The 72089-nt window shown below is 41.2% G+C and overlaps 1 protein-coding gene across 1 annotated transcript; it reads left to right on the top strand.

Annotated features, from left to right (window-relative positions):
* Nucleotides 1–15563: 15563 nt before the first annotated feature.
* TIMD4 (T cell immunoglobulin and mucin domain containing 4) lies at nt 15564–50903 on the top strand. The gene is made up of 9 exons (XM_061188371.1): nt 15564–15626; nt 21216–21557; nt 24109–24375; nt 26034–26117; nt 27210–27290; nt 46389–46435; nt 47905–47998; nt 49774–49813; nt 50762–50903. The coding sequence occupies exons 1-9, from the start codon at nt 15569–15571 to the stop codon at nt 50832–50834; spliced, it is 1086 nt and encodes a 361-aa protein (XP_061044354.1). The 5' UTR covers nt 15564–15568; the 3' UTR covers nt 50835–50903.
* Nucleotides 50904–72089: the final 21186 nt, after the last annotated feature.

Raw genomic sequence — 72089 nt, 5'->3', positions numbered from 1 at the left:
GTCCCCTCCCCATACTTCCAGCCTCAACTGATCAATTACTGATCTACTACTGATCTGCTGTCTCTGCTGTCTGTCACATGGTTTTTCTTTTTTTTTTTTTCAGTCTAGATTTTTCACTGGGCATAATATTTTTGAGATTCGTGTTGCACGTATTGGTAGTTTGTTCTTTTTTATTTTATTGCTGATTAGCATTTTAGAATTTTAGAATATATGAATATTCCAGTTTTTGGCTACTGAGAATAATGCTGTGGGCATTTATGTATAAGTCTTTGTGTGGACGTGTTTTCATTTCTCTTGGGTAAATACCTAAGAGTGGAATTGCTGAGCCTCACAGCAAACGTATGTTTAACTTATTACTAATTGTTTGTGGGAGGATGTTTTGATATCACAAAAACTCTGTGCTAGAGGAAGACAGCTCTTCCTACTTTACAGGTAAGGAAACTGAGGCACGAATAAAGTTTGGTGATTTACTCTGACTTTTCTATTAGGCTTGTGACATGCTGAGACTGGGCCATGTGTCTCCAGTACTCACTTGTCTTTGGTTTGTTTTCTGTTTTCTTTCTTTTTTAATCTTTTGCTTTAATACAAGAATATAAGCTAATTGTTACACAAAATTTTAAAATATAGATTATGAAGGAAAAAGGAACCAAAAATCGCCTGTTTCCTCTGCTCAGAGGAGGACATTATTAACATCTTTTATATCGCTTCAGGCTTGTGTCTGTGTATGTGTGTGTTTCTTCTTAGAAAATGGGTTAAGATTGTGCATAATCATTTGTATCTTGATTGTCACACTCAATCATGAGTCATTTTCCTCACTTCTATCATGGAGATCATTTTACATCAATAAGGATACACCTGTAACATTCTTGTAAATGGTTGCTGAATCTTTATATGGATGATTCAGTCTAACTCTTCATTTCGATGGCATGTGCCACTCAGGTTATTTTCAGTTTTGTGTTATTATTAGCAATAGTCTTGCATTTGTTTTTAATAATTTATTTGTATCTCCACCTATTTCTAAACCATATTTTTGCGTTTTGAGATGGTCATTTGATTTAAGATTTACTGTTCTTCAAAAGCATAACTTTGGTTTCTTTCCAAGTTACACTGGAGATGTTGGTAAGGGGATTGGACCTGCTGTATTGGTGGAGGCATGGAGCTCATCTAAGTGAAAAAATATACCTGTTATTCAAGATACTCCAGTGATGGGTTTTGTAGTTTGTCACAAATATTTTTTTTATTTGAATATGAAGAAAAAAAAAGTCTTACCTCACAAAAGAGGAACTTTGAGTAAAATTTTGGCAGGAAAGGGTCTGAAAGAACAAGCTTTCTTTAACAATGCAACTCCAGAGGTTTCACTTCTCCGTCTTCCTCTTCTCTTCCCAAGCTAGAAAACTCTTAAAATACATGGACCCTGTTGAAAAGCGCTTCAGTATTAGAGTGGGGGTAGAGCTGATGAAAGGGAAGGAGCCAGTTCAGTAACCAGCCTCAATGACAGTGATAAAAATAATCCAGTTCTCTCCCCAAGCGTCCATTCTCAAATTGTCTCTGTGTAGTCACATGCACTAAACTTATTCCTCTTGAGTTTCCCATAAAGAATAACTCTTCTCAGAGGGAACCCTCTTGCACTGTTGGTGGGAATGTAAATTGATACAGCCACTATGGGGAACAGTATAGAGGTTCCTTAAAAAACTAAAAATAAAATTACCATATGATCCAGCAATCCCACTACTGGGCATATACCCAGAGAAAACCATAATTCAAAAAGACACATGTTGGGACTTCCCTGGTGGCCCAGGGGTTAAGGATTTGCCTGCTAATGCAGGGGACACGGGTTCGAGCCCTAGTCTGGGAAGATCCCACATGCTGTGGAGCAACTAAGCCCGTGTGCCACAACTACTGAGCCTGTGCTCTAGAGCCTGTGAGCCACAACTACTGAGCCTGCGTGCCACAACTACTGAAGCCCACGCGCCTAGAGCCCGTGCTCCGCAACAAGAGAAACCACTGCAATGAGAAGCCCGTGCACCACAACGAAGACCCAACACAGCCAATAAATAAATAAAATAAATTAAAAAAAAAAAGACACATGCACCCCAATGTTCATTGCAGCACTATTTACAATAGCCAGGTCATGGAAGCAACCTAAATGCCCATTGACAGACGAATGGATAAAGAAGATGTGGTACATATATACAATGGAATATTACTCAGCCATAAAAAGGAACGAAATTGGGTCATTTGTTGAGACATGGATGGATCTAGAGACTGTCATACGGAGTGAAGTAAGTCAGAAAGAGAAAAACAAATATCGTATATTAACGCATATATGTAGAACCTAGAAAAATGGTACAGAGGAACCGGTTTGCAGGGCAGAAATTGAGACACAGATGTAGAGAACAAACATATGGACACCAAGGGGGAAAAGTGGCAGGGGGATGGGCGTGGTGGTGTGATGAATTGGGCGATTGGGATTGACGTGTATACACTGATGTGTATAAAATTGATGACTAATGAGAACCTGCTGTATAAAAAAATAAATAAAATTAAATTAAAAAATTAAAAGAAAAGAAAGAACAACTCTTCTCAAAGCCTCTTCGCCAGAAAAACCAATAGAATAGGAAAGTCAATGGAGAAGATTAATTTGCACTTAAAATTATTTTTTCATTCCCATTTTTCATTTTCTAAAAGGAATGTTTTCAGAGACTCGAAGTAGAAGGAAGTTTAGATATCATTTAGTACAGTCTCCTCATTTTATAGATAGGGAATTAGGTGGAGATGTATTGTTTAGGTTTCATTCTGATCTTAGTTTTCTTTTTTGCTCTAAAGTTTCAGTTGTTCAGTTCTTGTATTATGTAACTCTTCTTGAAAAGGGTTGTTGCCCCAGTAACTCCTTGATACACAATGACTGACCTGGGTTTTTCTAACGGAAAGGTATTTTCTTTCTTCAAGGGGTGAAGTTCGAACCCATAAGGATTATTTCTATTTGAGGAATGAACTAATCAACTTCCCTCAATTAATCCACTACATTTCCCTGTTTCTTTGACCTTTCTTGTGTCACTCTTCCTGATATAGAAGAAGAAATAGCCTTATTCCTACAAAGGCAAACTTTTCATGTGTGTTCTTTTTCCCCCTTTTGTTTCATAAATTTTTTAGAAAAGTAATCCATGTTAACTGAATGCAAAATAGAAAGTAGCTAAGATGCCAACAGCAATTGCTATCTCAGCAATAATTGTCTAGAAAATATAAGATATAAACCACATTAGCTATAGAAAGTATAATGTAGTCATTAACCTAATCAAGGATGCACAAAACCTTTATGAAGAAAAATTTTCAACTCTGTCATGGAACACAAGAAAACCTGATGTACTACATTCATGGACTGAATGACTTAATATTTATAAAGATATCATTTCTTCCTTAATCAGGTCATTCAAGCTTATTCAATAAAACTCTAACAGGATCTTTTTTTCCTCTAATTTTATTGGGATATAATTAACAGATAGTATTGTATTAGTTTTAAATGTACAACATGATGATTAGCTATTTGTATATATCATGAAATGATTACCACAATAAGTTTAGTTAATATTCATCAGCTTACATTGTTAGAATTTATTTCTTGTGATGAGAACTCTTAAGATTTACTCTTTTAGCAACTTTCAGCTATACAATATTGTTAAATTTTGTCACCATGTTGTACATTACATCCTCAGAACTGATTTATCTTATACCTGGAAGTTTGGACTTCTGACCACATTTACCCATTTTGCCCACCTCCCATCTTAACAGGATCTTTTTAAGTACTCAACCATTGAATCTAGAATTTTCATGGAAGTATAAAATATAAAATAGTTTTTAAAAAAATTTTTAATAAGACCAAAGGAAGTGGGAGAGTTTAGAGTCACCCTTCTTAATATTAAGTCCTGATACAAAGCTGATATAATAAAGAATGTACAACACCAACAAGAACAAGAAACCCCAGTGCATCAGAGTAAACAGCATAGAACACAAACACATTCACACATATTTACTTACTTGTCTAATATTCTACATAGCTTATGATAGAGATGGCATCACCAATCATTGAAGAAAGAATGGACATTTAGCAGAAAGTAGTGAGAAAACTAGCTTACTATATAGAAAAAATAATGTTGAATCCCTACCTCATACCATATATATGGTGAACTCCAGAGGAATTAAAGACCAATTTCAAACGTAAAACTATACACTTAATAGAAAAAAAATATAGGCAAATATTATAGTAATTTTAGAGTGGAAAAAGAACTCTTAAATAAGACCTTCAAGGTAGAAGCCATGAGGATAAAGCTTGATGGATTTTAATATATCATTATTAAGGTTTTCAGTTCAATGACGTATTCAGTGGACAAAGATGGCAGAGGGATGATGGAGCAGAAGGGATCACTTGTAATGTTCAGAGATGACAATACACACACACACACACACACACTGAGAGAGAGAAAGGAAACAATTAGAAAAATGGGCAAAGATAAGAGAAGTCAGCACACTGAAGGGGAAACAGAAACAGTTACAGTAAATGAAGAGATGATTAAACTCACTAGTAATCAAAGAAATCCAAAGGGAACAAAGTAGCACATTACATCTATCAGCATGGCAAAAATTATAGAAGGATCATATTGTTAGCATGGATGTGGGGAAACAAAATTCACATGCACATCTGGTAGGAGTAAAACTGTGCAGATGTGCTGGAGAGAGATTTGGCAGTACGTGTTGAAATTAAGTGTGCGACTAGCCTATAATTTAACAATCCCTTGTCTGGATACCTACCCCTAAGAAACTCTTTCTCAGGTCCATGTCAGGACATGTATGAGGTTGTTCATTGAAATGTTTTTAGTGTTAGCCGGGAGTTGGAGGTAAACTAGGTGTTCATCATTAAGAGAACGGATGACTATAATAGGGGATATGCCTATAATGGTATATTATGCAGCAGTTAGAAACTGTAAGATAAATGTACGTATGGTAACACAGAGCTCAAGAATACAGGGTTGAGTAAACAAGGAAGCAGAATGAGATCTATAACAAAACATTTTGTGAGTTTGAAACAAAGTATACAAAGCAATACTATGCATCTTTCAAGGATACTTATATATCCAATGACACACAATACATTAAAGAAAAATTGGGGTAGATGTAGAGATATAAGGGAAAATATGAGAAGGCTTAACAGACCTGAGATGATATTGTGCCTTAAACTGTACAATGAACTCAACTCTGCACCTGTGAAAAAATATACATATTCACTCACACAGAGAAGTACCTACTGAGCACCTGCTGGAAGAGAAAAAAGTATCACCCAAACCTCACCACATAGAAATAACCGTTTTTGCCATTTTGTAGACCTGTGCTCTTTTCTCCACCTCCTTCTCCTATTTCTGAATCCTTGACTAACAAAAATTATACTTTTCTGTTGAAACACACTTTTCCTTTTGAAAGATATCATTCCCAATGCTACAAAATTGGCTTTCTTCCCTTCCTAAAAATGACCCATTCTCTTGACCACCATCATCTGCCTTTCTATTTCTCTTGACAAGACAACATCTTCAAATAACTTACTTTCACATTCACTTCTCAATTTAGAACGGTTATCATTTCTTCCAAGTTCTATTAAAGCTGTTTTCTCAGAGGTTGCCATTGGTTTCTTAGTTTTAATCAAGTGGTATTTTCTCTGTTTAAATAAATAAGCATTTATTGCATATATACCTTGATATATAACATGATGCCAGGATCTAAGTGTTGGGGCTACAGGAAGATTTTAGTACAGTCCCTGTGTTCTGAGAGATCACACTCTGTTTGGAAAGTAGATGTGGAAATGGATAATCTTATGTGATGTTCTAATTACAGAGATCACATGTGCCCAGGTTGCTACTGGAGCTCAAGTGGGAACTTTGGACTCAGGAAGACTTTTTGGAGAAGATTCAGTCTGAGTGTTAAAGGGTGAACCAGTTAAATAATGTTAAGGAATTCTAGACAAGTAGCTCTCTAACCTAGCTGTGCATTTGGCTTAAAAAAATACCAATGCCTAGGCCCCCCACCAAGGCCAGTGAAATCACAATGTCTGGTGTAGAACCTGGGCATGTATTTGAAATTCCTCCTGTGATTTGAAGGTGCAGCCAGATCTGAGAACCACAGATCTAGGCTGATAGATGAACATGAGCAAGGCTAAGGGGGTGTAGAGAGGTAGGCCACGGGACTAGTAAGTGTCAGAGCCTCCAATCCTGGACTGGCTCACTTCAAAGAATGTTTTTAACCCCTCCTTGTTGCTGTTTCCACACCACTGCGGTGGTATTAGGGTACATGACGTTATGCTGCAGTGGAACAATTTAGTGGTTTAGAACAATACAGTCTTGTTTCTGCTTGCTTCCATGGAGGGTCATCAGGGGAGGGGTTCCTGCTTGATGTGATTCTCACCCTGGTACTCAGGCTTGTGGAGCTTTCACTGTTTGGAGCCAGTTGCCCTGTCAGGGGAGGGAAAGTAGTGAATTGTACACCAATTCTTATAGGCTTCCACCTGCAGGTGACCCATGACACTTATGCCCACACGCACTGGCCAAATCAAGTCTGGTGGCGGAATCTGACACCATGAGGTGGGGCATGCTGCTTCACCATGTGCCTGAAGTTAGCTGAAATATTTGTAAAAACAACTACCTCTAAGCTCTATGGAATCAAATGGAGCTCGGTTGCCACAGGCAGCCAGCTATATGCATCTGTGGTTCCACAATACAGTGTAACCTGGAAGTAGTGATTTCACTATATTTGGACCAACTAGGAAATCCCCGGGGGGGCTGAATGCTGTACTTTTTCTTTCTTACGTCTAATGTGCCCACTTTCAATTTCTTAACCCAAGTTCTGGACTTGCCAGAAAATAAGCTTTGGGTTTCCAACATATCAGCACTTCCCATATTATTCAGATGGAAACCTCCTTTCATCTTCAGAGGGTAAAATCAATGTCACAATGACTTTTTGAACTAATCAGAATGAGTATCCACCCAGGCTCCATTTCTCCTTTTCTATTTGTGGAGGTCTCCCTTGTAAGAATGATTTCTAAGGCCTATTGACTCGGGCCAGTTTCCTCCTATCTTTGTTTCCATTGCTTGTAAGTTGAAACAATATTTCCTAATTCTTTATGATTTCAAACAACTTACCCATAAGTAGTCTCATTTCATCCCCAAATCAACTTTATGGTGAATGGATTATTCAATCTTATTTTACAGATGAAGAAATTGAGGTTCAGAGAGGTGAGACAAGGTCTCACAGAGATTTCTGAAATATTTGTATCTCCTGACAGCCACTATGGTCTTCTTTCTGCTTTGTATTAGTTTCTCTTTCATGAGTCAAAATATTCATTCATTCATTCATTTATTCATTGACTCAACAAGAACGTGTTATCTGCTGGAAGCAATGGGCCAGCTGCAGGGGGTGCATCTACAGGTCTCTTGTCATGGAGGAGTGTTCTGTTAGAGAAGTTGCTGTTCGTTGCTCAACTAACAGCCTTTCCTTTTCCTAATAGAACTCTACTACTTTTCCAGGAAACGAGCATACTGCGTCCCTTGATCTCAGAGACCCTTAGTCCCTACCCCAGGCTCAGGGGATGTCCCTGATTTGTCTAAACCAGTCATAGACATCTCATAGGTTGGATTTGAGAAATGGCTGGTAGCCTTGTTCTGGATAATAAGTTATAAGAGGAAGTCTGCTTAGAAGGTCTTCCCTTCCCCAATGAAAGTCACGGAACAATGATGTGAGAACACTTTGACTCTCCTTTCCCCTTCCCAAAGATGAACCTGACGTTCAGAAGTATGTCAACCCTACTGTGACCATGTTGTGACAAATGAATAAGAGAGAACAGAAAGAAAAGAGCCTGGGTCCTTGATAATTTTGAATCTGTGGGTTGCCTACATCCAGATGTCTTGTTATGAGAGGAAAAAACAAACCCTTTATGTTTAGGCTTCTGTGAATTGGATTCTCTGTTGCTCACATTTGAATGAATTCCTAAGTGATTCAGCTGACTATTTTGGTGACAAACATACGAATTCTTATTTGTGTTAGAGTTCTTAGTCATTGCTGCTTCACCCCAGCCAGTTCTGAGGGACTGTACCCCATTCATAGCCCTCATCGCTCAAATTGCAAATGGAATTATTGTATTCTGCACAGTGGGGTCTTTCTTCTCATGATCCTAGGGTGCCAACCACAGACCTGCCAGTGAACTACAACCTAAGGCCTGCCATGGGAAATGAGAAATGGAGGAACTGGAGTTCTCTTTCAGGGCTATGGAATTTATAATGGAGAGAATGAGTCAACCAACTCAGAGAGCTGAATTGAGGGTCGCAGAGAGGGCTTGGGTCTGGGGTGTGTGATGTGGACCAGGAACAAGCTGAAGTCATGAGGAAACTGGTCATGGGGAGAGGTTCAGAGTTGAGCAGAAAGAGACACCTGAGAGAAGAGCAGAGCAAGTGATGCCTTGGAGGTTCCTGATGGGGTAGGCATTCCAGACCATGAGTGCCCTTGTCAGGAGTCCCCTCTTCCCTGGGGTAATATGAGTGACCCTCTGTCCTTGTCCTCAAAGAAGCTCTAGCTAATATACTAGACAACAAAAGCTATATTGTGAGTTAAATTTTTAACATTTCCTATCTCTCTTTCCTTGCATAAATAGTGTAAAAGATAATACTTCTTTACAGGTTTGTGGTTGGGAATATATGTAAACAACGCAGTACTTAGCACATAGCTGCAGTTTAGTGAATGTTAATTCCTTTCCATTTTCCTAATAACTAGGGCTGTATGGAGGTAGAATGGACTACTTGGAAGAAAGTATGCAAGCAGATGCTTGACCACATGTATCAGGCTTTGAAAGGATGGTAAATTAGTGATCTTTCGCTTGCCTTTCTTTTCCAAGATTCATGATTCTCCACATCTCTGATTGAACTAGCTTCTCCAAGTAAACTGGTCTATTTTCTTTGCCTTGTACCAATCCCTACAAAGGAGTGGGTTAAAATGATTGGCTGTACCCACCCACTCAGATGCTGGACTGGATCCACACAAATTGAGAAATTGTTGGTTCCACAAAGGAAGGGTTGGTTCCACAAAGGAAGGGTTGGTTCCACAAAGGAAGGGATGGTTCTACAAAGGAAGGGATGGTTCTACAAAGGAAAGGATGTTGAGCAGGCAATGACAAGATATCCAATGCAACAGGTCATTCTGCCTTCTGTGCTCCTTCAACACTACCTGAATAGCAGCTACTTGAATAATTAACATTTGTTGGGAGTTCATTATTTGCCTGGTACGCTGCTAAATGCTTTCCATGGACCATCTCATTTAGTACTCAACAGCAATCCAAGATGTAGGTACTATTAACTCCATTTTATAGAGGGGTAATTGTGCACAGAGAGGTTAAGTAAATTGCTCATAGCCACACAGCTGGTATGTGGTCAAGATGGAATCCAGGCAGTCTGATTTCCCATCTCACAGGAAATCATAGAGAGTAAGGAAGCTGATGCAAGGGTCACTGGGTGAGAGGAAGCTTGCTGAGTGGATCCTCATAGTTGACAATAAGCAGAAGAGGCTACCCTTCTCCTGCTACTAAGAGAACCCATAAAATAGTCACCTTCTCGGGTTAAAGCCATTTCCTGATCTCAAGAATCATAAGCTGTACAAGCTGGAGGAGATTTAGAGATCTTACAACTAGTCAGTTCTTGAAAATGCTCCCAATTGTGAAATTCTTTTTTTTCAATAAGTTTTACTTTCAGGTTCAATGATCCTACACAAAAGATAGCAATCAACTATACTTCAATTAAAAAAAAAAAAAAAAAGATGGGTTCCTTTTTGCCCTCAGGACGGTGCCCATACTCCCTCATGTGGCTTTTCAGGCTCTTGGTGATCTGACCCCAGCCTGTGTTCCATCCTCCTCACTTGGCACTTCCATTTCTTCCTCCTGATTTCAAGTCCAGCCATATTGAAATCCACACACACACACACACACACACACACACACCAATCATAATCCTTGGATCCCTACATGGTCTCATTGTTAGTCTACACATAGCCCTGTTTTATTTTTTTAACTTTTTTTTTGGAGAGAACATTTAAGTTCTGCTTTTATTTTCAAATACTATAATACACACCTTTAAATAGTTTTAATAATGTAATAAACATCTGAAAAGCTGAAATTCTTCAGTTAGTCTGAAATGCCTTGCGGCTATCACCACTGAACTTTTATAGGCTCCTCCCTCTGCCTGAAATTCTTTCTACCCCACCCCAATCCTCTCCAATGTCCTTTAGGTCTAGACTTAGAAAGTGTCCTTGACTCTTCTTCCACCTTTAAGACTGGGCTAGGAATCTTTTCCTAACACTCCCATAGTGTTCCATCCTTTCCCTATCACATCTTATCAAAATGTGCTTTATTGTCTGTTAACTTGCTTGTCTCTCACTAGGAAACACTAGCCCGTGAGCTTATTGAGGACAAGAATGGCTGGTGTAACATTGCAGCCTGGCACATTGCAAGAACTCAGTATATAGTTCAGAGGCTGACAGTATTTTATTGTTAAGATCAGATAGTAGACATTTTTGGCTGTGTGGACCATACAGTATCTGTTGCATTTACTCAACTCTGCCGTTGCAGTGTGAAAGCAGCCATAGACAAGAAGTAAACAAATGGGCATGGCTGTGTTGCCATAAAACTTTATTTATAAAAATGGATAATGAGCCATAGTTTGCTGAGCCCTGCTATAATGATGAAGAAATGAAGAAATAAAAATGAATGAGTGGGATTACATTTAACCAGAGAGGAATTACTGGCTACCACAAAGAGCCATTTATCAGAAAACTTGGATTCTATTTTCTTTCTATTACTTGAAAGACTTTTATCCTCTGTGGCCTTATCTTTAGAATGGGACCTGATAATAGTGCCTCTGCCTAAAGATGAACCTATCAGGTCCTTAAGGATAAAATCTATGTCTTATTTGTCTTTACTCCCAGAGCCCAGAGCCTAGCAGAGTTCCCACATGCCTAGGGTATAATAGGTGGCAGACACTAGTTGGGGTGAAGTATGTGTTTGGTGAGGCACGTAGTTGGACCAGATAATAGTGTAAACTCTTAAGACTGGGAAAACTTTAGTCATCCAGCCAAATTACCACTATGTAGAGGTCCTTCTAGGTTTAGACTTGGGGTCTTTTGATTCCAAATGACAAAAGACTCAACACAAATTGCTGAAACCCTAAAGGGAATTTACTGGCACATTGATGTGCCTTGATTCAGGGACTCAAACCATGTCAGAGATCCAGGGTTTCTCTATGTCTCCACTTGCCTTCTGCCTGATTGGTTCTCTTATGGGGCAGCCTTCACCCATTGGCTGTACGATGACTAACATTGACTTCAGGCTCATGTCCTCACAGTTCAAAGACCAGCGGAAAACAGGGAGAGTCCCTATTTCTCAAAAGCTCTAGTAAATGTGACAAGACTGTGTATCCTTGGCTTTGTTTGGGTCACCTGTCCATCCTTGAGCCAATCACCACAAATAAAATCAACGCCAACTACACTTTGTTGACTGAGAAAGAGGGAGAACAGGTTCTCCAGAGGCAAACTCCATACATAGAAAAAGATGGTGGCAAACACATGGAGTATCTAGGACTGCTATCGCCCCTCTCCGAAGAATAGTATGCTTTAATACAATGATACAAATTAACCATCCAATATTAGGATGTTTGTGAATTCCCTGAAGCCTGTCCACTGATCCCATCTTAGGAAGAGAAGACAACCAAGCTTAGTCTCTTTTTTCCAGTGTGTGACCCCTTCCAGATACCAAATTACTATTAGCGTGTTCATTTCTAAAATAAAGGTATATGTACTTCTTTAATAATAAACTTTATGTATTTTAGAACAGCCTTAGATTTATAGAAAAATTGTGATGATAATACAGAGCGTTCCCATATAACCAATACCTAGTTTTCCCTGTTGTTAACATCTTCCATTAGTGTGGTGTATTTGTTACAATTAGTGAATGAACATTGATAATTATTATTAACCAAAGTCCAAAAGTTTCCTTAGTTTTTACCTAATGGCCTTTTTGTCTTCCAGGATCCCATTCAGGATACCACATTGCATTTAGTTACCATGTCTCCATAGGCTCCTCCTAGCTGTAAGTTTTTTAGCCCTTTCTTATTTTTGATGATCTTGAAGTTTTGAGAAACACTTGCCAGATACTTTGTAGAACGCCCCTCAGTTGGGCTGTGTCTGATGTTTTTCTCATAACTAGACTTAGGTTGTGGGTTCTTGGGAGGAGACTGCAGAGGTAAAGTGCCATCTACATCACATCTCTCATACTATCAACATGACTTATCTCTGCTGATGCTGATCTTGATTGCCTGCCTGAGGCAGTGTTTGCCAGGGTTCTCCACTGTAAAGTTAGTCTTTTTTTCTCCCTCTCCATACTGTATTTTTTTTGGAAGAAAATCACTGTGTCCAGCCCACACTTGAGGAAGGGAGTTTTGCTTCACCTCCTTGAGGAGGGAGTATCTACATAAATTACTTGGAATTCTTCTGTGAAGAAGATTTGTCTCTTCTCCCCCACATATGTATTGATTCAATTATGTATTATATCAGTATGGACTCATAGATATCTTATCTACTTTGGGTTATAATCCAGTACTACTTTATTTATTTTGTTGTTAAGATTGTTCTAGCTCTGGTCATTAGGAACTCTTTCAGTTGTCTCCTTTGTCCCTTTAACAACTTTAAATTGTAGATCTTTCCCCCCACCCCCCAGCACTTCCCTACTTCCTAGCACTGCAAGATGCTCCAGACCAATCTTAAATATTTCCTGCCTCAGTCCTAGAATCAGCCATTTTCCCAAGGAGCTGTAGTTCCTTTTGTTGGAGAGTAGTGTTGGAAACTAAGATCTGAGTGCTAGGTGAGCTCAATATGTGCATTTTAAAAAATAAATGTATTGTAAATAACAAATAAATTCTTCTAAATTATTTAAAATAATCTAGTTATTTTAAAAAGCTTATTACTAAAAATATAGTGAATTCCTTTCCTACTCCTTTCCATAAAATTTGAACTCCTTGGGTTTTTCTTCAGTTTTTTGCATCCATATTACTAATAATGGGCTTCTGCTGGTATTGTTTGATCAGTTTGAACATTCACTATTGACCTCCTGTAATGGCAAATAGGGTTTGACTCTAGTGCCACCACCCTGCTTTCTGTCTGCCCATCTTCCCAAGGAAGTCATATTACAATTTTGTGTTAAACCAGTAACCAGAGTTTCTATTATTATGATATGACCATCATTTTCCCCTGTGAGTTTTGAAAGCATTCCTGCATTATTTTCTAGCTTGGCTATTTAGAAGACCAATGCAATTCTGATTCTAAATCCTTTCAATGCAATATGTTTTTGTTTGTTTTCCCTCTGGAGCTTTTTAATATCTTCTCCTTATGTCTAATATTCTTATATTTCATGATAATATACTATTTTTGTAGGGATCTTTTTATTCATGAAGTTTAGCGTTTGATTGGTCCTCCCAATCTGGAGACTCATGTTTTTTAGTTATGAGAATTTAGAAAAATATTTCTTTAATAATTTCCTCCCCTCAATTTTCTGTTTTAATATTCTGAAACACCCCTAGCTATTAGACTTCATAGATAGGTTATATTTTCTAGAAAATTTCCTTAACTTTATTTTTCAAATCTTCCATAAAATTTGGTGGTAAGTATAATCTTTTAAATTTCTAGGAGCTCTTTCTTTTTTCCCTGATTTTTCTTTTTTATAGTTTCTCTGTTTCCTTTTTTCTTGGAAGATACTAGTTTTGGGTTTTTTTGTTTGTTTGTTTATTTGTCTGCTTGTTTTATTCTGCTCTCTCTGTTGTCTTTACATCTTTTTCGTGCAGAAGACTTTCCTGAAATGTCTGGAGATTCTTGGTTGTCTATTCATGTCTTAAAGTGACACCCTAAAAACTGATTAGCAGTGCTGCATGCATGACTGAGACTCATGCACTGGTGACTTTATTGAAGGGGGATTGGGTGATATTGTTGGGGGGCACCCGAATATCAGTATCTTTGAGTGTTTTATTTGGGCCATCAGTTTATTGAGAGATTAAGTCACCCAGTTTCCTGGGAATAGGGTGGGAAAAGGATTCACAGTTTAGTGAACATACAGTGGAAAGACTTTCTTTGAATCCCTCTATTTTCATCCCTTTCCCCCTGTTTTCTGGTTTCTCTGATTCCAGAGCCTCACCCAAGATTTGTATTTTCACTAATCCTTCAGTGTGAGAAATTTGAAGGTTTAAGGCTCATTTGGCTGGTGACAATCAAATGAAATTAAAAAAAAAAATCTAGAACATTTGTGCATCCTTAAATTCCGTCTCTGGGGCTAGGTAGGAGTTGGCCACTGGTATGCTTGGTCTCATGGTGCAATGCCATAAGAGTCACAGATCAAAGGAGGGTGTAGTGATTAAGATCACGGACTTTGGGATCAATCAGAAAGTCTTGGCTTAAGTTCTGTTTCTACAATATTTTTGCTGTGAATGTCATTTACTTAGCTCCCTTAAGCTTCAGTTTTCTCATCTGTTAAAATAGAAAAAAAATTTCTATTTCTTAGGGTTGTGAGAATTCAATAATACAGCTATATCATGTAGCAGAGTGCCTGGCATATAATTAAGCATTCAATAACTAATGATGATGAGATAAACCTGTTTTAGAAAACACATCTGGTTGGTGAGCATTGATTTGATTCCTCCTCTAAATGATTCTGTGGTTCTGGATATACTGTTGAATCCATAGAGTGCAGAAGGGCCTTAAATATCATCTAGTTCAAGCCCTGAAATCTAGTTCATGAATTGTCTTGTGTTCCTCCCCATCAAGTGGTTTCACTAACAAGTGGTAGAATTGGGCCCAGACCTTGAGCTTGTTTGTTACCTGAGCCTGTCTGGTAACTATCACCATATGCTTCCTCTAGTGAACCTCTTTCCTTGCCCGGTAAACTCTAATGGTGTTTTTGGCTTATGTGATGGTTGACGGCAGCCCTGCTTTTATTTCTCTATTATCAGGGCAAGGGGCACAAGGGGCTGGGTGAGGGAGAACCCAGAATGGGAGCAGAGCCAAATTCCCATCTAACTTGCCTTTGGCTCACATGCGGAATCTGTGTGTAAACCACTGCCAGAGGGGAGAGTTAATTGCATTTTATTGTAAGCTGCATGGTAGCCAGGAGGACCATGGCTGATGCACAGTTTACGAGTGCACATACACACAAGCATAGATGCTCATGTACATGTAGGAAATCCCCCTATATGAGTGGACAACGGAGTACATGCACGCCCACACCATCACTCCACATGTTTGCACACACACTAATGGCCAGGAGAAAAGTGCTCAGCACATTTTATCATACATCCCGGATTGAGGGAGGCCATTCAGGAGGGGGAAAGGGAAGATTATGAGGCAAAAAGAGAAATGAAACCTAAAGGTCCCGCCCTGTCAGCATTAACTGGAGTATAAGAAATGGAATTTGGACAGACAGACAGACTCCTGGGGCCTGCCAACAACCAAAATGTCCAAAGGGCCTCTGATTCTCTGGCTGGTGATTGAGCTCGGGCGGCTTTATCTGAGTAAGTGTTCTCAGACCTTCCATCCAGGTGTCCCTGGAGGCTTGGCACCTCCCGGATTTCCATGGCTGATCCATTTCACTCCTGCATCCACTCAGCTTCTCTTGTTTGGAAGGTCTCTCCCTTTCTTTGTGACACAGGGTTTATCTTGAGACTGCTTTGGGAGTTTTAGGGTGGGGATATTTATGTTCATACCAGGAATGGTAATTTAAGAAGAGACACAGAGATAAGGGGTCAGATAACATGGGGAAAAGAAATGTCCTTTGCAGGTTTTACTAGCACAGTCAGAGCCAGGGGAATTTGTTCTGCTAAGACCCCTTATTATAATCCTTATTTTTCTCTTTATTTTTAGGAGTTTTTGTTTGCCTCTTGGTTTGTTTTATTTTGCTGGGGGTCAAGCGTCCAGGTGAGGTTTACCTTTTCTGCATATTGTTTCCAGGTTTCGGATGATGCAAATGTACACACACTAGGTGTGGACCAGTATAGACCTTCACTTCCTGCTGCTATACAGGTGGAATGCTCTGGGCTGAGCTGAAGTTGCATCTTGGTCGTTAACTTTTTTTTTTTTTTATTTTTTTTATTTTTGGCTTCTTTGGGTCTTTGTTGCTGTGCGTGGGCTTTCTCTAGTTGCGGCGAGCGGGGGCTACTCTTTCATTGTGGTGCGCAGGCTTCTCATTGCGGTGGCTTCTCTTGTTGCGGAGCACGGGCTGTAGGCACGCGGGCTTCAGTAGTTGTGGCACACGGGCTCAGTAGTTGTGGCTCACGGGATTAGTTGCTCTGCGGCATGTGGGATCCTCCCGGACCAGGGCTCGAACCCGTGTCCCCCGCATTGGCAGGCGGACTCTCAACCACTACACCACCAGGGAAGCCCTTGGTCATTAACTTTTGACACTGGCGACTATGGTCCTTCCATGGAAGAAATGAGGGACCTGGAAAAGACCAGTTTTAACAATCCGTGATTCTAGAACTAGACAATATCTAATGTCCCTTGCAGTTTTAACAGTTCATAGTTTCTGCACATGAATCTTTCAAATGTGCTGCGTGAGAAAACACCTACATTCCACGAAAAACAAGCCTTTGTCCTACTGTTCTTTGTGCCTTTCTTTCCTCTAGAACTCCATACATCCTCAGGTCTCCACCTAAGTCAAGCTTTTCCTGACTACCCATAGCCTCCAAACTGGTTTAAGTGTTTCTGCTATGAGTTCCTGTCCTCCCTGGAGTCCCCCCATTAGAGAACTTGTCGCCCTGTAGTAGTTGCTCATTTAACTGTCTCTCTCCCCAGATACCCTGTGGGAGTTAGTGGAATGAAAGCAATTCCTGTCCCTTTCTTTATCATTGTTTTTGCCTGGTCTTTACCTTGTCCTGGGACCTGGAGGTGTGGAGGGTTTGGTGATGCTGAAAGTTGCTCTGGCCACCTTTCCGGCTACTGGCTGGACACTGACGGAGTGGGCTTCTCCAACCCTACTTGAAGAAGGCAGCACCTGGTGGATGATCTGTTCGTTTTTCATTTGTGCCTTTTCTAAAATGACCATTTTAGAAGGCAGTGACTGCTCAGACTCATTGGTGATCAGAACTGAATGTGCTCTTAAAAGATGCCAGATCAAACCCTTCACTCTGTAGATGAGGAAATTGAGACCCAGACTGGAGAAAGGCCTTGCTTAAGGTCACCAGCTAGAGAAGGAACCAAGCTGGCACCAGAACCTAGGTCGTACCCACCATCCTGGGTAATTCCCCAAAAGAAAAATTGATTTAATACCAATGATTCCTTTGCTTCAGATTATTTTGCAGCTGGAAAGAAACAGTTTCCTAACCTATCTCTAAGATCAGAAATGCTTGGTTATTTGTACTAATAATTTATTAATTTCATGTGGCATTTAATACTCCATCTCTTGTGAACTTGAGAACTATTTCTGAGGCGAGCATTATCTTCCCCCTCTGCCTTATGAGGATAATGAGGTCAGGATTAGTGTGGCTTTCCTCCAAAGAAGACAAAAGCAGTAACTGGCAGAATGAGGTTCTCAATGTAAGCCTGATGGGTGTTTTTCTGCCACACCTGCTTCCTTTTTTTTAACATTAATTTTTAATCTGATGAGTAATACAGAGACACCCCTGGTGAAACAATTAAAATGTTATAAAGTTAAATCCCTTTTGACTACTGCCCTCAACCCCAGTCCCTTTCCTCTGATCATGGAGCTGCTGACACAATGAGTTGGGTGTATGTCCCACCAGCCACTTTTCTCTACATTTACTTTCATATGTCTGTGCCCACAAAAACCTGCAAACTGGTTTATTTATTTTTTTAAATGATTTTGTATTTTATGTGTCATTTTGAAAGTTCTCTTTTTCATACATTAATAAGGCTTGGAGTTTTCATGCCGATGGATATAAATCTGTCTAATTCTATTAATCTTGTACATTGTGGTTCCACGGAAGGACTGTGCCATAGGTTAGCCACTCCCCATATACACACTGTTCATTTCATTCACACACATATGACACTGCAGTAAACATTTGCAAATAGGCTTCTTTGAGCACCTGTGCTTTTCTAGAGCAAATAACAAACCATGAAATTGCCCAGGCTTAGCTAGGTCACTTGCATGTTGAGTATTAACCAAAACTGCCAAATTTCCCCAGAGTGTGGCTGTACCAATTCACACCCCATTTCACTCCAGTTTACTCCAGTAGGCTAAGTCATTTCCCAGCTCCCAGTCTAGCCAACACTTCATATCATCAGCATTCTAATTTTTTGCCAGTCTAATAGTTGAAATTTACTGATCACTCATATTTCCTTGTCTATGAATTGCCTGTTTTGTCCTTTGCCAGTTTTTCTTTTTTTTTTTTTAACGTTTTTATTGGAGTATAATTGCTTTACAATGGTGTGTTAGTTTCTGCTTTATAACAAAGTGAATCAGTTATACATATACATATATCCCCATATCTCTTCCCTCTCACGTCTCCCTCCCTCCCACCCTCCCTATCCCACCCTTCTAGCTGGTCACAAAGCACCGAGCTGATCTCCCTGTGCTATGTGACTGCTTCCCACTAGCTATCTATTTTATATTTGGTAGTGTATATATGTCCATGCCACTCTCTCACTTCGTCCCAGCTTACCCTTCCCCCTCCCCATGTCCTCAAGTCCATTCTCTAGTAGGTCTGCATCTTTATTCCTGTCTTGCCCCTAGGTTCTTCATGACCATTTTTTTTTTTTTTTTTTTTAGATTCCATATATATGTGTTAGCATACGGTATTTGTTTTTCTCTTTCTGACTTACTTCACTCTGTATGACAGACTCTAGGTCCATCCACCTGATTACAAATAACTCAATTTCGTTTCTTTTTATGGCTGAATAATATTCCATTGTATATATGTGTCACATCTTCTTTATCCATTCATCTGTCGATGGACACTTAGGTTGCTTCCATGTCCTGGCTATTGTAAATAGAGCTGCAATGAACACTGTGGTACATGACTCTTTTTGAATTATGGTTTTCTCAGGATGTATGCCCAGTAGTGGGATTGCTGGTCGTATGGTAGTTGTATTTTTAGTTTTTTAAGGAACCTCCATACTGTTCTCCATAGTGGCTGTATCAATTTACATTCCCACCAACAGTGTATGAGGGTTCCCTTTTCTCCACACCCTCTCCAGCATTTATTGTTTGTAGTGATGGCAGTTCTGACCGGTGTGAGATGATATCGCATTGTAGTTTTGATTTGCATTTCTCTAATGATTAATGATGTTGAGCATTCTTTCATGTGTTTGTTGCCTTTGCCAGTTTTTCTATCGAGTCTTTCCTTATTCAGTAGTAGGATGCCTCTTTCTATACTGCGATACTTGGGATAATAAACTGTTGGATCTCCAGTAGAAATAATTCTGTCCCACATTTTTTATTAATTTACCAAATATTCATAAGAACAAGCTCATATTTTAGAAGTCATTGGTTTTTGGTGCATGTGTTCTGCATTGCTATCACAGCTGAGGTTGAAGACAATTATTTTTTTCCCTGGCTTCATGGGGGGCAAAATGGGCTTCCACAGCATGTACAATCTGTGAAACATCTCCATTGTGGCAAAGTAAAGAGACGATGAGTTTAGGAAAGGCTCCAGGCGGGTCTGAATTTGGAATGACCTTTCATCATGAGAGCAAACTTTGCAAAACCCAGCAAGTACATCATTTAGCTTACTACCTGGGCAACTACTAGGGCTCATGCTCACCTTCTCCCAGAGAAGGATAGCTGGAAGTTGCTGACGCCTAGGGTCAGGGAGGAACACGGTGCTACTGGCCATGTCTTACACAACTTAGCCAACGGTGTTAACAGAGTTAGTGAATGGAGAGTCTTACAGGAGGGTACCTTGAAGAAAACAATGAGCAAAGAGATATGGGGATATATGTATATGTATACCTGATCCACTTGTTATAAAGCAGAAACTAACACACCATTGTAAAGCAATTATACTCCAATAAAGATGTTTTAAAAAATTTTAAAAAAAAAGGATCTAGGTACTCAAGAAGGAGCAGGATGTCATCCTGACACTCTGGAGCTATAGCCTGCCTGGCTCTCCCCTCAACAGCGTGGTTTGATTGAGAACAATCACTGATGCTCAATTATATCAGAGGGCTTAACATTTGCAGCAGTGAAAAACTTTCACGGACTCTCAGAGATGGAAGTTATCTTAGAAGAGGCTGTCCAGTGGTCCTCAAACAGAGTGGGTGGTCAGTGACATCAGAAAGACTTGGAGACCTTGGTTATGTACATTTCCATGGGCCTTGGCCTCTGAGATTCTGACTCAGGGTTGGGCAAGAAAATAGGTATTTTTAGCAAGCTCCTCAGGCCATGCTGATGAGCAGCTGAAGTTGGGAAACACAGATACTTCATTTTAAAAATGGTGCTATGTTCTATTTCATATAGCTAACATGGTCAACCTAATCACCAGCATCTTTATGTCACAGCTGCCATTCCAAAGAATTCCTGTGATTCCTTTCCAGTTCTAACATTAAAAAAAAAAAAAAAATCCACAAACTCCACCTAAGTTCACATTCTCTAACCACAAACAAATGGTCCAGAGCAATTAATTTCTATCTCCAATACTAAAAGGAGACGAGGACAATGGGATATATTTCAACAGCCTGTCTCCCTGCCATAGCAACACTCTGGGGTGGAAGACAGACAGAGACCCATTTGAGGCATTCAAGTCAGTAGTAGGTGATCACTGCCTATTAAGATACACTGGGTAGAGTGCTGTTTTGGACCTGTTTATATGAGTTAGTGGAATTGGATTAAAGGGTCAGGATTTTCCATGGAGAATTTATTGTTTTATTGAATGGTACTCAAGGTCAGAGTTTTTTTAATCAGCAAATCTGCTGTGGAGATGTGTTCAGAGACTCAGGCGGTCAGCTGTTTTCACTTGAGGGATGGAGGGGTGTGGAGTTAGGAGCTTAGCAGCAGCGAAGGGCAGGCCAGAATTTGGGCTAAAGAAACATATACACTACGACCCTCTTCATCTTCCTGGAAGCATCTATCTGCACAATCCCTGTAGAGCACATTTGAGAGATTTCAGTACCTCACAACCTAGTTTTCTCATCTCTCCTCACAGCTCCAGCTGCATCAGAAATTGTCGTGAGAGCGTTTTTGGGTCAGTCGGTGACTTTGCCCTGTATGTACTCATCCTGGTCTCCTAACAGCAACATCATGTGCTGGGGCAAAGGCCAGTGTCCCAACTCCAAATGCAATGACGAGCTTCTCTACACCAATGGGAAAAGGGTGGTCTCGAGGAAGTCGCCAAAATACCAACTTCTGGGGAATATCTGGAGAGGGGATATCTCCTTGACCATCTTCAACACCAACGAAGGTGACAGTGGTGTGTACTGCTGCCGCATAGAGGTGCCTGGCTGGTTCAACGATGTGAAGAAGAACATCCGCCTGGAGCTGAGGAGAGGTGAGCACACAGGGGCTGTGTCTGTGGATGGAGAGGTTCACGAGTCACGGGTCATAGAGTCAGTGGGTGGTGGTGGAGAGGCTGAAGCTGCTTAAGCAATGAGTGTGATTAAATCTGAGACATGTTGATGACTAGAGGAGCCACAGTCTGGAGCAGATGCCTGTGGGAGCCAAAAATCCCACAGAAATGAGTGAGGGGTAGAGGGTGGGGGGTAGGGAAGGGAACCAGTGAAATTCAGGGTCACTCTGAAGAGGGCAGCTGCTTCTTCTCTAGGGAATTGCAGAAATTTGGGCCCAGTGCTTTCAGATCTCCCAGTTATTATGTGAAGTATATTGATTTTTGCATGTTGGCAAAGACTTCAAAATTTAAAAAAACATTGGATGAATGAGATAGAATGTGTTGTTCATGGATCGGCTTCAGCCCATAAGTGCAACTTCCAGCAGAGGGGAAAGGGCAGGGGATTTGGAGATAGTCATAGCAGTTTTCAGGTGATCTTTCCTTCTGTTACTATCAGTTGCTTTTGATGAAATTTGAAATATGGTGGAACTCATAAAGATTTTTTTTTTAAGTAAATTTATTTTATTTATTTATTTTTGGCTGTGTTGGGTCTTCGTTGCTGTGTGTGGGCTTTCTCTAGTTGCGTTGAGCGGGGGCTGCTCTTCCTTGCGGTGTGTGGGCTTCTCACTGCGGTGGCTTCTCTTGTTGCGGAGCACGGGCTCTAGGCCCGCGGGCTTCAGTAGTTGTGGCTCGCAGGCTCTAGAGCGCAGCCTCAGTAGTTGTGGCACACGGGCTTAGTTGCTCTGCGGCATGTGGGGTCTTCCTGGACCGAGGCTCAAACCCATGTCCCCTGCATTGGCAGGCAGATTCCTAACCACTGTGCCACCAGGAAAGCCCCAACTCATAAAGATTTGAGCTGCATGGAGTGCAGCCTATGGTTGAATTATGTGAACAATAACCACTGTTCCTGCTGGTCTGGAACGGAGCCTCTCCGCTTCAGCTCTGTGCTCAGCCTGCACCGAGGACTGAGGATTCTTGGGCTCTATTGCTAACTGGACTGACATCTCGGAAGGCAGGTTCTGGCTAGCCATGCAAGTAATAAGCTTCTCCTATGACTCTCATGTGCTCTAAAATTTGAGAACAACTGATGTGGTTGCTTCTAATTAGAGAACTTTCACAAGCATATATGAAAGTATATTTTTTTATATACTAAATATATATATTTAGTATATTTTTCTCTCAAAGAAACTTTGTGAGATAGAGGTATCATTAGGATTTGTGGAAGTTAAATGATGCCAATCCAAGTCTTTGCTTTTCAAGCCTGATATAACCAGCTCTTATTTTATAAAATATTGGTTGACATCAGTACTCTATGAGGACATTTCTAAGTTCACTTGAAACTAATGATGTCTTTCTGGTCCATTAGAGTTAGTGGAAATTTGGCATATTTAAGAGAGGGTGGTATCTGTAGAATAACTGTTGCTAATGAACTCAGATTCAGATGTTTAGGGGGTGAGTGGTTTTGGTATGAACCCATCTTTAATATCTGAAAGAGACTTACATTTTCACCCTATGTTACACTCTTTGGACTCGCTCTTTTTAGATTTTAATTTTGATTGTAGAAAGAACACCTAGCATGAGTTCTACCCTCTTCATGAATTTTCAAGTGTACAATATACTATTGTTAACTATGGGTACAATGTGTGCAGCAAATTTCTAGAGCTTATTCATCTTGCTTGACTGAAATGTTATGTTTGGGCTCACTTTTGATGGGATCGTTCATTTACTCATTCATGCCATGTTTTTGGAACACCTACTATGTACCAGACACTGTCGTAGGTATTAGATTTGTAGCAGAGAACAAAATAAATACCAGCCATTCCCTCGTAGAGCTTACAGTGTACTAGGAGAAACAGACATTCCATAATAATCAACAAATAAATGTGTAGTTAGGAAATGCAGCAAACGCTATGAAGGTCAAGTATGAGTGTGCAAAAAACATTGTTATTGTCGAATGCAGATGACCTCCTTGCAGAAGTGTCCTTTTAGCTGAGACATGAGGGTTAAGGAGGAGTCCATCTAAGGAAGAGAGAGTCTAGGAAGCAGTAGGTACAAAGTCCCTCAGATGGAAGGTCACTAATACTGTGGAAGAACTGAAGAAATGCCAGTAGGCTGGGGAAAAGTGAGGAGAATAGAGTGGAGGCCCGAGATGGGAAAGAAAGAGCAGATCAGGTGGGGCCCTGAGGGTGAGGTTGGGGGTTGTGCCTTCATCTTAAGGGCAAGGAGAACCCAGTAAAAAAGTTTAGGTAGGGGACTGACATAATTAGATTTGTCATTTTCAAAGATTACTCTGGCCAGTGTGTGAAGAACAGGTTGGAAAGGCCAGGACTAGAGTTAAGAAACCCACTTCTCATGGGCATTTTAGTGGTCCAGGCTCGTGGGCTGGGTGAGGCAGCAGAAAGGCAGAGAAATGGACTGATGCTGGCTATATCTGTAGTGTTTCCCTCTTCCTCCGTCTCCACTTGGCACCAGACGTATCTTCTATTGGGTACAGGTCCCACGACCACGCGCTCAACAACCACCCGTCGCCCAACCACCACCACCACCACCGCCGTGACGACAACCACAGCTGTGCTTCCAACAACCACAGTCGTGCCTACACCTGACCTGCCAGCCACACCACCGCTTCAGATGAGAACCACTGCTGCACTCCCCACCACGGCAGCCGCATGCCCTCTGACAACACAGGGCTCCCTTCATGAGGAAGACACGATACTTCTGACCCTTGAGCCTTCCACAGAAGGGCCCATCCTCACTGCAGGTGCCTGGTTCAACAGGCCATTCTTTCCCTTCTGCTGGTCAGATGCACCTTGGAAGAGGGTTCTCCTGCTGAATGGGGCAGCCCAGCAACTTGCTCTTAGGTCTATGTGTGTGTGTGTGTGTCTGTGTATGAGTTTGCCAGGGCTGTCATAACAAATTCCACAGACTGGGTGGCTTAAACAACAAAAGTTTACTTTCTCACAATTCTGGAGGCTAGAAGTCTGAGATCAAGGTGTCAGCAGGGTTGGTTTCTTCCAAGGGCTTTCTCCTTGACTTCTAGATGGCCGTCCTCTCCCTGTGTCCTCACATGGTCTTCCTCCTTTGTGTATTTGTGTTCTAATCTCCTCTTTTTGTAAGAACACCAGTGATATTAGATCAGGGCCCATCCATATAACATCATTTTTACCTTAATTACCTCTTTAAAGGCACTATCTCCAAATACAGTCACATTCCAAGCTACTTGGGGTTAGGGCTTCAATGTATGAATTTTCGGGTAGGGCTGGGGCGGGGGTGGGAGGGGACCACACAATTCATCCCATAACTGTGTGTGTGTGTATAGTTTCATTAAATTGTTCCTTTTCATTGTTTTATGATTTCCTTTTTTGTTGCTTTTTTTTTCCTTTGTGCTTTTGAAAAGTCAGCATTTTTGGTTCTCTAGTTGACCTCCCAGGAGTCTTGGGGACACTTAGTAAAGAACCAGGAAATGTCACCCTGGGTCAGACACCAGTTCCATCCTGCCGGGGCTTAAGTCCCTACTCAGGCATTAGAGATTGGTTGAGGAAAGGCCTCCAGATGCCTTAAAATATCCCTTGATGAACTGGTTTTACCTTTTCTTTCTTTCTTTCTTTCTTTCTTTCTTTCTTTCTTTCTTTCTTTCTTTCTTTCTTTCTTTCTTTCTTTCTTTCTTTCTTTCTTTCTTTCTTTCTTTCTTTCTTCCTTCCTTCCTTCCTTCCTTCCTTCCTTCCTTCCTTCCTTCCTTCCTTCCTTCCTTCCTTCCTTCCTTCCTTCCTTTCTTTCTCTCTTTCTCTCTTTCTCTCTTTCTCTCTTTCTTTCTTCCTTTCTTCCTTCCTTCCTTCCTTCCTTCCTTCCTTCCTTCCTTCCTCTCTTTCTTTCTCTTTCTTTCTCTCTCTCTCTAGCTCCCTCCCTACTTTCCTTCCTTCCTTCATCCTGAATCCTTTTTCATCCTACATCTTGGAACTCTCACTGAATTACTAGCTCCATTAATTATGGGGGCTTATCAAAGCTCCCACCACGTTTCAACCTCTGATTCTGAGGTAAGAATATTAGAAAAGAATCATGAGAGAGCTTGAAAGCTTAGGCATTTCAGCTGCCTCAATAAGGCCTGGATTAACTTAAACCACTTTACAGCATCGAATTGGCTAATTCCACTATACTCTGTGTAGTTGCCTAAGGTCCATGAACCCTAAGCCAATTTTTATGTGTATTTTTTTATTCCTTTGGTCTTTAAAATAATCATCTTAGAATACTACATTTGCAGTTTTTCCCCTAGATTCTAAAAATTACTTACAATCCTTGGAAGAAAAACTGAAATAAACTTAGAAAAGTACAAAGACAACTATAAAAATAGCCCCAAATCCCACCACTCAGCACAAACACCTATTTTTAGCTGCCTTTCATCAAACTTTTTTTCTCTTCCAGAATCAGAAACTGTCCTTCTCCCTAGGACCTCTCAGAGAAGCACTGAGGCGACTTCTGCAGACACTGCCTTGCTCACATCCAAAGGTATGTGGCCGGGGTTCTCTCTTTTTCTTTCCTCACCCCTTAGACTGAGGGAAACACTGAATAGAGTGTCAGCAAGTCAGATGACTAGAGATGACTGTTGGGTCCTGTGTGTCATGAAGCCCACCTGGGACAAATTGGTATCAATACCACATTTGTGGCTCATTCCTCGCTATGGATTTGAGAGAGGGAGAGAGACCCATTGACCTTGATTTGTTTGTGCAATTCTCCATGGTAGCACATCTCTAGAATATCTGCCTTTCCACTCTAGGCTGGGTGGTGCTTGGCTATCTCATCCCCCAATTCCAAGCATACCGGTCTTCTGTGTTGAAACCCCAGAGGGTGTATTCAATTGACTCCTTGGCTCTTTATAGTGGAGGGAGAGGTCTTTCATTCATTTGTCCTTTCATCCATCCAGCCAGACTTCTTTAGGTATTTACTAGTGCCCAGGGGCAGAGAACACCCTGAAAATAATTCACAGCCTTGCAGGTGCTAGAGGGGCCTGCCTGGGCTTGGTTATCAGTTGTACTACTTTCCCCTGGGGGTCTCTGCCCTCCATTGTGTAACTTCATGCATATAAAATTTGGATGAGTGCCTGGCACGTTAGTACACGTGCAAAAGGTAGCTGTTACCTTAGTGGAGCTTATAATCAAGCAAAGGAAAACAGACATCTATGAGGTAAATAAATCAATGCTTGTGATAGTAGAGTATAGGGGGGCAGTAACACAGAGTGGTTCATGTGTGCATTCTGGTGTCACACTGCCTGGGTACAAATCGTGCCTCTTCTCTGCTGTGTGACGTTGGGAAAGTTCCTTAATCTCTCTGGGCCCTGGCTTCCTAACTGGTCAAATGGGAATCATGAAGCACTTACCCTGTGTCTCTTTCTGAGGATTAAGTGAGAGAATGCAGGTAGATGACTTAGAACAGCGTCTGGAATGTACTAAATGCTCAGTAAACATTAGCCCTTTTTTTTAATGACAGAAGTCAGTTTAGGGGAAGAGTGCCCCCCCACCCCCACCCCCCCACCTCCCTCCAAAATAGGAAGACAGGCATCTACCTAAGTTTGTTTTCTCCTTTCCTTTGTATTTTTTCCAGGGTCTAAAAGTTGGGTTCTCCAGTCAACACCCCAGGCATTGATGCGGGAAGCGAGTGACTCGGTGATTTCTCAGCCAAGAGGTAGGGGGGTTGTGCTCCTGTGAGTGGTTTGCCTTTGGACTTGGGAACAATCTGTCAACTGCCTGCTTTTCTTGGAATTCTGCTCTTTTGATTGCACTGTGGTCACATCCTACATCCTCCCGCCAGCTGAGATGAAAGTGAAGCCTGCTAAAAGCATCAGTGTTGGCTCTATCCCTTCTCTGCCTCATTTCTGAAAACCTGCTGTTGGGATCTGAAGCTAGGAATGCTAGTAGGAAAAGCAACCATTCATCTTTCAAAACGTTACTAATTTATTTTAAATTATGCAAATAGTACACCAGTGTATTTTTGTTAGGGATACATTTTTTTAAAGCTATTTATTTATTTATTTATTTATTTTTATTTATTTGGTTGCTCTGGGTCTTAGGTGCAGCGGGTATACTCCTTAGTTGCAGCTCACCGGCTCCTTAGTTGCGGCATGCATGTAGGATCTCGTTCCCTGACCAGGGATGGAACCCGGGCTCTCTGCATTGGGACTGTGGAGTCTTAACCACTGTGTCACCAGGGAAGTCCCTAGGGATACATTTTTAAAAAGTAGAAATAACATTCTCTTTGACTCCCTGTCTTTAATCCCAGTTCCTCCCTTGAGTTAATCACTGATATTAGTTGAAGGTGATCATTCTTCAGATCTTTTTCTATTCCCTTATGTGTGGGTATAGATATAGAAATATACAGTTGTGTTTTGTGTGTGGATTTTTAAAAAAATGCTGTCATATTGTGTGCAGCCTTCTGCATTTTTATTCACCTAACATTATACATTGGACCATGTTCTGTTTTGGTCCATGTAGATCTCCATCACTGTGTTAAATTGCTGTATAGTATTTTCTACTATGGGTACTTACAGTATCCATTCCCCATTGAGGGGCACTAAGGTTGTTCCAAAGCTTCACATCATAAATATACTGCAGTGAGGATCCTTATACGTGTCTCCTTAGTGTTCATGCAAGTGTTTCTTTAGCTAGGGTGGTGACCAAGAAGGAGAAATGCTAGGTTCAAAGAAATGTGTGCTTTTATTTTTTTATAAATTTATTTATTTATTTATATTTTATTTTTGGCTACGTTGGGTCTTCATTGCTGCGCATGAGCTTTCTCTAGTTGCAGTGAGCAGGGGCTACTCTTTGTAGCGGTGTGCAGGCATCTCATTGCAGTGGCTTCTCTTGTTGTGGAGCACGGGCCCTAGGCGTGCGGGCTTTAGTAGTTGTGGCACCTGGGCTCAGTAGCTGTGGCTCACGGGCCCTAGAGTACAGGCTCAGTAGTTGTGGCGCATGGGCTTATTTGCTCCACGGCATGTGGGATCTTCCCAGACCAGGGCTCGAACCTGTATCCCCTGCATTGGCAGGCTGATTCTTAACCACTGCGCCACCAGGGAAGTCTGAAATGTGTGCTTCTAAATTTTATAGCTATTACAAAATTGTCCTCTGGAAAGGCTGTGCTAATTTATCTTCCCACCCACAGAGTATCTGCTTTCCCATATCCTCGCCACACTCGATATAACCATTTGTTTAATTTTTTTCAATCTCCGGAGAAGAAAATGTCATCTCATTCTCTGTTGTTCTGATTAACAGAGAGTTGGAGTGTCTTTCTCTATGTTTATTAGCCAGAAAACAGCCATCCTTTAACTCTGTGAAGGAGGCAATGTAACATCACTGACAAAGGCTTGGAAGATGGAATTGGAGGGTCCAGACAAGAGTGAGTGGAAGGGAGATAGGTTTTGAAGGAAGACTCTAAATCAAGATGAAATGCAAGGGTGATCTCATGTTGAAAAGCTTTGGCACGCACTAACTCACACAGTGGGAGGACGGGAAACCTGGACTGGATGTTGATAACAAGGTGCCAATGATCCAAACCTTCTTTGTCCATGGGATGCGGTAGGGTGGGGGCCTATTTGCTGGCAGAAGAAAAGGTAGCAACTAGAAAAGTGACAAAGGATGGGCAACGAGTTTTCAAAATGTTTCATTTATTCCACTTAAATCTTGGACTATTTTACACTGAATTGCAAGGGAACAGAAGGTCATCTGATGTTTTACCGTCTTTTATAATATCCCTGATAATTTCATTTCACTCCTGCTTGATAAATCCTGGGAGAGAGAACACTTGTGCCCATACCCATATGCGGCACTCCTGAAGAGGAGCTGGTTATAGGAAGGTCTGTCAGTCTCTGTGTAACATCTATTCGTTGTGGAAGAAGCCAGGGTTTATTGAGCACATATCATGTGCCAGCATGGGGTCAACTGTTCTCCTGGGCCACTTAATTCAATCCCTCTTACCAGATGCTCCAATCTCTATTTGTCATAGCTTTTTCAAGGCCACACAGCTGTTGCGTGCCAGATCCAGGAAGTCTCGCTCTGATTCCATACTCTTAGATATTATTTTATTTTGCCTTACCTTCCAGTCTGAAATAAAATATCATGCTCTTGTCATTTACCATCCTTTTTTTCCATCGGTTTTTGTAATGAAACATTTATAATACATACTGAGGATTTAGCTAGGTGTTAGGTGCTGTATAAGGGTTTTAACTTGTATTGTTTTATTTAAATCTAACAGTGACCTTCTAGCCAGGTATGGGTATTATCCCCATTTTACAGATAAAGAAATGGAGGGTCAGGGAGTTTATTAGAGAAGCTAACACCTACTGAGGTCTGTCTTTGTTTCAACACTCTTCATTTTACATGCATTACCTCATTTGATTTTTCACAAAATCCTATGAGATAGATACCATTATCACCTCCATTTTAGAGTCCATGAATGTTACGTATCTTGTCTGGTAGATGATGGACCTGGATTTAATCCTTCTCTGCTCAACTCTGATGCCATTCTGACCCCTTGCTAGGCTGCCCCCACCCCATCTACCCTCTGGAAGCACTTAGAGAATAAAACTACTTCTTCATTTGCATAAAAATGCTTTCAACCCATTTCAGAGAACCTACATGCTTCTGTGGGCTTTTTCTTACCTTGGCTAAATATTCCCAATTCCTTCCTCATGTCTTCATGTAATTTTTGGATGGCCAGGCTTCCATGGTTGACGGCTGCTTTAAATTGTTCTAGTGGATCTTGCTACAATTATTATTCCCTAAAATTAGCATTACCTGGAATGGCAATTCTTTACCTCCTCTCTTTGGCTGCCTGGAACAGAGTTCAGAGATGTGGAGTGATTTGCCCAAGATCACACAGCAGTGCAGAGAGATAGGTGGGATCACACCCAGTTTCCAGGGATATTATTAAAATGTGTACATGGACTCCTAAGTGGAGTTGTCTGTGGATGAACTTGGCGGGGGGACAAGAACCCCCCTGAAATTATATATATATATATATAGTTGTATGTGTATATGTGCACACACATTTTCCTGGGGAAAAAGTATAGAACTTTTATTAGATTCTCCAAGAATTCTGCAAAGCTCCAAATGATTAGGAACCATAATTCAAACACAAACAACAATAACAACAATAAAAATTCTCATAGGTTTCTTCCCCCCAGCTAAGGGCAGCCTGTTAGGGGAATACGAACTCTTACGCCTCTAGGTAGCTGGGAACTCAAATCAGTCCCTCTAGCCTGAGGATTAATTTCATTTCTTGCTTGGCTGCAGGAATGTGTGAAATGGTCCCAAATTGCTCCCTAGTGACCCAACATCTCTATTGGGTAAGGACTCTGAAGCTAGGGTGAGGAGACCCACATCACCATGTCATTTCCTAAATAAAATCGGGTGGTTTGGGATTAAATCCTCTGCAGATTATGCCTCAGCCTCACTTTTAGTGCCTCAATAACATCCCAAATCCTTTTATTCTAGTCCTTTCTCCTCACATTTTCTCGGTAGCCTGAGGTGGGGGTTAAAAGACCTCATTTGGGGAATGTGAAGGCTGAGGGTTATATGCCAGCTCTAACGTTTTATGCTTTATTTTTTTCTTTTAGAATCTCAGGTTCTTGTTCTAGCCTTTTCGAAATCTCAGTTTCCTCAAAATGTACAATGGAGATAATAGTACATGGTTCATAAGGCTGTTAAGTGAGGCAATGCATGAGAAAAATGTCTGGTCCATAATTACTGGCTAGTAAATGACAGACCTCGTGACGGATTCTGATCCCCTCTGCTCGCTGCATCTCTGCTGATCTTCCTACTCACACACCTTCATTCTCTGGCCAGGCCAGCTGGGAGCAAGAGGCCACATCTACCAGCTCCCAGCTGACTCGCTTCCTTCCAAATACTGAGACACTTTTTTTTTTTTCTGATTTCAAAACATATTAAAGAGCTACAATAATCAAAGCAGTATGGCGCTGGCACAAAGACAGACACACAGACCAATGAATACATTAGAGAATAAACCCTCACATACGTGGCAGAGACACTTTTTGGTTTTATGATTTTTTTAACTTCTAATCGCACCAGGAAAGCAGCTGATGAGTGGCAAAATTGCAAACTTGGGGAAGTGACAAAAGCTTTTTAAAAAATATCATGGCAGTCATTCTCAACTCACTATTAAAATAAATCTGATTCTGAAAGCTTTTCACTGGCTGCTTATTACATGGCTCTGTGGAACTCTCAGTTATGGGTTTTGTTCCTCTGGTGGACATCTTTAATCTTCTGATGCCTCTCAGTTGTTTTGTCCTTCTCACATCACTCAATCTAGGGAGGCTTCACTCTATAATTTAGGCTCAGGAATCAAGCTTTGCTTGAAAAAGAGCTGTGGTCGAGTTTGCCATGCAAGGGCTTCCTGATTTGTATTATTTATTTGATTAGACACCTCCAAGTATGTATCTCCTGCTCCGCTGCCCTTCTCTGCTTTGAAGGTGTTTAGTCTGCAGACATCACCTGAAGAAGCCCTTGCAAGGGTGTCAAATCCTCACCTCCACTCTGTGGCTGCCTGGAAATGGAGCTCAGAGATGTGGAGTGACTTTTCTGAGATCACACAGTGAGGCAGAGGGAGAGCTGAGACTCTTACACGGGTTTCAGAGGTTTTAAATTTGGGCCTGTGAACTCTTGGGGAGGTGTTGTCAGTGGAAAACTGATAGGAAATTGAGGCCCAGCAAAGGCCAGCGAGTTGAGAGAGGGCTTGCAGTGATAGGGAGGTTGCTGAGACCAGAGGCCAGTTCTCCTGATCCCACGTACAGTTAACCTTTGTCCCAAGACTATCAGCCACTATCTCTCAACAGAGCTTCCCTGAGGGCAGATTTTCCTATTTGCTCCTCAAGTATTAGGATTCACTTTTTCTCAGCCCCCAGGTGGGTCATTATACTCATCAACAGCATGAAGTCCAAGCTGTGAAATAATTTCAAATTTAATGCCCCCAAATATGCATGAGGACTTGGCTGTCAACCCAGGAAAACTGGGAAAAAAATGAACATTGCTCTGGTAATAGTCATAATTTCCTTTTTTGAGATTCTTACAGTAGCATTTTCTCCATCCCAGGGTTGGATGGTGGGGGAGTGGGGATGGGGTGCTTTTAGGAGTTCTTGTTCTCTTACTGTATCTTTCTGTTTTAGAAAACCAGCCCAAGCTTCATGGTCCAGAGCAAGCTGGCCTTGCCATAGAATCAAAGGATTCTCAGAGGGAAAAATGGTTGGAGATGAGATTTTATATCTTTACCTTGGCATTTGGTTTGGATACATGGAAATAGGTCACATGATATTTGGTAAAGGCCTTTCAAATCTGTCATTCATTAAACATGGGTTACCTGGGTGCTTCCCTCTGCAGGGCCCAGAACATATAAAAATGAGGAAGTCTTGAGCTCTGTTCTTAAAGGGGTGGGATAGACAGGCTTGTGTAGAGCAAACAATTATCCAGTGAGCTTGGTTTTGGGATAGAAGTATGAAAAGGTGCCCTGGGGGCCCAAAGAAGGGAGAGAAGGATTCTAACTTGGAAAGAAAGGCCAGGATGATTTCACTCAATGATCCTTGAATTGGTTCTTCATGGATGAGAACATCTCATTGAGCAGAGAAGGGTGAACAGGCAGGGAGAACAGCATGAGCAAAAATAGGGGGACTTATAATAGCATGAAATCTTTGGCGATTGTTTAAGAGTCTAGTTTAATCTAATGGAGACAGGAAGCTAGGAGTGGCCTAGGTTCTTAAAGGACTTGATTGATGGGCTGAAGAATTTAGATTTCATTCCAGGGTCACACAGATCCAGTCATGTTTTTGGAGTCGGGAATGGCATTTTCAGCTCTGTTTTAGGAAAAATTGCTCTGGCAAGAGTGTGGAAGATGTATTCGAGGGGAGTAAGGCTGGAGGCAGAGAGGTTCCTGCAATAACTCAGGCAGGAGGTGAGTGTCTCGACTAGGATGATGGCAGCAGTGACAGCAGTGAAGGGACAGAGTCAGAGCCATTTAGGACTTTGAATTGAGAGGACTAATTGACTGGAGTAATAAGGAAGGATGACTGGTTCTCCGCACTTGGGAGATCAGCTCGATGTGATGGATTCACTGGTAAAGGAACCCCAGGAGGAAGAGTGAAATTTATTTGGACGATCTTGACTTTGAAGTGCCCCTGGGAAATGTCTAACAGGCCGTTGGAAATGTGGGGCTGGGCGGACTTATGGATGTCTCGGTGGGGATTGGGTGTCTGATGATTGGCACCTCCTGTGATCAAAGAATCATTACTGTGCTGAATAAGGAGTTGCCCCTATACCAAAACTTTCATACGTACTATCTCATGAGGGAGAGTTCAGGCCTATCGATATAATATGACAGTTACTGAGTGCTTATTATAGGACAGGGCTGGGCTCCATGCTTTCAGTGCATTATCTTATCATGAGGCATCGTCCAGATCTGTGAGGAAGATTCTATTATTGCCTTCGTTGTAAAGGAGAAGAAACTGAGGTTTGCAAAGGTTAAGACATTTGCCAGAGTTGGAACCCCAGGTCTCTTGGCTCTTGAAAATTAGCTCTTAAACACTTGATTCTATTGTCTCATTAGCAGAAGGCATCATTGAAACTCCTGTGGCATCGTCTGAAGATATTGTGGGAGAGGAAGGGTGGGATGAAGGCAGACACCCCACCTCCTTACAGGAATGACTCCATTGGGAGAGGGTGTAGTAGAGGCAGAAAAGCTGGCCCAGGGGGCCAGTTAGAGAGACAGCAGAGGTAGGAAGTGGTCCAGGAGACAAAGATTATGGGGTGTGTACTTAAATATGACGGAATTCTAAATACCGGTCAGATGTGGCATCTAGATAGGTAGCTGTGAACTGTGGCCGGAGGACCGCTAAACGAACAGGGTGAGCTCTGTGGATGGACACCCTGAAGTCCAACGCTGAGCGATTGTGAGAGAATAAATGCTAGGCGTTCTTTCAAGGAGTTGGAGGGTGAATATTTAGAGGGGAGGCAGGGTAGAGGGAGGAGGCTTGTACTGTTATAGGAGGAGGGGGTCCGTCAAAAATGGGAGAGGTAGGGTTTGGTCTAGAAATGGAGATAGGAGACAGGGGAGTTAGGCTGGCATAAATGAAGGTGGGAGAGCAATCAGATCTCACGCTGACCTCCCAGGGAGGTAGGAGAAGACTGGGGGAACCAAGACCTTGAACTCTGAGATCATCCAGTCTGTCTATGCCAGACCTGGCCATGGGCTGGAACCACAGAGAGCTTAGTCAAAGCATAGATGGCCCTACTCTATCCTAGCCTTGCAGAATGAGGACCTCTGGGGTGGGTCCAAGAACCTGAAGCCCAGCCCTAGCCCCAGGAAGGCATTTAGGAATTGCTGGTGTAGTCGACTGTCCTTGTTCTACACGGAAGGAAACTGAAGCACAAAAGCACGAAAAAATTTCAAAGAGAAGAGGAAGTAAGTCCCACGTAGGACTCTCTTCTGGGTCCCAAATCAGAGCTCTTTCCCCTTTGCTGCACTGTTTCATTGAAGTCAAAATTGAGTCCTGTCAGAACTTGACACTTTCTGGGTCCTCAGTTGATCAAGGGCATAAAGAACTTGTAGGAGGAGTCGTCATTCTCAGTGCAAGTTTAGCAGAAGGAACAGACGAAGGCAGGGGAATGAAGCAAAGCTCATTTTCACTCACAAATGCCGTTGTTAGGAGGAAAGAAATTGGATGCAGTTGATTTCAAAGTCAACATCTTTCGCGAGGCAGTAGCCTATTTGTTTTATCTTTCATGCCCAGTGCTGTTCGCAGGCTGGAATCAGTTGGTAGGCTGGAAGTCTGGGGATGAAGGAAAAGGACAAAAAGTGGATTCTCATGATGTTTCTCACAATAGTGTTACATCTATCAACCGTACAAACGTGTTTTTTTTCCATTAATAAAGTTGGGATTGAATCCGTGTAATTCTAGCATCTAACAACTCACCTTCAGAAAGGGTAACCAAATAAGACAAAAGAAAGTTGCCAAGCTTTAGGAGAGGCATGTCCATAGTAAGGTGAACAGAAAATGAAAGTGAAGTAAGGTACCATCCACTGAAAATAGAACTCGGAGCTGGCCCTAAGATGGGTCCTCACTAATGGTTACCCAGGTGAGCTGGGTGACCGCTCTGTGGACCAAAATGTCCCTCGGACACAAAGTCAGGCGCTGGAGACATCTCCGGTTTCACAGGAGGGTAGGATCAATAGATAAACCTCAGTGAGCTCTGTGATGAGGTGAGGTAGCTGTTCTCCCCACTACGAACAAGTCAATGAATAAAGGTACCAGTGCCCTTTGGCAAGAACCTACCCACACTTGTGGACTATTGACTCCTGTGATGCCCAGAAGCAGAAGAGGGAAACAGAAGTGGAATTTGGAATCAGACGTCATTGCTCTACCATTTACTAGCAATCAGCACTAGCTTTGCAGCCTTGCGCAAGATACGAGACCTCTCTGGGCTTCAGTTTCCTCCCCTTTCAATAATTCTGCCCAAGTTTATTTACCTCATAGATTCATTTTGAAGTTCAAATGTGATAATAAATGTGAAAGTACTCTGTGCGTTTTTAGCTGCTTCCATTATGCTTAACATTGTCATCAATAATAATAATTTCTAGAATGTCTTTTCAGAAACTGTACCCACCTAGGCAGTGGAGGGCTAGAGTTCCATTCCAACAGGACCACTTCCCACCGTGCCATGAAATAGCATGGTCATGCACCCTCCAGCACTGATCTTTTCAGAGCAAGTGTATGTGAGCTCTTGCTACACTTCCCAAAGGCCATAGAGCCCAGAGGATAAGAGCTTGGGCTCTACAGATAGGTAATCCTGCCTCTGAGGTTTGCTCTCTCCCTTCCTAGCTATGTCACTTGAGCCAGTTGCCTGACATCTCTAGGCCACAGGACTCCCGCTGTGAGATGAGGACAGTAATGGTACCTAGTGCAGAATGCTCTGAGATCAAACATGGAAAACACTTTGCACTGTGCTGGCCATGGAGTAAGTGCTTGGTACATGGTATCCATTTATTATTGTTGTTGATAATCCAGAGGGTTCTTTGTGAAATGTGCACCTTGCCCCCTCCCTCAATTAAAACATAGGGATCAGCTGGTGTGTGCAGAGCAGTGCTAGGCATTGCCCCTCACAGAGGAGTCCAGTGGGGAAGGATTAGGGATGAGGTCTTGTCTGTGCTTCACCGAGACACGCAGAGATTGGCACATGGGAGAAGTAGCCTGAGGTGGTGACTCTGGGCTGTCACAATGATGAGGACATTTGTGCTGCTGGGCATCCTTGAAGGCAGTGGAAGGCTGAGACACAGTTTAGAACTGGGTGACTCTCAAACAATGGTGTTCTGAGTCTCTGGTTTCCTTCTGTTACCTCACTTGTGTAAGACGTGAAGTCATCGCATCATTCCTCCCCCTTTATGAACCACTTTGGGTGCCAACACAATTTGCTCTCTGGTTCCTTTCAAAATTAAATGGACCCTACCCAATTTTGCTCTTGGAGCTAAGGAACACCTGATTCATGTATGTAATGCTCTCTTGATTGATTGATTGAAGTGCATCGTACTCTTTTTGATCGTTCCACATATCAAAAACATGCAGGGGTCTCCAAAATTTAAAGGAAGTATGTGAATTCAGTAAATGCCTGTTTCTATTTTCAAAAGGTATTTTGAAATTCCAGAACTGCTTTAGCGCTGCCAGGTGAGGTCAGGAAGTATGGGTTCTGGTCACTTCCTTTGTTACTTATTACTGTGAAACCTTGAGCAAATGAAACTGTCTCTCTAGATTTTAATTTTTCTCTTGATTAAAAAAAGGGAATCAGAGGAGATAATTTTGAATTCCTTTCAAATCTAAAACATTCAGACTTTTGGATCCTTTTGCTGTTCTTTGGATTTTTAAGACCATACCACAAGTAAGCCACAAGGGGACAGCATAAGCCAGCTGCTACTTAGGAAAGGAAAGAAACTTCTCTGAAGGCTTGAAGTTCTGACTTTTAAAATTCTAGGTTGTGTTAAGATTATATCATTGAATTGACTTATTTCAAAACTAAATTTGTTTTAAAAGTAGAGACCGATGAGTCCCAGTGTCTATGAATTCAGTGATGAGTCAACATATGTAATATGAGTTTTAAAATGTACCCACTGAGAAGATAGTGCTCTTATTTCCAAGTGATTTCTGGCATGAAACCCATTGGTTAGAGAGTTCACATTTGCAAATAGGATTTTAATATGCTCTTTTTCTTTCCTCTCAGAGAGGTTACCATCATGATTTTTTGAGTCATTCCGAGTTGAGTTGAGTTCAAATTTCCTTTTATTGTCCGTGTTACCTTGGATGAGTGATTTAAACTTTCAGCCTCAGTTTATACATCCGTAAAATGGGTTTTGTAAGCATTAAAGTGAAATAATGTACATGAAGTGCTCATCACTATGCCCGGCCTGTGATAGTGCTCAGTAAACTGATTCTGAGAGGGAGGTTCTAGGAGTTTTGAAGCACATTTCTGTTAATGGGCTGGAAATGGGCAATATTCAAAACAGATTCTTAAAAGATTATCTACCCTAAAAATTCAGTGCCATTCCAGAATTGCACAAAGCACATGGTTTTATTTGAGTAAGAGAGTGGGGTCCAGTCTACTCCCTCAGGTATAAAATCACCTTGAAGGGAAGTCTCTCATCACCCTAGGGTGTGAAGGTCTGAAGGTTTTCAAAATTATACTCAGATAGAACACATTTAATTCCCTGACTCCATGGGCATTGTTTCTGCATGTGGACTCACTTACCAGTAGTCAGCAAACGTTTTCTATGAAGGGCCAGATAATACATCTTCAGGCCTTACAAGCCGTGCTGTCTCTGTCATAGCTACTCGACCTTGCCCTAACACTGCAGGAGCAGCCGGAGATAACACACGTGCAAATGGTGTCTCTAGGCTTCAATAATACTGTACTGATGGACAATGAAATATAAAGTACCTGCAGTTTTCATGTGTTATGAGTTCTTCTGCTTCTTTTGATTTTTTCCCAACCATTTAAAAATCTAAAAAGGATTCTTGGCTCTGAGGCTGTGCAAAAACAGGCCAAGGCTGGATTTGGCCCCTAGGCTGTCATTTGCAGCCCTTGATCTATACCATCCAGATACCGGATGCATTCCTTAGAAAGGGCAGATGTGAATTTATTTGGATAGGTTTGTTTTCCTGAGTGTACACTGAACATTGCCCCCTACCCTACTAGATGAGAAGTCTTCTGAAGGGAAAGATGGTGTTTTCATGCCGTACTGTTAACATTTAAACTTTATTTTTCATGTTACGAAATAAATACATGCTCTTGTAAAATAAAAAGTTAAAACACTATAAAGTTGAAGTTCCTTGTATTCCAAACATTCCACCCAGCCCCCGCCCCAAATGATTGAGATGAGGAGATAATACTGTAACAGTTTGGGCTATATCCTCTCAGGTCATTTTTTGTTCTTAATAGCATAGTCACATCTATTATTATTTTTCATAAAAATGTTCAAATTGTTTACAAAATCATTCTCTCTATAGTCTTTTAAAACTTGCTTTAAAGTTCATTCAACATTTTTGTTCAACAAGTCTTTACTGCAAAGCTACTACGTGTCATGCATAGATTAGATTGAACTATATGAAATGGCTGATATTTAAACTAATTTTTAAAAACTTTCTATTTTGAAATAATTGTAGACTTCCACAAACTTGCAAAAATAGTACAGAGAGAGCTACAGATTCCTCCAGCTTCCCTCAGTGGCAACATCTTACACTATTACAGTACATTATCAAAATGAAGAAATTTACATCAGTACAATACAATTAACTAGACTATAAATTCTACTTGGATTTCACCAGTTTTTATATGCACTCATTATTTTAAAAAAAACAAACCGTTTTTGACCTTTAAAAATGACTAATATATATACCCTGTTACATCTTCATACCTCAGTACTCTTAGATCTTAGGAGGTGCCTTTTTCTAATAGCACCACAAAACCCTTCTTTGGCTGCGGGTGAATGAGTTTCTAACAGCGGTCTTCAAAGTTTCACTTAGAATGTCACTGTGGCCTTGCTTCAGAGAAATGACACACCCCTAACAGTTTGCCCTTCACTAAGTCATCCTGCAGAGTTTCCAGTAATTAACACATGATACACGGAATATTTTACAGTTAAAGTTTTCACATTTGAGAAAACTAGAAATCATACAAAAGTATTAATAAAAAAAATTGAATTGCCTACAATATTTCCACTCAAAGTCAGGTGTATTCAGCCTGGATTTCTTTTTAGTTTTCTTTGGGGAACAAGAGGTATACATGTGTTTATATATATATATTTTGAAGTATTTACATATTCATTCCCTACACTAAGTATAGCTTTATATCCTTAAAAAAATTACTATGTAATGATAATTTTCTCAGGTCATTCAAATACTTTGTAAAAAGTTATCCAGAGATATAAAGGTTAAAAAAGACATAGGAGATCAGTTGGTGAAATAGCAGCATTTTCAGATGAATAAACTGTGGCTCAGAGAGAGGAAATGTCTTGCCCAAGATCACAGAGCCAGGAAGTCTGGGGGAAATACTTAGTGGTGGTAAAGCATGATGGAGGCCGACTGGCAGCCTCACTGTGCTCTGAGGTCTGGGGTTAATTTTTTACAGAAATTCCATTTTTCAGAGTACCCATGTATACCCAGAACTCAAGAGCCTAAAATTAAACCAGCAAGCCAATTTACTAATTTACAGTGAGAACTCTAGCTGCCAAGGGGTCCCTATTTAGGTATTAATATTTTTTTTAATATAAATACATTCTCACCTTGTAGGAAAATCTGATATTCATCAGAAGCATTGGTGAGTACATGGACCTGGGAAAAGCATGGTTAATCTTAAGATTCTTTTGTTGTTGTTCTTGCAATTTAACTAATTTTTTTTAAGATAGATACTACACCTACATGACAAAACTACAAAGCGTACAAAAAACTTTTAAATAAAAAGGCAATCTTCCTTTCATCCCATGTGTCCATCCCCAGAGCCACTGTTGTCTTGGAGGCCAGTGTCTCTGTGTTAGTTTTCTGTTGCTGTTATTACAAATTACCTGAATGGTAGTGTCTTAAAATAGCACAGATTAATCTTACAGTTCTGGAGGTCAGAAGTCCTAAAATCAAGGGGTTGGTGGGGCTGTATTCCTTCTGAATTGTCTGGGGGGGGATCAATTTCCTTGCCTTTCCCAGCTTTTGCGTGTCACTTGCTTTCTTTGGCTTTCAGCCCATTACCTCCATCTTTAAGTCAGCAACATAGGATCTTCAAATCCCTCTTTCTCTCTGACCTCTTCTTCCATCTTCACCTACTCAGCTTTGACATTTTGGCCTCCCTCTTGTAAGGATCCTTGTGATTGCATTGGGCCCACTGGATAATGCAGGATAATCTTCCCATCTCAAGAGCCTTCACTTGATCGCATTGCAAAGTCTCTTTTTGCCGTACATATACATATCACAAATTCTGAAGATTAGACATGGACACCTTTGGGTTTCATTACTTTGTCTACCATAGTCTCCAAGTGACTCATTCTTCCTCTCTTGACCAGGCTAAAAATGTATTATTAGTGGTAAAACACTTATTGATAATTTGTTCAAATACACCTCCATACTAACATGTACATGTTGGAATATATCCCTCCAGAATAAATGTTGCAAGGATTCAATTTAATTAAATGTAAACAGAAGCTCTCATTTCCCCCACTCCCAGTGGATGGCCTTGCACAGTCAAGGTGAGCGCTGAGCCCACTCTGGAGACCACAGCTCTGGACCATCACTTTTCTAGATTCAGTGCAAATCATTATACTGAGCATTCCTTCTTGCCTCAGTGGGACATGCTATTTACGTGGTACAATTATGCTCGAACTCCAGTATAATAAGGTTGTTAAGAGCATAGGTGTTGATGTCAGTCAGACAGGTTCAAATTCTAGCTCCACCACCTACGACCTATTTGACCTTCATCACATTGCTCAACCCTCCAAACCTTAGTTTTTTCACTGGCAATATGGCCTGACTGCCCCATAGGGTTGTTCCTGAGGATTAAATGTTCAGTGGAATGCTAGTAATAATATATTAGATTAATGCTCTTTTGAGCTTAATGCCAGGCCTTTCGATTCCATTTAGTCATCTTATGTGTGCTCAGCACCCATTTCCTTATTCTTTCTTAGGCTGGTTTCCCCCATGGAAGGCCACTCTCATTCTTCATACGTCAGTTTCCTTTAATACCTGTATCTGTTTCCCAGGGCTGCAGTAACAGTTATCACAAACAAGGTGGCTTAAAACAACAGAAAGTTATTGTCTCACAGTTCTGGAGGCTAGCAGTCTGAAATCCAGGTGTCAGCAGAGCCTTACTCTCTCTGAAGGCTCTAGAGGAGAATATTTCCTTGGCTCTTCCAGCTTCTGGTGCCGCAGGGATTCCTTGATTTATGGCAGCATCACTCCCATCTCTGCCTCCGTGTTCACATGACCTTCTCTGTGTGTGGCTCTGTGTGTCCTCTTCTGTTCCTGTAAAGGTACCAGCCATTGGATTTAGGATCATCCTAAATCTAGGATGATTTCATCTTAAGATCCTTAACTAATTTCATCTGTAAAGACCTTATTTCTAAATAAGGTTGCAATCTGAGGTTCTACTTGGACATGATTTGCGGGGGGTGGGCGTGGGGACAATATTCAACCCACTACCATTCCTCTCTCACAGAAGTGCTTTTCTTGCAAGTTCTGGGAGGCTCTGCCTTTGCCTGAATGTGCTCGTGGCAGCGTTCAGGGCCTTGAGAATGTAATGGCCAGCAGAACACAGAGGACACAAAAACCAATAACCTGGACTTGTCTAACTCCTATCCCCCGGCCGCAGGCATTGCTACTTTTCACAAGGAAGAAAAGCCAACCACCAATGTGTATTTCTTGTTGCTCTTTGGTGTATAACATTGCAGCCCTATGAGTACTTCCATTTGGGCTTCTGGCATTTTCAGAAGAAGGAGGAGGAGAAGGAGAAGAAAAAGTGCTGTCTTGTATCACTCAGCAGGGTTTGTGTTTGCAAAATGTGTCTCCCTTTAGACGACTCCAATTTAAACTACAGATTAGCTCTGACAGAAATGACCCAGGCTGGCTTTTCTCTTTGATGGTTTCAATTTCAGGCTTACCCATCACAAATGATTGTGATACAGCAGGATTTTGACAGAACAGGGTAGGAATTTTGAATACTTTCCTGCAGTTTCCAGCTCCAGGGGATAATAGCTGAGAGAAAAACAACATTAACTAAGTTGTAGGATATGAAAACATGCTGAATTTCCCCCTCTGAGTTTTATGCTCCTTGGCATTCAACAAGTCACTTTCCCTGTAGAACAAGTAAGCTCTCTTGTACCAAATTATGAGCCTTACAAAACCTGTCACGTTTCTCCTTTTGCCTTGAGTGCAGAGAAGCTTGGGGGAAACAGCGATCAATTTCAGTAATTATTACCCTAGCTATTTGTTACATTCGGGCCTCCTCTGTGTGTGGCTTTGTGTTTTGCTTCTATGGGAAGGTTTTATTGCACACATGACGTGACATCCCTCCTGGACATTCTCCCCTGCCCTGGCCCCGGGACACTGCTCTCACTCGCTGCTCCCTGCTGTGTTTCGTCTTCCTTCTCCTCCACCTCCTCTGCCTACCTTCTAAGTGCTAGGGTTTCTCAGGATTCCTGCTCCCCTCTTTCTCTGGACATGTAGCCGTTGGGTTTCTTACACACTCTGAGGTTTTTATCTGCTGCCTGGATCCTGATGACTCCCAAATCAGTATCTCCAGCTCCAACCTTTTCCTGAGTTTGATTCAGATTCAAATCAGTCAACTGTTTATTACGCAAATAGGGTTTGCAGTGTCCCTCTGGTACCTTACGCTCAGCGACTCTAAATCTGAGCTCCTTGCCTTTCTGTCCCCTGCCTTGCTGCGTCTGCTCTTCCCAGTCCTAGGGGGACAGTTCAGGCAATGGCCCACTTTCGCAAGGAGGAAACTTCGAGTTACCTAAGACTCAGCTCTTTCTCACCCCACCTTCAATGTCCGTATCCTCTTGATCTCCCTCCTAAGCATTTCTGGAATCTGTCTCTCTCCCTTCGCTTCCAGCTCTGAATTTCAGACCTGGAATCAGATAGATAGTAATCTCTTCTTGGCTGTTCTCTTATCCTCCTAACTGGATCATAACCTGCTTGAAACGTTTCTGTGGTTTCCCACTGCTTACAGAACTAAAGGGAGACTTAGCAGCATGAAACAAAAGGCCTTCCGTGACTGGTTCCTGCCCATCTCCATGCCATCCCCTGCCACCCCCCACTTCTCATTTTACACCTTCACAGATGCTTGCCAGTTGAATGGGAACCATCCTGTTTCATGTTTCCATAGCTTTGCTGATGTTCTTCTACCTAAAATGCCTTTACCATCTTGCTTTGTTCATTGTTACACAACCTTAACTCAGTTCAGGTGTTAACTCGTTCAACAAACATTTGTTGAGCACCAAGTATGTGCCAGGCAGTGTTGGAGTCCCACTGTTGGGCGGGCACGGAGGGACAGTGTCTTCATGGAGCTTAATTCTGATAGCACTCACTGAACTACCATAGGGCTAAGTGCCTCTCCCTCTGCCCACCCTCCCCAGCAGCCTGTCCATCCTGCATCCTTACCTTTGCCCTGTTAGGCTGAAATAAGCTTCTGGTCTCCCTCCTCTAGTGTACTGTAAATTTCATGAGGGTGGGACCATGCCATATTCATCTCTGCATTCTTGGTGCCCAGAACTGTGCTTAGTACTTGGTAGATTCTCAGTATGGTTCCCTTGTTGAACTCAGCTATCAGTTATAAATCCATGACTCCGTGTCTCAGCTTAAATTTCACATTCTCAAGGATGTGACCCTCTAGAACCGGTCAGCCATCCTTATGATGTACCTCTGACACCTTATACTATTTCTTCCCAGAATTTTGCACAATTGCTTTTTTTCAACTATTTACATTATTTGTTTAAATTTGCTTTTCCGTACTAAGTTCTAAACTCCATCGAGAAGGTCGATGGTACAGCTAGAATAGTGCATGGCCTATAATAAATGCTTAATAAATATTTGTTAACAGGTTTTCTTGCGGGAGAAAAGTCCTGAATGCATTACTGGGGCTTAAAGAAAATTTAGATTCAATTGCCTGCTGGCCTCACTCTACCCATCTATAAAATGGAGATGCTCCTGTGGGATAATACTGGACAGCAGATGAGCTTTAGATAAAAACATACCAAAACAAATGTGCATAAATAAATTATGCAAAAAAAGGAAAGTTGGGATTAAAAGATTAAACACGAGAGTGGAGGGAGACTGTGGAGCCAGCAGGGGCAGGAGATGAGTAACCACGATCCTGGGTACTGGGTGAAGATTCATCACTTAGAATACACAGATGGAGGAATCCTGGATCCAGATGATGTCTTGGCAGATGTCGTTGAAGACAAAGATAAGGATCAAGAGAATAAGAAAACAAGCCACAGACTGAGAGAAAATATTTGCAAAAGACACATCTGATAAAGAACTTTCGACCGAAATATATAAAGAACTCTTAAAAATCCACAATAAGAAAACAACCTGATTAAAGAGTGGGCCAGAGACCTTAACAGACATTTCACCAAAGAAGATACACAGATAGCAAATAAACATATGAAAGGGCGTTCCACATCATATATCATGAGAGAAAGGCAAATTAAAACTACATTGAGATACCACTGCACACCTATTAGAGTGGCCAAAATCTGGAACACTGAGAACACCAAATGCTGATGAGAATGTGGAGCAATAAGAACTCTCAATCATTACTGGCGGGAGTGCAAAATGGTGCAGCCACTTTGGAAGACAATGTTTCTTACAAAACTAAACATACTTTTACCAAAGATCCAGCAATTGCACTGCTTGGTATTTATCCAAAGAAATTGAAAACTTATGTCCACACAGAGACCTGCATACAGATGTTTACAACAGCTTATAATTGCCCAAACTTGGAAGCTGCCAAGATGCCTTTCAGTATGTGAATGGATAAATAATAAACTGTGGTACATCTACGGTGAAAAATTATTCAGCACTAAAAAGAGCTATCCAGCCATGAAAAAACATGGAGGAACCTCAAATGCATATTACTGAGTGAAAGAAGTCAATCCAAAAAGGCTACGTACTGTGTACTGTATGATTCCAACTGTAAAACATTCTGAAAAAGGCAAAACTATGGAGACAGTAAAAAGATCAGGGGTTGGCGAGGGGGTGGATGGATGAATAGGCAGAGCACAGAGGATTTTGAAGGCAGTGAAAATACTGTCTATGATACCATACGATGGATAAATGTACATTAGTCCAAATCCATAGAATGTAGAACACTGAGTAAACCTAATATGAATGGTGGACTTTGGGTCATTATGATGTGTCATCTAGGTTCATCAGTTGTAACAAACGTACCACTCTGGGGGGTGGGGTTGATAAGGAGAGAAGCTATGCATGTGTGGGGTTAGAAATTATAGGGGTCGTTTTTGTACCTTCCCCTCACTTTTGCTGTGAACTTTAAACTGCTCTAAAGAAAGTCTTAAAAAAAAAAAAAAAAAGCATGTTTATCAAAGGGAAGATAGGTTAAATAAACACAAATAAACCCCCCCCCCAAAAAAAAAAAAAAGATTAAACACATCAACTGAAGTGTCTATTTCAGGATGTGGCATTTTATTCTCCCACAGGAAATATAAACATTATCTTCTCTTTCTCCTTCCCAGCATCTGAGACACCATTTCTTGTGCCAAATGGATTTGAATCAGAACAGGTAAAAATTTTTGTGAAGTATTTCGAAGTATATGACCTACAGTTTTAAAATCCACAATAAAGGTTTGTGGAAATGGACTGGGGAAGCAGATCTATCTAAGGGCAAAATACATTGCAACTGTTATGAAACAGTGAAGGAATTTGTAGACTTGTAGTCTTGGCAGAAATAATGTTGATATCGTTACTTCTATATGTGCAGACACTTTGAAAAGAAAAAAGGATAAACAAAAACATTGAAATTATTATGTGGTCCCTCTGCTGCCCCAGAATTAGTGACATTCTACAGAATCAACACCTGTCACCAGCGTTCCTCTTATTTTCTGAGCTTATCCTTCATTCATTTGTATTATTATGAAAGTGATTCAAGCTGCTTCATGTAAAACCGTCAGGTAGTATAGACAACGTATAAGGGAAAAGTGAAGCTCTCATTCATTCTTCCTTCTTCCCCTTCTCTCTCCTCAGAGAGAGATTATTGCCCTGCCTCTGCTGCCTTGTTAGAGAAGGGATAGGAAGCTGAGGGGATGGAGCCTGGCCTGGCCAATGGGAGATGGTGTAGCCCCCAGGGAGCTAGATGCTGCCTGCAGAGTGGTGATTCTCAGACTATTTGGTGTCAGGACCCCTTTACATTTGTAAAAATTAAAACTGAGAAGTTAAAAACAATGTGAATTCATTTAAAAAAGTATAACAAACCCATTACATGTTAACATAAATAATACTTTATGAAAAATTACTACATTTTCCTGAATGAAGAAATATAAGTGAGAAAAGTGGCATTGGTTTACATTTTTGCAAGTCTCATTAATGTCTGGCTCAATAGGAGATAGAGGTTCTCGTATCTTGCATATTATGTTATCAGAGCACTGACACCTTCACATCACATGTCACATAACCGTAACCTCTGGGAAACTTCACTGTATGTCTCATGAAAGAATGACAGTAAAAATGGCAAATGATGTGTCCTGAAAATCATTTTGATCTCATGGGGTGTCCCCTGGCTACACTTTGAGAACCACCACTGCAGAAAATTTGAAATTGAGTTCCACTTTCTCTTTCATCTTATTGCCTCTAGAAGTCTAAGTCAGCCAGGAAAAGAACTAACACACAGGTGTAGGTAGAGCTGAAAGGATTTAGGTGATGGCCAGTAAAGAGATTTGACAGTGGAGGCCACAGCTTACAGGACAGTTATTTTTTTTAATCTTCACACCCCACAGCCCTGCTGCCTGGTGTTTAAGACTTAGGAAAATTTGAGGGAAGGGTCTGGGTAAAATGTTTCAGATTTTCCACTTTTTTTTTTTTTTTTAAGTCTAATTCGTAAGGCTGGCTTTGTTTTGATCTTGAGACACATTGGGCAAAAGGTGGTGAGCTGCAGTGAAGCTGCCGGTCACTGGATGGTGGGCCAGTGATGGGAAACTCACAGGAGGATGCTGTTCAGAAATGAGTGACCCAGTCGCCTTCCCTGTGTCTCACCAGATAAAAATGACCAACAACTACAACCTGCTCAAGATCATTGCTCCCTCCCTGGGATTTGTGCTGTTGGCATTGCTTCTGGCATTTTTCCTTCGAGGTAAGGAGGGCAGGACCAGGTGGGATGAAGCCCTTCAGAGCTTTGGAAACTCCAGGGGGATCTGGGAGTGGATGGATTCTGCTTCCTGCCCGTTTTCCCCATTCCTTAGAGTCCCACATCTATCATTGCCCTCATCATCCCCGTCAAGGAGGTTAGAGGTAAACTCATTCTCCCTAAGATGCTAAAGGCTTTGAGCATCATCCCCCTGACAGAGTTTATATTTTGGGAAAGAAAAGTAAAAGAAGAGCACCTTTATTTATTGGACACTTATTCTGTGCCAGTCCTGATGCTATATTCTTTTTTTTTTTAATTTATTTTATCTATTTATTTATTTATTTATTTAGACTGTGTTGGGTCTTCGCTGCTTGCGGGGGCATTCTCTATTTGCGGCGAGCAGGGGCTACTCTTTGTTGCGGTGCACAGGCTTCTCATTGTGGTAGATTCTCTTGTTGTGAAGCACGGGCTCTAGGCGCATGGGCTTCAGTAGTTGTGGCTCATGGGCTCAGTAGTTGTGGCTCACAGGCTCTAGAGCACAGGCTCAGTAGTTGTGGTACACGGGCTTAGTTGCTCCACGGCATGTGGGATCTTCCCGGACCAGGGATCCAACCTGTGTCCCCTGCATTGGCAGGCGGATTCTTAACCACTGCGCCACCAGGGAAGTCCCATGATGCTATATTCTTGACATATCTAACTCGTTTCATGCTCCTGACTGCCTTAAGTGGGAAGTACTATTCTTATCACCGTCTTGGGGTGGAGGAAACCCTGACCCAGCCTCTTCCTCTGGCTAGGAATGCCCCAAGAAGAGAGCCGTGAATCACCCTGGTCTTCTTATTTGTTCCCTTAAAGTAAAACTTCTTAACCTAGGGTCCACAGATGGACCTCAGGGGACCAGTGAATCCCTTAAAATCGTGTGCAAAAGCACTTGTACATTCATATCTGCAGTTTTCAGAGGACAGGGTCCATAGCTGTCATTAGATTCTTGAGCTGGTCCATGACCTTGTATCTGCCCTCCCCTGCCTTCAAAAAAAAAAAAGTTTTAAAACATTGCAAAAAGAAATCATGAACCGGGGTTTATAGTTTTCATGCCAAGTACAGGCACGTAGCACCTGGTCCTGTAAAAATGGGGAAAAAATTGTTCTGTAGTCATTAACAGAAACTGGTAGTAAGTGAGGAGCTCTGACTAGTAGTAACCATCTCAGCCTGTTTGAGCAACAGTGAAAGTCGTGTGTCTCCACATCTATCCCTAGTGAACACTGCAAAAGGAAATTTGGAGCTTAGTGGAAGTTTGCCATTAACCTTCATACAAAGGCATGTTACAGTTTGGGAAATTATGGGTACGTGTCCTAAGGAAGTGTTTTAAAACCCAAGTGAGTTACTTGAATTCAAATAACTCAAGAATAAAGCAGCTCAGGGAATTCCTTGGCACTCCAGTGGTTAGGACTTTCACTGCCGGGGCCTGGGTTCAATCCCTGGTCGGGGAACTAAGATTCCTCAAGCCTCACAGCCCGGCCAAAAAAAAAAAAAAAAAAAAAGAATAAAGCAGCTTAACACCATTGCCCACGATGTTGGAACAGCTCTGTGATTGATGAGCAGTAACTAGGGGCCTAAAGAAGCAATCATCTGATCTGGGGAAAGGAGTGGCTTTCTCTGCCAAATCCAGTTCCTAAGTTCCCACCTTTGGACCACCTGTGCTCTTCATAATGTTGCTCCGTCCTTCCCCCAGCATTTCACATAAACGCAGCTACTCCGCTTCTAACCTGGCCTTGTCTTTTCAGGGAAAGTCATGGAAACCAGTTGTGTCCAGAAACACACCAGGTAATTCATCTTGCATGACTGACTGTTGTAATGATTGTACAAGCTGTTACAAATGATTAGATACTACTCAGTGGTTTAATGACTTGTGTTTGTATTCTGATTAAATACACGGTTGGAGAGATGTGGCATTAGAGGTGGAAAAGATGTGGTGATTCAGCTCACCTTAACCTCCGTCTTGGTTAACACTGTGATATTTGTCCAAAATGCAAATACAGTGGCAGGTTGCATTAACAGAAGTATGACATGCAAAAGAAAGAAGGTGATATGTCATTCTACCCATTATTTGTTCCACTCTGGGTGACTCACTTTAAAAGGTCATTGTTAAACTGGAGTTCACTGAGAGGTGAGTTGGCAGTATGGAAAATGAAAAAACATGTATAGTATCATTCCTGGGATTTAATTCCTCTGGCAAATTAGACCATGGGAGCAGTTTTTTGTTTTGTTTTTTAAATAATTTGAAGTCTCTGGAAAGGGATTTTGGATATCTGTCCTGTTGTATAGCTTTTTGGTAAAGAAATGAAAAGATTTGGTGTAAATTGTGATGAAGACCTTGCTTTCACTTAAAAATTGCATCAAAAAAAAATTGCATCAATACCACAATATCTATATTAACAAGTAAATATTAACACGTAGGGAAACTGAAGGTTAGCAAGGTAACTTTTCAAAGTCATACTTGGAGATCCTCTTGGTAAATAAACACATTTAGATCATAATTTTATACTTTGCTAATACAGAAACTTTAAATCCCCTTATTATAATAGATTGGCAAAAGCCCTTTATCCCCTGTGGCCTCAGTTTTCCCATCTGTGAAATGTGAGGCTTGGACTGGATGGACCCTGAGTCCTTTTAACTCTAACAGCCCTTGATTAGTTGTTTTATAATCTAGCAGCATCCATTCATTCCCGGTCTTGGTGTTTCTCATCATCAGCCTCTCTTCTCTCTTTACAGGCTAGACAGTGTTGGAGAAGGTAAAAATGTCCTCGACGGAAGAGAAGATGAAGATGGTCTTTTCACACTCTAAAGTGCCCCTTTCTCTTAGGATTGAGGATGAGGATATGATGTGTGAATTATCAAAATAAGTCTTAGAATGTTTTGTTGTTTGTTTTTTTTTTTAAAAAAAACCATCTGTTGCCTTGGTGTCACTGATCCAGTCTTGCCTTAGTTTCACAAGTGAAAGTTACCTTAGAGACCACACCTTCTCATGGTTTAATCTCTGTAGCATCACTGCTAAGTGATCTTCCACAGTATAATTGAACACCTTCAGTGATGGTGAACTCACTATCACACCCAAGGAAGTCCATTCAATCTCAGGGCACTTCTGAGACTTAGAAATATTTAGAACAAAGTCTGTGTCCAGATAGCATCTGCCTGCTGGTCCTAGCTGAACTCCTTGTGCTTACACAGAACAGGTCTAAACTCTCTTCTACCTGGTAGCAGTGCTCCAGATACCGAAAGGAGAACCTCATGTTTCTCTAAATTGCCTTGTTTCTGGGACACGATTTCTGGTCCCTTCCCTACCCTAGTTGCCTTTGCCTTGCATGCATTTGTATCTCTCCTTTTATGCCCAGCTTTAAGAATTCAGTGCCCCACTTTGGGTATGGTATGAGCATCCCTGCATTATTGATCGTCATCAATAACATACTGATAATATATTATGTATTGATTGTCATCAATAATGAAGGAAACGACATGGAATCACACCATCATTTTGACTCACCTCTAAAACGTCTAGGTTTTCTATTATTTTCTGTTCACACCTGAGTATATTTAGAGGTGACCATAGTGTCACATCTTAATTCTTGCTTGGGGAATTTAATGTTGGAAACAGCCAAGAGTTCATCAGAGTAAATTGTGGTGAATGACATGGATGTCCAAGCGGGGCCGGCACATGGATGTGACAGTGAGCCGGTCCAGATCAGTTTCTCTAAATAAAGTTCATGGGAATTGGCTCCTCAATAAGAACAGGTTTATTTAAACACTTTGAGAGCTAGTAGCATGAGGAACCATGGGAGAGGGTTAAAACAAGCAGTTGTTGACTGAATGGAAAGAATGTGCACCTGAGTGAGAGGCCTCTGGTTGGGCAAAAATGTGGAAAGTCAGCCAGAGCTGAAAGAAATTTGTCTGAAATACTTCCTGGTATGTTTGGGGCAGTAACCGCCTTAATGAAATAAGTGCACAGTCTTTCCAGGTAACCATACTTTATATTTTGACTCTCTTGACATTACTTTTAAGAGAGGGAAAAAAAGCAGTCTTATGACTTGGCTGCTACAGCCTCTAGATTCCTCGAACTGTGAGTCCACACGGGTCCAGCAGTTAATAAAAACATCTCCCTCTTATCTGAGCACTTGGAGAACTACCTGCCCAGGGCAGCATGCCTTCTGCCTCACTCTTTTGGTGCCAAGGTGAGTGGCAGGTTTGGCCTAAGTGAAGGAAATAATTAGCAGCACACGGGTTGCTTCTTTATTTGGCTTGACTTTCTCCTCTGTGTTAACTGAAAATACTGGAAATGGCTTGACCAGCCTGTTACATTCAAATTTAGAAACTGGGGGTGGGTGGGTGTGGGGCAATAGAGTCAGGTGCAGGGCTTCAGTGTCCCCATCTGGAAAATGGAGTGAGACTAGGTGACCTTGTACAAAGAGGTTTTAACATTTCATGGGTCATTGAGACTCCCCATCCTAACTTAGCTCATGCTGCCTACCCACCTTCCCAAACGACCACCACCTGGGCCATGACCAACTTGGATCTGCCTAGAAAAGCTGACAACAAGTCCCATACCCCCTAAACAGAACATCGCAGCTCAATGAGTATCTTTGTGTTTTGCAAGGGGCCATCTTCAGTCTTTTCCCAACTATATTTCTGCAACTCCTTGGTCAGATTCAGAAACATTTAAATGAGTAGTTGTAGTGTTTTACAACTGGTAATGGCCTCCAGGACCCTCTCGCCTAGTAGCTCTCAACCTTAGCTGAATGCTGCAATTATCTGGTGAATTTTTTTAAATGTCAATTCGTGAGTCCTACCCTTTAGGAGATTCTTTTGTAATTGGTCTGGGGTGTGGCTTGGGCATCTGATTTTTTTTGTTTTAATGCTCCAAGTGGTTCTAATGTGCAACCGGGGCTGAGAACCACTGCTGTTGCTTCGTGGTTCTCAAACGGGGCACTTCAGACCAGCAGCCTGAGCATCACCTGGACCTTGTTAGTCATACACATTCTCATCCCCACACCACACCTACTGACTCAGAAACTCCCCAGTGGAGCCCCGTGATCTGTAGTTGAACAAGTCTTCCAGGTGATTATGATGCACCTTAGAGTTTGAGAACTATGGAAGCATAATAATCCCTAAGAGGAGGATGGAGATTTTAAGAAAATACTCTCCTGTGACTAGGGCTCTGTGGTGGTGGGTGTGGCCATGCGGGGCGGGGGGGCGGGGTGGTGGTGGAGGGAGGAGTGGGAGTTTCCAGCAGCCAGTGCCCAAGGTCCGGGTGGACTCCTTGTCAGCCCTCTGTTAAGCTAGCATTACTTTCTGCCTGGACTCTTAGGGTAGCTTCTAGCCATCCTCACCAACTTCACTCCTTTCCGTCTCCAATTTGTTCTCCATGCTGTGACAGAGGAATCTTCCCAATGCAGATGTGAGATTCCTATCTCCTGATTTCCACCCAAGGGGGCATAGAAGAAGCACCCTTAGGCTCTGCCCAAGGCTGGGGTGGCGAACTCAGAGGATGGGCAGCTGATGCGGAGGAGTGAAGCAGGGGGAAGTGATGTGGCCTCTACTGAAATGGGAGCTTGTGTGTTCACGTACAGGCACTAACACTCACACTTAGTATTAAAATAATGTCCTAGGCAAGCAGAACATGGCCAGGAACTAGAACAAGGCAGCTAGTTTGAGACTCACAGGTTTAGGGGGTGGGGAGTGGAAGTCACAGAATGATGAATTAATAAATATATAATTCTTACACTGAGACTCCTTGATCCGAGGAGTTTGCTGGGGCACTTGTTCCTCTTTCCCTCTCTGTGCAATCAGGATGAATTGGTAGCTGTCTACAAACAACTCCCTAGTATCTATTGCGTAGGGGGCCCAGAAGAGAGAATCACTTCCCTTTAAGGAGCCTAAAAATCTAAATGAGACAAAACCCACCAGGGAAATGCAGAAGGGAATCAGAGTCGTGTTTTTATTTCCACAAGGAAGGACTTTGATGGAGACAGGGCTCTTACAGGTGATGTTTACATGGTGGGACCACAGTCAAACCTTGAGGATTTAAAGCAACCTAATTCTGCAACCTCAACCTTGGCCTTTCTAGACTAAAAGAAATGGATAACATCCCATCCTTAAGGAGCGTTTGCTACGTTCTGGGTGCTCCTCTACCAAGTGCGTCAAGGCAGTTTCTCATTGAATCCTCACAGCTGCCCCATGAAACAGTATATTACTCCCGAGAAAACAGAAGCAGAGAGAGGTGAAGAAATTTGCTCAAGGTCACATAGTCCTACCCTCTGTGACAGAGCCGCATCTGGAAACCAGGCCTGAAGGACTCCACACTCTTCACCACTACCCCATACTTCACAGGGATGGGCCTCGTTTGACACTTCAGGCATTTGAAACTGAGACGCTGACCCGTGTTGGTCTGAAATGGGTTTTAGTTTACTCAGATCCACGGCAACCTGAGTGTTGGGATGGTTCTCCAATGCCAACCCCTTTATAGCTCAATCTTTCCTTGCCCCCCGTATTAGTTACGCAGGATCTTATTTGCATTTGCGGAGGAAGCTGCTAGTAGAGAAGCTGGCAGGAACCTTAATGAAGCCAGGTGGACCCACTGAAGTGGGAATGTGTTGAACTAAGTCATGAAGAGCTGAAGTCAGCTGTCAGCGCTTAATGAAAGGTTAACAGGAATCCGGCAGTGGGTGGCTGGAGAGGCTCTTTGTATCTAAAGAAAAACGAAAAGTTAAGTGGTCTCCCTGCCTGGAGGGAGGAAACCACTTGTAACCAAAAGGCTGGATCTGAAATAGAGTTTCATTTAGATTTGTCAACATGTTACAGTCTTAAGAAAAAAAAAAAAAAAAAAAGCACCGTGAGTTCTGGGCTCTCTGAGCACTAAAGGACAGCAAAGGGAAGTGTTCCCGAATATGATGAATGCTCACGCTGGTGTGGAGGAGCCTGGGGAGACCTGGAGATGGCTGCTCGCGAAACAGAAGGTGGGTTCACTTTCTAATTGCGCTGAAAAGGTGTACTTCTGCGGTTGTAGCTTTATCCGTGTTGCATAAGCAGTCGGGGGATGGGGGAGCAGGAAAGACCCTACACACCCTTGGATTCAACTCTCATTTCTTAGCTGATGAAACTGAGGCCCAGAGAGGGGGAATGAGTTACCTCAGGCTACACAGGAAACCAGTGCTAGAGCAGAGACCTAAACCATGTAACCCTAGATTTACCTCTACGGTCCTGTTATAACCTTGTTCTTGGAATTTTCTAGCTTCACCTGCCTGATTAGCTACCCTTTGAAGTCACATTCTTTAAGTTCTTGCTGGGCATGCAACTCCTCATTTCTTTTCCGTAAGCTATCTTTCCCAGCACACACTTGACCCTGAGGTGGACTCCTGCTCTCAGAGGAATCGGAGCGCTGAAGTGCAAAGCTTGGCTGTTGCTCTCTTAGGGACGCCGCCGTTAACTAGGGTGACCAACTTGTCCCAGTTTTAACACTCAGAATCCTTGCATGCAAGAACCTCCCCTCGGTCCCCGACAAACTGGGATGGTTTGTCAACCCAAGTCCATAACTAAATTAGAGATCAAAAACAACCCTCTGAGTTCTTTCATTCACTGCCCCTACTGTTGACTTTATTGCAAGGATTATTTTTTTTTCTGTGACTTTGCAATTGGACCCAAGGGGAATTTAATTGCAGATCCAGCATTAGAATAGACTGCAAAATCTAGATTCTAGACTCTTGCTATGTAAACTGTGGGCCTCAGACAAATATTGTCATCACCTGGGAGCTAGTTAGTAATGCAGAATATCAGTCCCACCCAAGACCCTCGGAATCTGCATTTAAATAAGGCCTCTGTGTGATTCACATGCACATTAAAGATTGGGAAGTACTTGTCTAAACCACTGATTTTCAAACTTGGCTGTACACTGGAATCTTGTGGGGAGCTTAAAAAAGTCCTGAAACTGGACTCCCCTCTGCACTCTTGGTTTAATCGGCATGGGGGAGACCTGGGCTTCAGGAGATTTTAAAGCACCTCAGGTACTTCTAATATACGGCCATGTTTGCAAACCACTATTTTAAAGGGAGGACAGCTTTGCACCAGAAAGTAATGTTGCTAATTAATCAGGTTAACTCTTGGCCTAAGTTATAGGTTTATGTGAGTCTAGTCCAAGAAATGATCAATAAAATTGCTCAAGAAGATCTGAGGAGACAAGATAATGACCTCAATGTCCCAATTACTGTGGACATGAGGCCCATTAAAGTAATTAAAAACCAAGATATAATATTTGGTTTGTGGAAAGTGATAATGAGAAAACAGAAAAGATAAACAGAGAAGGAATGTCTGGGTGAGGGACAGGGTAGTACTATTAATCTCTTCAGAGGTATCAGAGGCATAATGAAGAGATGGCACCAAGGTGATAAGAGACACATGGAGGATGGGTTAAGTGGAAACCTTTTTTGCAGAACAAGGAACTTGGTCAAAAGGCAACTCTCTGCCCTCCGGTACCTAAATATAATGGGAGACGCTGTATATATGTGAATTTGGTGAAGGGAATATGTTCAACCAAGGGAGTACATTCACATCTCTGTAGAAGGTTGCTGCTAGTCACAAGGAACAGATAGTTAATGGTTTTAGTGCTTTTCTAAGTATGTGAAGATGCAAGAATCCAGGTTCATAAAAGTTTTCTTCTGAAAATATCGAACTATCTGAAGGCCTGTTCTGCCTTTTTCCCCAGAACACAGAGTTCCTCATTCCTGATCTCCACCCTGAACTTCTTTCAGGGTGTGTTGAAGGTCGGCAGCTATGGTGGCTCATCACTCAATCCTTGTAGAGCCAGGTGGTTAGTGACATTCTTTAGTTGGCAGTGAGATATTAGAGTCTCTGTGACTTTCCTTGACTCTTCCTTCATGGTTGCAGATGGCTGCCACAGCTCTACTATGCCCTCACACAAACGCATCCCAAGCAGGAAGGAAGAAGTAGTTGGGAAATGGGACTTTTCCCCTAATATGACACTTATCTTTTGTCAAAAAGGGAAGGACAAACGCATCCCAAGCAGGAAGGAAGAGGTAGTTGGGAAATGGGACTTTTCCCCTAATATGACACTTATCTTTTGTCAAAAAGGGAAATGTTTCATAGAGTTTACCAGAAGACCTCCGCATATATTTCACTGGGTCACAGGCCCACCCTTAGGCAAGAGGAACTGAGGCTGTGCACATTGCCGTTCAGCTGAAACTTAGGATCAGTCAGCATGGAAGAAACTAGGAATGGCTGTTGGGCAAACAGTCTTGATTTCTACCACATTCACTCATCTAACAAAAGCGTATTGGGTGTCTCCTATGTGCTAAAGGGCCGTGTTGGGTGCTGGGGTATAACGATGAACTAGACAGACCTGCCTGTTCCCTGTTCCCAGACAGCTTACAGTCTACAAAGCCATTTCCGTCTTTATTATGCTAAATGCATAGTACAGAAATTTCAATCATTTCTAATGTACCTGAGAGGCAAAAAGAATGAAGAGAGAAAAAAGAATGAAAGTTTGGAATTCTGCATGCACACTTCCTGGAAGCTGTGGAACTGTGCCTTTGATGCAAGTGTCCGGCGTCAATGCAGGATGGGGGTGGAAACATTCTGCCCTAGGAGGTGATGGCCAATTAGAGCGCAAATTCTTAGCTACCGTGAAACTTTGTAAGCTCAGTAGAGGGTGGTCAGCTTGGTAAAAGTGCAGTGTTAGAGTAATGGAAATGACCACTTCTGTATTTCTATGCTGTTTCATACTTTTCTAAGCATTTTCAAACACATAGCAGTCTGTGTCAGAGGAAGGGTACATCTCCATTTTATAAAGGAGAGAAAGGGAAGCACAGAGAGGTCCAGTGACATTCCAGGTTCCCTCTGTCATGAATGAGAACTAGAATCAAGTGTCCTCAACCCAGGGGTCAATATCATCTTCATGGGGTGCCTGCCATGTGCACCTAGCTTTGCACTTGGACCTACTCACAGGGCCAGCAGTCAGCACTAACATGATTTCAGCACTTCCGTGTGCCAGACACTGCCCTAAGCGCTTTAAATGTGCTATTTTATTTAATCATAGCAACGTCTCTATGAGGGAGCTGCCAGTTTTATCCCTGTTTGATAGATGAGGAAATGGAAGCTCAGACACAAAAAGTAGCTTGTCTGCTGTCGAGCTAGATTCAAACTCTGGAGCAGCTCCAAAGCCCAGGGCCTTAGCCCCTGTGCCCTGGCCCCTCCAGACACATAAGGTACCGTGGTGATCTCTCAATGATTATACTAGTGTGTGAGGTGGAAAGGACTATTCAGCTGGAAGTTGTAGGTTTCCCCCTAATAACCTCAGTAAAATCAGGTGTTCTCCCTGCCTACGTCTGTCTGAATACAACAGACCTGGAAATGGGAATGGGGGGAGTGTAAAGGACATGAAGCCAGAGGGTCTTTGGGCCTGGGCCTCACGTTCTTGGAGAGATTAGGGTTTAGATTTACCACCAAATGAGGCTATGTTTTCAGGCATAGAGATTGAATGATCAGGATTGAACATTTAACATATGCTCCACAATGGCCCCCTCCCTCCCTTTTAAGATATAACCTGAGAGACAGAAACAAAACAGAAAGAGAAAGGAAGTGGCCTGGAGAGCCTGCCATCCTCCTCCCTGGCCTTGCCCTTACGCTGCCTTTCATCTCTCTTCTCCACCCGGTTATCTCTCTTCCCTGGGCTCTGCTCTCTTTCCTTCCCCCTGCTCTTCCCTCTGAGATGCCTTCAGCATCTTATCTTCCTTCAGCAGCTCCATCAACAAAGTCCTATCATTTGTCTTCTCCTGATTCAGGATGCCTCTGCATCATTTTATTCTGTTCCTCTGAGCTTTGGTTTTCAATCTCTTCCCAAACTTAATCTCAGATCCTTCTTCACTGAGATGAAGGAAAAAAAAAAAAGAAACAGACCGAACGAGATTACACACAACCTGACAATACCTTCTGACTGGGGGATCAAGATAATTAGAAAAGACAGCAGAGTCTTGCTTCCCCATAATGCCCTGGACATGCCATGGTGAAATAAGTTTTTAATTAACCAAAGACTCACCATCAACTAATGCTACAATCTCCTCTTCATCCACCACCTTTTTAAAACAATGGTTGGAAAATTCTGTAACACGTTGGTATATGGAAAGAGCACAGGTCTTGGAGTCAAACTGGCCCAGAACCTGAAGCTGCTCTTGCCTGGCTGGGGGGCCCAGGACAAGTCGTTTGGTTTCTCTTAGTCTAAGTTTCATCACCTGTAAATTGGGAATAATAATGGGACCCTCCTCATAAGTAAGCATTCAATGTAGCAATGCCAGGAAAGCACTGGCACAGGGTGGGTGCTCCATAAATAGTTGGCGCTGTTGTCATAGTTCCCTCTCCAGCCCCAGCAAGTTCAGAGTCTATGTTTACTAAAACTTGCTGGCAGGACCTGCATAGCCCCCAGTGAGGATAGATCCTGGGCATCATGTTGAACCTGGGGGCTTCCAGTCTATCTCAGAAGCTGTGTGAATGATTTGTGGTTCTCATACTTTAGAGAGCCTAAGAATCATCTGGGAACATGTTAAAATGCAGATACCTGGGTCCAACCCCCAGGAGATGCTGATTCAGTGAGTCTGGAATTGGGTCCTACTACTTGCATTTTTTATAACCTCACTTGGTGGAGTTCTGAAGCAGGGGGCACAGACGCTTTGAGGGTGGCTCAGAAGCTCACGATCAAACAGTGCTCCTATTAGCCATCCCGATTCCTGACCCCTCTGCCTTGCCATCCTTGTCTGAACTCTGACCCTGCTTTATCTTTGTTTGTCTCTGGGCCCTGTGCTCAGCTCTGATTTTGCTCTTTTGTGGTCAACTGTGGTTGACCCCAGGGCATTGCCCACTTCATCTGTGGTTCTTACTCTCAGCTATTGCTCCTGGTTCACAGCTAATTTTCATGAACACCTCTAAGTTTTGGTTTTTGGCTTAATCCTGTTTTCCATCCTAAATTCCTCTAAGGTGATGCTGGCACTCTTGTGGCTTCTGCACATCTGTTGACAGTTGTCATTTGCTGTCCTCTCCTGCCTCTCATTTGTGTCTTTGGTACCAGCCACCCCTTTGGATTTCCGGTATGATGGAAAATCTTGGACCATGGCAAGGGCATCATTTTGAACTTGAATCATGATTTAAAAACACCAGAAATGTGGAATGTAGACAATGCATTGAATGTTTATGTTAAAGTATGCTGGGTAATTTTCTATTTGAATTTTAAATCCATCTTATCTATCTTGGTTCATTGTGGGGCTTTTCTACCCCCACCAAATGATGAAGACTATAAGAAAATGTTCTGGTTTCTGACTGGATTCTCACTTTTTTTAAAAAAAATTGTGGTAATACATATATAACATAAAATTTGCCATTTTATCCATTTTTAATGTACAATTCAGTGGTATTAATTACATTCACAATGTTGTACAAAATTATGTACGTTATCTATTTTCAAAGCTTCTTCATCATCCCAAACAGAAAGTCAGTAACAGTTAAGCAATAACTCCCCATTCCCCCTTCCCAGCCCCTGGCAACCACCATTCTACTTTCTGTCTGAATTTGCCTATTCTAGATATTTCATATAAGTGGAATAATATTTGTCCTTCTTTGTATGGCTTTTTCATATATTGTAATGTTTTTAAGTTTCATCCATGTTGTAGCATGTATCAGAACTTCATTCCTTTTTATGGATGAATAACATTCCATTGTATGTATACACCACGTTTTGTTTATCCGTTCATCTGCTGATAGACACTTGGGGTGTTTCCACTGTTTGGCTATAATAGTGCAATGATCATTGGTGTAGAAGTATCTGTTAAAGTCTCTGCATAAGATTTTTGGGGTATATACCTAAGATGAAATTGCTGGGTCATATGGTAATTCTGTGTTTAGCTTTTGGAAGAACTACCATGCCGTTTGGCTCAGTGGGTGCACAATTTTATATTCCCACCCCCAATGTGCAAGCGTTCCATTTGTTCTACATCCTCACCAACACTTTTTAATTTCCTTAAAAATGAAAAAAAAAGAAACCAAAAAAAAAAAAAAAAACTTAGCCATTCTAGTAGGTGTGAGGTGGTATCTGCTGGTTTTGATTTGTATTTCACTAATGGCTAATGATGTTGAACCTATTTTCATATGCTTCATACATTTGTGTATCTTCTTTGGAGAAATATCTATTTATGTCCTTTTCCTATTTTAAAATTGGGTTTGTCTTTTTGTTGTTGAGTTGTAGGAGTTCTTTATATTCAATATATTCTGGATATTCATTTCTTATCAGATACATGATTTGAAAATATTATCTCCCATTCTGTAGGTTGTCTTTTCACTTTCTTGATAATGTCCTTTGCACAAAAGTTTTTAATTTTGATAAAGTTCATTTTGTCAATTTTTTTCTTCTGTTGCTTGTTTTCTTAGTGTCATATTTAAGAATCCATTTCCAAATCCAAGGTAATGAAAATATACCCCAATGTTTTCTTTTAAGAGTGTTTTGGCTTAGTCTTTTGTTGTTGTTGTTGGAGTAGAGTTGATTTACAACGTTGTGTCAGTTTCAGGTGTACAGCAAAGTGATTTAGTTACATATATATATATTCCACTACTTGAGGTCTTTTCAGCTTTGTTTCTGTTGTCCTTTGTCTCCGTAGGTTCTTACTCATGCTGTCTTAATTTCTTGTATGCCTGGCTATCTTGATTGTATGGAGATTATTGTATTTGGAAATTATTGGTATAAATAATTTGAGTCCCAGTATAATGTGATCTTCTCCAGAAAGAACCTTTTGAATTTGCTTCTGCCAGGCATTTTGTGTGTCACCAGTCTAGCACTACCATAATTCAAGTTCAATGCTTGAAGGTTTATGGATTACTTAGAGCACTTGGTGCGAGGTTGCAAGCCCATATGACAACAGGTCCATCCTTATCCTGAGGGTATAGCCCTTTTTGTCCTGGCTTATACTGGATAGTGGTTTATCGAAATCCCTAACTTTGGTGAATTCTAGACCTTGACACTTTTCCTTTAACTTCATCAGGCAGCCCAAGCCACAGTTTTGCAGATATCCCTTCCAGATTGGAAAATGCCCTTATGGCAAAAGAAACTTTGAGTTCTAGACTTACTTCTCTGGTTTAGCATATTCTTTACTTTTAGGCCTAGTGATTTTTCATTGTTTTGTTAGCCCTTTGGTAGTTGAAAGAATATTTTCAAATAGTCTTTTCAGGTTTTTTGTGTCTTCAATTGGATGGTTGGCCTAAATTATCTAATCAATATTACCTAATCAACTGATTGTCCTTGAAAATGTTTATTTCACCAATACCCTTGCCAGTGCCAATCATTGTCAAATTTATCATTTTCTTTGAAACAAAGATAAACAGAACAAAAAGTTATATTTAGTTCCACAATAAGATTCTAGTGTCTACTTAATAGCCTACCTTGATTTATTTTCAATCCAAAAAGTCTATTTCCTGGTATGTTGATATATTTAACCTGGAGGAGACTAGACCAAAGGGGATTTGATGTCTGTATACAAACAGTTGAAGGACTGCCATTGGGAAGAGGAAGTAGTCTTGTTCTATGTGATTCTGAAGTGCAAAGTTAGGACTGGGAAGGGAAATTCCAAAAATCAGTTTATATCTATTGAAAGGAATGCTTTACTAGAACAACTTAGAATAATGATCAGTGGCGAATATTGTGGAGAGTAGGATTTTGGTCTCCATTCATTTGTTCTGCTTTTCCATTTGGACTGATTCCTTTGATATCTCTCTTCTTCCCTTTCATTATAGTTCCACCGCAGCTGACTCATCCCCCCTGCAACCATGGCGTGTAAACCGAGCCTGGGGTATCAGAACACTGCGTAGACCTACCCCACCCCTCTCAATCCACTGAGCAGGGATGGATTGCTGCTGGGTTTTTTTCCTTTCTTGGGTATTTGCACTATTTGTGGAGCAGGTTTTTCTATGCGGGAGCCACTTTTTTTTGTACAGGGGTAAGCTGGGGTTTTTCAGGGAGTCCTACTTGGTGTCTCCTTCCTTATTTTCTTTTCTCAATCTACGCAAGCGGCTCTGGCCGCCATCATCTCCTGAGAGGCCAGAGGGCTGCCACCCCAGCTCTTGGGCCCAGGGGTAACGCCTCCTAGAGGGAGGGCACACTAGTTCTCTGGCGTGGCCTGAGGCATGGGTGTGTGTGGCCAGGGGTAGGTGCAGGGGAGAGATGGCGAGGACTATTGTTGCCCTTTGGAGCTTGGTAAGGAGGGTGGGCCTAGGGCTTGGCAAGTGCCACTTCTGGCAGGTTTGGAAATTTCCAAATAAATCTTTGTTTATTGGTGGTAAAAAAAAAAAAAAAGTTCGAAGATGACGATTCCAACGAGAAGTTGTTTGATGACGATGCCAGTGACAAGTTGTTTGAAGATTCCGATGAGAGAGGGACTGTGGGTGATTTAGAGAATGTTAAGGAGGAAGGGCCCCTGTCCACAGGCAGCAGCTTTGTCCTCAGTAGTGATGACGACGATGACGACGCTGTTTAATCCCTTAAACTTGCTTTGTAGGGTGATTCCTCCATCTCCATTTTGCCTCTGCTCCAGGGTAATTACTAGTACTGTTACATGAACGTGTGCATAGAGGTAGGATGCCCCTAGATTAATGCAGTGAAGTGTTCATGGTTACCTGTACTTAACGATTTTAAATATATGTGAACAAGTCAACTGGATTCTTGTCTTTTGTCAGATTTGTTAAGTGCATGCAGAATAATATTTTTTAAAGTATTCTGATTGAAGTTTGTGATATTCAAAAATTAAAAATTAAAAAAGCCCCAAGTTAGGCCAATTAGAGCCAAAAAGAAACAATTCTGAGTTTCCTTTGAGTTATCCAGGGTGATGATCTCTACCTGCTGGCACTGAAGGAGGGAATAGAAGGCTGCAGCTGCCATTGTGCCACCACAAGGAGAGTCTACTTGAGAGAAAGAGGAGCTAAGAATAAATATGGGAAAAATGAACAAACCCTGGTGACATTGGTTAAGTCTTGATTATGCCAAGACTGAAAGTATGGACTTAGACTATTCATGCTCCGAGATATGTAGCAATAAATTCCCATTTTGCTTAAGCTAGTTTGAATTGGGTTTTCTGCCATTTGAAATGGAAAGATTTTTAACTAAAATGGGTAGTAAACCCCCCATTCACAGTAGTGTTTACACAGAAGAGGATGACCAGCCTTCAGAGTAGTGATGGAGGGGATACCCAGATTATGTGAAAGGTTGACTTTGAGGACTTCCAGTTCTCAATTCTTGGCTTCTCCAAAACTCTCCTTTATTTGCTTTTGTTCTGCCCAGTGGGCTGGTAGTTTCAAAGAGACTCCAAGAAGACTGTGTTGGCTATCCCTCAGGACCGAGCACTATAGAAATAAATACATGTCCAGGCCTGGGATGCATATTTAATGGAGAAATACATAATGTTTAATCCTGAAATGAATGATTTATAGAAAGTTGGATTATTCACTTTGCACTTAATTTAGTTGTTTTGTTTAGCCAAAGCAAGGCTTCCTGACAGGATTTTCATCATAGTCTTGGCTGAGTAATGAGTTTCTTTGCCAAGATGAATTATTGATTAGACCTTTGTATCAGATGCCTGGCAAATTAATGAAAACTGTTTCATTTTAAAGATGTACATATTCAGACATATGTGCACCAAAGAAATTTTGAGTACTGTACTTTAACTCTGCATCGGTTAATCATCCCATGAGTATTTATGGATCTGAGTTATATCATGGTGTTGGGTTATTTTTAGACCCAAATAAGTAATAGTTCCCATCTGTGGATATAAATATTCTCTCCTTTTGTTGTTATAATTATATATATTTTAGGTCCAGATGTTTAATTTCTTTTAAAAAATGGGAAAATTTCTTTTCAAATAAACTGAAATACCAAGTACTTAATGATGACTTAACATTTATATGATGTGTTTAATTTTGTAAAATGTTTTATCTCAACTTCCCCAATGTATAATAGTTAATTAACACTTAGAATGTACCAAGCACTTTGCTAGGAACATTACATGGGTTATATTATTTAATTCTCACACCACCCTACAAACTAGCTACTATTATTATTCCCGTCTTACAGTTGAAGAAGTTAAAGTCTTGGGAGGGTAATTAGCTTACCCAGAACTACAAAGACTCACATAGGCATAAACCAGGGCATAAACCCAGATGTTCTGACCCTGGAACCCAAGCTTTTAACCCATATCCTAAATAAATGCTACAAATCCCATGGGTATTACAAATTTAATATCGCCATCTGCATGGGAATCTCACATTCTATCAGTAATCTTTGTGAAGTTATGTCATTATTATCCCTATTAGGGGAGGAAATTAAGACACAGAGAGAGAAAATGACAAGGCAAGTAGTCACATTGCTTTCTATTTGGCTGTAATACCTTTCATCATCAAGAGAAATCAAAGTATTATCTCTAGATTAGATAGGACTTTCACTGAGGCAAGAAATCATTCTTTTGAGTCCCTTCACAATACTTCATACAGTTATAATGGAAATAAAATTTAAACAATAAGTGCAGATGTAAAAAAAAATTAAAATATTTCATTTTCTCTAAATCAGACTGTAAACCTATAATCTGGGAGGCTGTAGGGAAAGTAAATTTCAATCATTTTTGGAGGCTCCCCTCCCTTTCCCAGGGGTCACATCCAAGTTTTGGAGACGTGAGTTGTTGCCAGAAAGTGGGGGAAATATTCCTTTATTTTTAATCCATCACAGCCTCCACTGAAATCTCCATTACCAAACCTGAGTGGGGAGAGTGGGGTCTCTTGAATACAAATGTCTCAGTTGCTTTTGTGCCAAGCTTGTTCTGAGAATATTTGTTTACCCAGGTGGGATCTCCAACTCACCTGGTCCCCCCAGGCAGGCATTCCCCTCTCCAAGAACAGACCACGTCTCTTAAACTCCACAGGGCAAAGGTCTCCACGATTTTGTGGATTACCTCCATCTCCTTGCCCATACTTGGGGCATCTCATCTTTTTTTCTCTTGCTTTAACCTTTCTGTTGCATTGACACTGCCCTCTCTCTGCCCTTATTGCCACCCTCCAAATTTGAAAACAAGTACAAGATCCTGGAAAAGAGAAGTTAAGAATGTTCTGAGGACAACTTCTTCTCTTAACTTTGCAACACAAACTTCCCCAGAAGCATGGGAGCACAGAAGTCCCACTACCTGGTCTGGGTGCCATGATAAGACAAACAGAAAGAAGAAAACATGAACTATATCTCAATAAACATTCTGCCATGTGATGCGATCCTTTCACTTCCTTCTCAAAGAAGAGAACCAGCAAAACAGCCATGATTGAGTCCTGCCCTCTTCCACATCCAGAATACTGATTTCAAGTCCATGTGCTGCTCTTTATTTTATTTTATTTTTTTATAAATTGATTTTTATTTATTTTTTTAACACCTTTATTGGAGTGTAATTGCTTTACATTGTTGTGTTAGTTTCTGCTGTATAACAAAGTGAATCAGCTATATGTATACATATATCCCTATATCCCCTTCCTCTTGCATCTCCCTCCCACCCTCCCTATCCCATCCCTCTAGGTGTCACAAAGCACCGAGCTGATCTAACCCTGTGATGCAGCTGCTTCCCACTAGCTATCTATTTTACATTTGGTAGTGTATATATGTCAGTGCTACTCTCTCACTTCGTCCCAGCTTACCCTTCCCCCTCCCCATGTCCTCAAGTCCATTCTGTACGTCTGCGTCTTTATTCCTGTCCTGCCCCTAGGTTCATCAGAACCTTTTTTTTTTTTTAGATTCGATATATATGTGTTAGCATACGGTATTTCTTTTTCTCTTTCTGACTTACTTCACTCTGTATGACAGACTCTAGGTCCATCCACCTCACTACAAATAGCTCAATTTCATTTCTTTTTATGGCTGAGTAATATGCCATTGTATATATGTGCCACATCTTCTTTATCCATTCATCTGTCGATGGACACTTAGGTTGCTTCCGTGTCCTGGGTATTGTAAATAGTGCTGCAATGAACATTGTGGTACATGACTCTTTTTGAATTATGGTTTTCTCAGGGTATATGCCCAGTAGTGGGATTGCTGGGTCATATGGTAGTTCTATTTTTAGTTTTTTAAGGAACCTCCATAGTGTTCTCCATAGTGGTTGTATCAATTTACTTTCCCACCAACAGTGCAGGAGGATTCCCTTTTCACCACACCCTTTCCAGCATTTATTGACTCTAGATTTTTTAATAATGGCCATTCTGACCTGTGTGAGGTGATACCTCATTGTAGTTTTGATTTGCATTTCTCTAATGATTAGTGATGTTGAGCATCCTTTCATGTGTTTGTTGGTGATCTGTATATCTTCTGCCCATTTTTGGATTGGGTTGTTTGTTTTTTTGATATTGAGCTGCATGAGCTACTTGTATATTTTGGAGATTAATTCTTTGTCAGTTGCTTCATTTGCAAATATTTTCTCCCATTCTGAGTGTTGTCTTTTTGTCTTGTTTATGGTTTCCTTTGCTGTGCAAAAGCTTTTAAGTTTCATTAGGTCCCATTTGTTTATTTTTGTTTTTATTTCCATTTTTTTTGTTTTTATTTCCATTTCTCCCATTAGGAGATGGGTCAAAAAGGATCTTGCTGTGATTTATGTCAAAGAGTGTTCTTCCTATGTTTTCCTCTAAGAATGTTATAGTGTCTGGCCTTACATTTAGGTCTTTAATCCATTTTGAGTTTATTTTTGTGTATGGTGTTAGGAAGTGTTCTAATTTCATCTTTTACATGTAGCTGTCCGGTTTTCCCAGCACCACTTATTGAAGAGGTGTCTTTCTCCATTATATATTCTTGCCTCCTTTATCAAAGATAAGGTGACCATATGTGTGTGGGTTTATCTCTGGGCTTTCTATCTTGTTCCATTGATCTATATTTCTGTTTTTGTGCCTGTACCATACTGTCTTGATTACCATAGCTTTGTAGTGTAGTCTGAAGTCAGGAGGCCTGACTCCTCCAGTTCCGTTTTTCTTTCTCAAAATTGCTTTGGCTATTCAGGGTCTTTTGTGTTTCCATACAAATTGTGAAATTTTTTGTTCTAGTTCTGTGAAAAATACCCGTGGTAGTTTGATAGGGATTGCATAGAATCTGCAGATTGCTTTGGGTAGTCTAGTCATTTTCACAATATTGATTCTTCCAATCCAAGAACATGGTATATCTCTCCATCTCTTTGTATCATCTTTAATTTCTTTCATCAGTGTCTTATAGTGTTCTGCATACAGGACTTTTGTCTCCTTAGGTAGGTTTATTCCTAGGTATTTTATTCTTTTTGTTGCAATGGTAAATGAGGCTGTTTCCTTAATTTGCCTTTCATATTTTTCATCATTAGTGTATAGGAATGCAAGAGATTTCTGTGCATTAATTTTGTATCCTGCTACTTTACCAAATTCATTGATTAGCTCTAGTAGTTTTCTGGTAGCATCTTTAGGATTCTCTATCTATAGTATCATGTGATCTGCAAAAAGTGACAGTTTTACTTCTTCTTTTCCGATTTGGATTCCTTTTATTTCTTTTTCTTCTCTGATTGGTGTGGCTAAAACTTCCAAAACTATGTTGAATAATAGTGGTGAGAGTGGGCAACCTTTTCTTATTCCTGATCTTAGTGGGAATGGTTTCAGTTTTTCACCATTGAGGATGATGTTGGCTGTGGGTTTGTCATATATGGCCTTTATTATGTTGAGGAAAGTTCCCTCTATGCCTACTTTCTGGAGGGTTTTTATCATAAATGGGTGTTGAATTTTGTCAAAAGGTTTTTCTGCATCTGTTGAGATGATCATGTGGTTTTTCTCCTTGAATTTGTTAATATGGTGTATCACATTGATTGATTTGCGTATATTGAAGAATCCTTGCATTCCTGAGATAAACCCCACTTGATCATAGTGTATGATCCTTTTAATGTGCTGTTGGATTCTTTTTGCTAGTATTCTGTTGAGGATTTTTGCATCTATGTTCATCAGTGATATTGGCCTGTAGTTCCTTTTTTTTTTTTTTTTTTTAAATCTTTGTCTGGTTTGTCTGGTTTTGGTATCAGGGTGATGGTGGCCTCATAGAGTTTGGGAGTGTTCCTCCCTCTGCTATATTTTGGAAGAGCTTAAGAAGGATAGTTCTTAGCTCTTCTCTAAATGTTTGCTAGAATTCGCCTGTGAATCCATCTGGTCCTGGACTTTTGTTTGTCAGAAGATTTTTAATCATAGTCTCAATTTCATTGCTTAGGATTGGTCTGTTTATATTTTCTATTTCTTCGTGGTTCAGTCTCGGAAGGTTGTGCTTTTCTAAGAATGTGTCCATTTCTTCCAGGTTGTACATTTTATTGGCATGTAGTTGCTTGTAGTAATCTCTCATGATCCTTTGTATTTCTGCAGTGTCAGTTGTTACTTCTCCTTTTTCATGTCTAATTCTGTTGATTTGAGTCTTCTCCCTTTTTTTCTTGATGAGTCTGGCTAATGGTTTATCAATGTTGTTTATCTTCTCAAAGAACCAACTCTTAGTTTTATTGATCTTTGCTATCATTTCCTTCATTTCTTTTTCATTTATTTCTGATCTGATTTTTATGATTTCTTTCCTTCTGTTAACTTTGGGGGTTTTTTGTTCTTCTTTCTCTAATTGCTTTAGGTGTAAGGTTAGGTTGTTTATTTGAGGTATTTCTTGTTTCTTGAGGTAGGATTGTATTGCTATAAACTTCCCTCTTAGAACTGCTTTTGCTGCATTCCCACAGGTTTTGGGTCGTCGTGTTTTTATTGTCATTTGTTTCTAAGTATTTTTGATTTCCTCTTTGATTTCTTCAGTGATCTTTTGGCTATTTAGTAGCATATTGTTTAGCCTCCATGTGTTTGTGTTTTTTACAGTTTTTTTCCCTGTAATTGATATCTAGTCTCATAGCGTTGTGGCCAGAAAAGATACTTGATATGATTTCAATTTTCTTAAATTTACCAAGGCTTGATTTGTGACCCAAGATATGATCTATCCTGGAGAATGTTCCATGAGCACTTGAGAAGAAAGTGTATTCTGTTGTTTTTGGATGGAATGTCCTATAAATATCAGTTAAGTCCATCTTGTTTAATGTATCATTTAAAGCTTGTGTTTCCTTATTTATTTTTATTTTGGATGATCTGGTCATTGGTGAAAGTGGGGTGTTAAAATCCCCTACTATTGTTTTGTTATTGTCGATTTCCCCTTTTATGGCTGTTAGCATTTGCCTTATGCATTGAGGTGCTCCTATGCTGAGTACATAAATATTTACAATTGTTATATATTCTTCTTGGATTGATCCCTTGATCATTATGTAGTGTCCTAATCTCCTGTAGTAGTCTTTATTTTGAAGTCTATTTTGTCTGATATGAGAATTGCTTCTCCAGTTTTCTTTTGATTTCTATTTGCATGGAATATCTTTTTCCATCCCCTCACTTTCAGTCTGTATGTGTCTCTAGGTCTGAAGTGGGTCTCTTGTAGACAGCATATATACGGGTCTTGTTTTTGTATCCATTCAGCCAGTCTATGTCTTTCTGGTTGGAGCATTTAATCCATTTCCGTTTAAGGCAATTATCGATATGTATGTTTCTATTACCATTTTCTTAATTGTTTTGGGTTTGTTTTTGTAGGTCTTTTCCTTCTCTTGTGTTTCCTGCCTAGAGAAGTGCCTTTAGCATTTTTTGTAAAGCTGGTTTGGTGGTGCTGAATTCTCTTAACTTTTGCTTGTCTGTAAATATTTTAATTTCTCCATCGAATGTGAATGAGATCCTTGCTGGGTAGAGTAATCTTGGTTGTAGGTTTTTCCCTTTCATCACTTTAAATATGTCCTGCCACTCCCTTCTGGCTTGCAGAGTTTCTGCTGAAAGATCAGCTGTTAACCTTATGGGGATTCCCTTGTGTGTTATTTGTTACTTTTCCCTTGCTGCTTTTAATTTTTTTTCTTTGTATTTAATTTTTGATAGTTTGATTAATATGTGTCTTGGCCTGTCTCTTCTTGGATTTATCCTGCCTGGGACTCTTTGCGCTTCCTGGACTTGATTGACTATTTCTTTTCCCGTGTTAGGGAAGTTTTCAACTATAGTCCCTTCAAATATTTTCTCAGACCCTTTCTTTTTCTCTTCTTCTTCTGGGACTCCTATAATTTGAATGTTGGTGCATTTAATGTTGTCCCAGAGGTTTCTGAGACTGTCCTCAATACTTTTCATTTCTTTTTTCTGCTGTGCGGTAGTTATTTCCATTATTTTATCTTTCAGCTCACTTATCCGTTCTTCAGCCTCTGTTATTCTGCTACTGATTCCTTCTAGAAAATTTTAATTTCATTTATTGTGTTGTTCATCATTGCTTGTTTGCTCTTTAGTTCTTCTAGTTCCTTGTTAAACATTTCTTGTATTTTCTCCATTCTATTTCCAAGATTTTGGATCATCTTGACTATCATTACTCTGAATTCTTTTTCAGATAGACTGCCTATTTCCTCTTCATTTGTTTGGCCTGGTGGGTGTTTACCTTGCTCCTTCATCTGCTGCATATTTCTCTGTCTTCCCATTTTGCTTAACTCATTGTGTTTGGAGTTTCCTTTTCGCAGACTGCAGGTTCGTAGTTCCTGTTGTTTTTGGTGTCTGCCCCCAGTGGGTGTGGTTGGTTCAGTGGCTTGTGTAGGCTTCCTGGTTGAGGGAACTGGTGCCTGTGTTCTGGTGGGTGGGGCTGGATCTTGTCTTTCTGGTGGGCAGGGCTGCATCCGGTGGTGCGTTTTGGGGTGTCTGTGTACTTAGTATTATTTTAGGCAGCCTCTCTGCTAATGGGTGGGGTTGTGTTCCTTTCTTGCTAGTTTTTTGACCCGGGGCATCCAGCACTGGAGCTTGCTGGCCCTTGGGTGGAGCTGGGTCTTAGCGTTTAGATGGAGATCTCTGGGAGAGCTCTCACCGATTGATATTACATGGGACCAGGGGGTCTCTGGTGGTCCAATGTCCTGAACTTGGCTCTCCCACCTCAGAGGCTTAGGCTTGACACTAGGACAGAGCACCAAGACCC

The sequence above is a fragment of the Eubalaena glacialis genome, chromosome 4, assembly GCF_028564815.1.
Source record: "Eubalaena glacialis isolate mEubGla1 chromosome 4, mEubGla1.1.hap2.+ XY, whole genome shotgun sequence".
NCBI lineage: Eukaryota > Metazoa > Chordata > Mammalia > Artiodactyla > Balaenidae > Eubalaena > Eubalaena glacialis.
Note: the sequence above shows the minus strand (reverse complement) of the source record. Positions and strands in the feature narration are given on the sequence as shown.

Excerpts from the sequence above, each read along its gene's own strand:
- TIMD4 (XM_061188371.1), top strand. The coding sequence starts at position 15,569 with ATGTCCAAAGGGCCTCTGATTCTCTGGCTGGTGATTGAGCTCGGGCGG. Across the intron at positions 15,627-21,215 it reads GCTCGGGCGGCTTTATCTGA|CTCCAGCTGCATCAGAAATT; the intron begins GTAAGTGTTCTC and ends CTCTCCTCACAG. Across the intron at positions 46,436-47,904 it reads ATGGATTTGAATCAGAACAG|ATAAAAATGACCAACAACTA; the intron begins GTAAAAATTTTT and ends GTGTCTCACCAG.